Here is a 72089-nt window from a genome sequence, read left to right as displayed (position 1 = left end):
CTGAATATCAGAATAAGTAAAATGGGTCTTTGCAAAAATGATGTGAATCAAAGAATATTGCAAGCATCATTTTTTAGTCTAGTTTCTTTTCTTGTTCATGATCTCAAATGAAATTCTGCACTGTGACTTCTTTGAGACCTTCTGGATTCTGCCAAATCAAATTTACCTCTGTATGCAAAATCATCTAGCATTTCTCACCTCAGTGAGTATATGCAATGATCATTTGACAGTTCCTATAGTTGGGTGGAAATATAACCTAAGACTTACGATTTAAGTTAAGACACCTGCATCCCACATCATCTTAGATACCTGGCTTTGCCTCCTGACTCCATCTTCCTCCTTAATGACCATCATGGAATGTTTCATGTCCCCAGTAATCGGTTTCTCATCACTCACGTGAAAGACTTGGATTAAGTGCCCAGCTCCTGGATTTGGCCTCAGCCTAGTCTCAGCCATTGCGGTCATTTGAAGTATAAATCACATATCACATTTTCAGAACTCTATTCCTCTCTGCCTTTTTCTTTTGTTCTTTTGTTTTTCCTTCTTTTTTCTTTCTTCCTTCCCTTCTTCCCTCCCTCCTTCCCTTCCTCCATCTTTCCTTCTTCTTTCCGTCCTTCCTTCCTTCCTTCTTTTTTTACATTTATTTATTTTTATTACAAAGTCAGATATACAGAGAGGAGGAGAGACAGAGAGGAAGATCTTCCATCCGATGATTCACTCCCCTAGTGACTGCAATGGCCGGTGCTGTGCCGATCCAAAGCCAGGATCCAGGAAATTCCTCCAGGTATCCCATGTAAGTGCAGGGTCCCAAGGCTTTGGGCCATCCTCGACTGCTTTCCCAGGCCACAAGCATGGAGCTGGATGGGAAGCGGGGTGACTGGGATTAGAATCAGTGCCCATATGGGATCACAGGGCGTTGAAGGCGAGGACTTTAGCCACTAGGCCATGCCGCTGGGCCCCTTCCTTCCTTTTTATTTCTTTTTTTGGAAGTGGGTTTTGATTAAATAATTTTGTAAAATTTCACACAGATGTTAACGTTGCAATTGTAAAATGCATATCTGTTTAATACTATAAGCGTTGTAGTTCTGTAAATCTGTTATGATAATATTTACTTACCATCAACAGCTTTCACTTATGTGGAAAAAACTTCTAGACTTTCAAAATAGCCAAATCTGAATCAAAACTGAAAGGAAAAGCACAAACATACTCTGATCAGACAGCAGGCTAAGGGCAGCTACCTAGAGTACAATCAGATTGGCAGTATTTTCTAGCAAACAAATGGAAATGCTGGTAACAAAGTGAAAACTGGGAGCAACTGTCCTACTCTTCATTCTTGTTTCCCCAGCATCTTGACCCAGTCTGATTCCTCTTTCCTTTCTGTCCCTGTTACATTTCAACATGCCCGCTGACTTTTCCATAGGCAAGCTCGTGTTTTCAGGGCACCTGGGGGTGTTCCTGGTAACAGCGAACCTCAATTCTTTAGGTGTTCAAACATGTAGAATTGCTACACGCTGCATATGCCAGCAGGAAATACTGTCTGTGAGAAAGCTCAAGTCAGTGTCAGAACCAATGGTGATTCATAGAATTGAAATGCATTTGGCTCGTTTCTCCTGACAAGGAAAAAAGGGTCCCGCCAGTGCTGTGAACTTGGTGTGAGGTCTTGCGGGAATACTAGCCCTAACACCAGAGTCTCTTTTCTGCAGTCAACTCTTCTCTCTTATCGTTGAAAACTTTTGCCTTGACCCTTGTTCTGAAATCTGATAAGCTGCTCTAGTGTCTGCGAATGTAGCTTGCACATTTCTTTTAATGAAGAGCGTCGTAACTTCCCCATGAGTTGAACGTCTCACGCGTGCCACGCAATTCATATTCAGGATCGGACCCCGATGAACTCTCACATTGGATGCATTAGCTTTGACCTCATGCCAGCAAATTCTAGCGGGTTTAGTGACTTACACTAACACACACATATTACAATTTTGGTGAGTCCTAAATCAGGATGTCCTTTAACTGAGTCTTCTTCTTCAGGGGCACACAGGATTGCTACTAAACTCTTGGCTCATTCAAGCAGTTGGCAGAAGTGGGATCTTAGCAACTGTAGGAATGAGACCCTCTGTGTAGGGGCCCCCTCTCCCCGCGAGAAGTTTAAAGTGTGGCTGTCAGCCGCTTCAAAGGCAGCAGAGGAAACTTTTATACACAGGAAGCAACCAATTCCTTTGAAGTTAGCTTCACCTGATTAAGTGAAGCCCACCTCAGCAAATCATCCTTCAGGTTAACTACAAATTACCTAATTTGGGATCTGCAATCTGCTTGTCTTTTCTATATAATATAATATAATATAATATAATATAATATAATATAATATAATATAATATAATATAATATAATATCATTACACAAGGATGCTTGACATACTCACAGCCTGTGCTTCCCATCTACACTCAAGCGGAGAGGATTGTACAGGGCAAGTGTGCCACGTGGTGGGACACTGGTGAACCATTTTGGAATTCTGCCTACCACAGCCTAACTTTCAGACTACAATACCCACATCCTCTCCACCTGCAAAGTAGTCATATACCTCACAAGCCTCCCCAACAGCCACAGCTCAGACTGCCCGTTATAACCTGGGAAGAAGAGCTTCTTAGAAAGATCTGCTCTCGAACTGGGGAACTGAGGGAGTTAGTATTCCTTCCATTTTACCTGTCAATGACACAGGATCCCAGACAAGCTAAACACCTCGGCTCAAGGGATCAGAAGCAGATCTGCCCAACGCATACTGTTTTCACACACACAGGGGACACCTCCAAACACAGTGTACTCAGGTCCTTTCTTAGGTATCGTTGCTGTCCCCCTTTACAAATGCTCAGGAAAAGGGAAGGGACAAGGACGGAAGCTTCAGTTTATGCTCTCGGGGGTGGTAAATGCAGAACCTCCCGCTGGAGGCTCTTGCACTATGTTTTCAAAAGACAAGTCTAACCCATACATGCACACCCCTGCCACCCCTCTCCTCCCCAGCCTTTCTTTCCAACTACCTTACCCCCCGGGAACAGGATTCACCCCAGCTTGAAATCCCCACCCACACCTCCGTTTTCTTGGAATTTCCCCAAGCTTTAGGAGTACCCCGAGACTACAGATTATAAAATGCCCAGCCTCCACCTAGGCGTGGGCAGATGGCCACTCTCTTTGAATTTATTAATCCCTAATGCATTCAGTCTGCCTGTGGGTTTGCTCCCCTCACAGCCCTGCTCTTCTGTGCCGAGCCTCCATCCAAATGAAAAGATCAAACCAATGAGTCTAAATTAAAAGGACATGCCATTGGTGATAATATGGTATAGTTATCTTTAAAATATTTATTTATTTTTATTTGAAACAGATTTATAAGGAGAGAATGAGAAAGACGGAAAGAGAGAGAGAGAGAATGTCCTATCCGCTAGTCCATGTCCCAAATGACTGAAAGTACCAAAGCTGAGTCAATCCAGAGCCAGGAGCTTCATGTGCGGGGCCAATGAGACAGGGCAGTGATCATGGTAATATTATTTCCATGTGTTTCAGCACTAAGAATGAATGAGCACTCAGAGTCCCAGCCTCAGTCATTTCATTAGAGCCCAAAATGAGGCATTAAAACAGTTTTGTTATACTTGTGAGGAACCTCCAAAGAGAACACAACACAGGTGCTTCGTCAAATCATTAAAAACTTGTCCTGCAAGATCTGCATTTTTCCCCTTACACGTAAGTGACTCACGTTGAGTTATAATTTAAAAGGTAAGACTTAGTTTTTTATTAATAAAACCTGTTCGTCTAGATTTTATGATAAAATGGACAAATAAAGTTCCTCCCACTAATATTAACATTGTTAATAATTTGCGTGCTTTTGTATCAGACACTGAAATTAAAAATTCTTTTAGTTAATTGTAACTATTTGAAAAGCAGTTTTTTATAGGCCAGTTTAAGAATGAAGAGGAGTGTGTGTGTGTGAGAGAGAGAGAGAGAGAGAGAGAGAGAGAGAGAGAGAGACAAAGGTCTTGAATCTAACGCATACTAATTGCTATAGCTTTTGGCTTTGGACATTCATTTTATGAATTTTCTATGTTCCAATTATGCTCACATTGTAGTCATCATTGCTACCCTTCTCTAATCTATTTCAAGGAACAGTTACAAAGTTTGTGCAGTTAACTTTCCTTGCAGAAAAGCAGGAAGGAGACAACCTGTTGAGTGGGAAATAATAACGGTAAGTTACTCTGATAACTTTGTTGTCACAAAATGATCACACTGTGCCTTTAAAAAGACACCTTCTTTAGAGCCAAGGCCACTAGCCTGTTTTCTGTCTGAAAAACAAAGAAATTGCTTGACTACAGGTCCTTTTAGCCAGGGCACAGAAATAGGAACTGGCGTTTCCAAGGGTGGTATCCTGGAGCAGGTGGTAAAGCCCTTTAGGGCAGGAACTATGTCTCTTTAACCCAGTACAGAAAATATTTGGCGTACTCTGTAAACAAATAATTTAGATGATGGATGAGACTGCAGTGTCAGGAATTTGTGTCATTAGAAGACGGGCCACAGAGGGCAAGAGGTAAAGCTTGACTGCCATTGTTTTCTGGAAAAATACTGGCTTCCCCGACTAGTACCCAGAAGTATTCTCTGAATCCAAGTCAACTTTATATTGACTGTGAGTCTTTCAGTTTTGCATGGTGGAAATGTTCCATGTTGATGAGAAAACCGTTGGTGGTTTTCTCTATGAACAATTCTATGGAACCACAGCTACTTTAGGGTCTCTGTACCTTACCCATGGCAGAAATTGGACAGTTGGGGGGTTGTTCAAAGATGAAAACTCGCTGGTTGTTGAAATGGTGCAAATCATTCCTTAGACTTGTCACATCAACTATTTTACCTGAAAATACCTGTACATCGGTTTCCACTGCCTCCTTTGTTCCCTAATTAGCAGGATTCTCCTGCAGGCAAACACCTGCATAATCTTACCTACTGGCCCAGGCAGGTGAGGAAAGCCTACAGGCTCTCAGCAAAAAAGACCCTCCAACAAACTCTGTTGTTTGTTACACACTGAAAGTGTAAAGTGAGATCAAGTATTCTCATACTTTTCTTTCTGAAGAGCCAAAGGTACCCGAAATGCATTGCTAGAAAAATCATTTCATATATTAATAAATAAAAATCCACCACCAATTTAAAGAAATGAGTGAATCTTTCCCATTTGACAATTTGACAGCTTATCAGGAAGTTGTCATTTAAATTTTTTTTCCAGGCTGGGAGTGTACCTCAGTGATGATAGCCATGTATAATTCATAAAGGAAAATAGATTTAAATAAGCCTACTCAGTAGTTCAGTGTGTGAAAATTCAACAAGCTACTTTCTTTTCACCATGCCTACAGCCCCTTTTCCTCCCCTGAGCTCCCCCATTCTACATTGCATTGGCTTTTTATATTTGGGATCATAATATAATTTGTTTCCAAATGTATATTTTAAAAAGGCAACTCTGAGGGACACAAGAAAAGCACCACAGATGAAAAGTAGGGTGGTTTTTTCATGTAAATCACATTTGATAAATATTTAAATTACTTTCTTGGGAGGCAGAATAAAAGTGCATGAATACACTTTACATTTAAGCTACAAATCATGGAAAAGGGGTTTTACCTACTATACTCATTGTTCACACCAATGTATATTAAATTCTCTCAGTTCTTACATAATTCTGCAAGACATCTGACAGACTCAAGATTTGCAAAGGGAAGAGAAAATGCACCTGAAGTTGATGAGTGTCACTGCACTCAACAGCTAAACGCTTCTTTATTCACCTTCAAAATTTTAAAATTTGATACGGAGTGAATATCAAAGTCATGCTTTATTTGGGAGAGTAATCGTTTATGACACAGGAAAAACACAATCTAATCTCACTGATTCTGACTCTAGTAATTTAGATTTTTCCATTCATACTTCAAGAAGATGGCATACATGAAAAGAAAAATAGTTATCGCTCAAAAAGGTTGGGTTCAAATCCTATGACTGATCATTTTGAATACAACAATAATATAATTGTGATAAACTAAAACTTTCATTCATTGAATGCTTATTACCTTCCTGTAATTGTGATGAGGTTAGGAGTTTATTTCCTTTAAATATCAACTGTTTTATAAGGAAGTCACATTGTATAAATTTTCTCATGAGATGGAACTATACCCTAAATAGATCGAATAACTTTTCCAGGGTTACAGAGTTAAATGTAATAATACTTTCAAAATCCAGATCATATGACTAGAAAAAGTGTTTTTAACTAAGAAATATAGTACATTTATTTAGTAAGTTATTATTATATTGAATTTCCCTTTAAGAATCACTGAAGAAGTAGTATGGTTTATTAAATGAGTCTTGTGTAGTATCTTCTTGAAAAAGTCCTGTACTCACAAGAAATGATCAATTTCATGTCAAATAATATAAAAAAAGATGTGCCCAACACTCTCCTGTCTTTAAGATTTTTAATAGCAACTTAGACTTGGTGGGAACATATTTAAAGTTGAGATATGATTATGTAATAGAACCATTTATAGGATTTGGATTGGTGTTGCACAATTAGTTTATTTGTAAAATGTTCATATTTTATTTGAAAGTAGGAATGGCAAATAGACAGAACGAGATCTCCAGCTACTGGGTCTCTTTCCAAGTGTTTGTAACAGTCAAAAAAACAGGCAGAGGTCAAAGCCAGGAGCCGGAAACTCAATGCAGGCCTGTTGTTCAAGTATTAAGATTCCAACCGTTTGAACTATCACCCTCTGCCTCTTATGATACATATTGGAAGAACTTAGAATCAGGAATGAAGCTGAAGCTGTAACTAAAACATTCCAGTGTGGGATGTCAGCCTTCCAAACACCCTGTTAGCCACTGGACCAAATGTTCCTTCCCATTTTAAGAAATAAACAATTCAAACTTGGCCCTGTTCAACATATGAGTTTTACTGTTTGAGACATTAAGGTTTGAATAAAAGAGTTCTACTGATAACAAAACCTAGCTTTCCAATTCATGCTATCTTGGTTGTATACAAGAAAGGTATTTTATAAACTGAACAACTTTCAGGGCATCTAATGATCTAATGATTTCGTTACAAAGATATCACTTTTTAAAATATAGTTGCTTTAGTGTAGCAATTACTCATATATAACCTCTTGGTTCAAAAGAAACCTTTCCTTATTGCCGTGGCCATGGTTTCTAATTAGTGGTCTCCCTTGCTACCCAGCATGATGTTCCGCATTGTCAGTGGAGGGTGCAGGCACCCGGAGGAGGAAGCACCTGCGCTCACGCTCACCAGCATCCTGCCCGGTGCGGTAGTTAATGGTGTGTGACATCCACCCACCTAAGCACAGCCTGGAGGAAGCTCTCCCAGTCTGTCACTCCGGTCAGCAGTTTTGAAGCCAGTGTGAACATCTTCCAGAGTATGAGCAGCTCTCCGCTCCGCAAATGACCCCCGTGTCCCTAAGACGGCAGATTCCCAATGGTTCCTCAAGGGTAGGTCCCTAGTGCTTCACTGCCCTCATCTCCTCACCAGGGAATTCTCAGCCCTCATGGAGCCATGCCTCCTGCATGCATGCACAACTTTATGGGTACAACTTGCTATTCTAACTCCTTTAGAGTTACATTTACTTTTTAAAACCATGTCATCAACCTTCAGAGTTAATGAAGTGATGTTTTGTATAGTCTTGGTGTAGTATACTACAGAGACTGTTTCCTGATTTAATTCAGTATGATTGAGTTGGATATCTTCTTTTTCTTGTAAAACAAAGGCTCATATGGCATCCTTCCATGTTATTTTTGAGACGCATAACTTGTACTAAAACTCAGAGTAACAGTACTCAGACAATAAAGCTTTTCATATGCGAAAGAACTGAAAATCCACATGGACAAAATTAGTGTGGGAGTGTTTACAATTTTTTGTTATGCTTTGATATTTTAAATTTTTATCAACAGCAGATAAAAGTAAGACTTTAAAGTTCTTCCCAACATTGTATTTTCTTCCTACACTGTACGCTTTTGGGAAAGAACAAACCCATTGTATGTAAGAAGACTGTCTCATTGTGGCAGGAAATTAAACAGTTTTCTCAATAACCCAGTAATCCGATGTTTGAAGGATTTTTAGATACTTTGAATCCTGGACCATATGAGATTTTAAAAAAATCACATCTATGAAAATCAAATTGAATGCAAGAAGGGAGTTTGCTAACCATGCTTGTCATTGGGTAGAATGCCAGGAAATATTGTACTCCTAAATTTGTTCTTTCCAAGTATCTTTTTTTTTTTTTTTTTTATTTTTTTTTATTTTTATTATTTTTTCATTGGAAAGGCAGATATACAGAGAGGAGAGACAGAGAGGAAGATTTTCCGTCCGATGATTCACTCCCCAAGTGAGCGCAACGGGCCGATACTATGCCGATCCGAAGCCAGGAGCCTCTTCCAGGTCTCCCACGCGGGTGCAGGTTCCCAAAGCTTTGGGCCGTCCTCGACTGCTTTCCCAGGCCACAAGCAGGGAGCTGGAAGGGAAGCGGGGCTGCCGGGATTAGAACCGGCGCCCATATGGGATCCCGGGGGTGCAAGGCGAGGACCTTTAACCACTTGCGCCACCACGCCGGGCCCCCAAGTATCTTTTGGACTGAGACAATGAGAGCACGTATAAGGTTGTTGAAGTCAGATGCACATACAGAAAAAGTCTTTTCTTCTGTGTGATATGATTGCCTATATATGCATTCGTTAAAATTTAGCAGCTGCTACTAATAAATTCTTAAGGTTTTTGAAAGTGATTAGGGCAAATATGACATTTCAGTATTATCAAAGTTTGCTTTGCCTGTTTTGTCACTGTCAAAACATTTAAAATTTTCAAATGTATTTGTTTCAAAGGGAGAGTGGCAGAGAGAAGGGAGAAGGAGGCCTATCTTCCATCCACTGGTTGCTCCTCAAGCACTGGGCAAATCCAGGAGCCAGGAGCTCCAACCTGGGCTCCAGCAGGGTTGGCAGGAATTCCAGGCCCCAGGGCCATCATCTGACACCCCCAGGTGTTTACGTAGGAACCCGACTTGGAAGCAGAAGCAGGGCTTAAGCACAAGCTCTCAGTTATGGGATGGTGTTTTCCCAAGTGCTGGCTTAATATATCAAAACTAATGGCTACCCCATCAAAATATTTTCTTTCCTTAATGTAAACTTATTTATTTCTAAAGCTACCACCTAAATTAGGCTTCAAAAATCTTCGGAGTGTATTACAGTCTCTATTATACAGCAGAGCAGGACAAAATATCTCATTTTTGATGTTCAGAATGGGCCACATTGAAAAAAAAAAATATATATATATATATATATATATATTAGCTTACTCTTTTACACCAATAACCTTTTGACTATCCTTTGTAGTTTCCTTTCCTTTAGCTATTTAGATAAAAATTGCTATCAGAATATTATGTAAATTCAGGAAAATCTTCATTAACTTTTATCAGTACTGTTTATGGATAGTTAAGGGACAAATTCAAAGGATTGTGCAGTGGAATTAGGGGCATGTGGAATCAATGGATGGGACTGTCAGCGTATTTATCACTCTTTCTCCGAATATGAAAGCTTACTTTGTGCATTTTAGTAGTGCCCTGATGCTGCTTCAGTATTAATTTCTGTTGAATGTGGCATTGCATTCTGGATTGTCTCCTGTAGTTGATGTTGAGCTCTCTTTTTAAAATTATGGTGTTGTGTGTATTTCACGTTGGCCATTGGAGTGCACCAGAAAGGTATACCTCTACCACGTAAGATCTGAGTGTGCACTCCAGGAATTTACTTCAAGAAGCACAAAAATGACGGTTATGGAGATAGGGCCTCCTGGATTATCCCATGGTTGTGATGATTTACATTTATACTTTGCACCACATTATTTTGTATTGAATAAATTCTCAGCATGCATTTCTAGAGTGAATGAAACATTGCATGTAAGTATATCACTTATAAAAAGCAAGCAGCACACTCTCTCTTACACCCGAATTTAAGGTGCCAAGCCTAAAGAAAGTTTTCAACAGGAGAGGCTTGAAAATGGTTTATTTCAACTTCTAAAATGAAAGTCAACTGCACTGCCAAATGTCCACAAAGACTTAGCAGTGGGTATATGACAGTTCCTGGTAGGGGAGAAACTGAGATCCTCTCCCTACTCCCTGCGCTCTATCATTGCTTACTTCTAGTCACATGCATCCCTTTGACATCATTAAGCCATCAGCAAACCCTTAAGCTGTTCATGTACCACTGGATTTGGAGTAACACCAATGGTTTGCTGTATAAGTTCAAATATCCCTCAAATAGCAATTGGGATCAAAATAGAAATGTGAATGGCGTGCATGCATATTTAATAAGATTAGTAATGAAATGATTAATTTGTTAAATTGACAGAATAGATTGCTACATGAAGACAGCTCAGTGTGCAGGCTCAAGGCATGAAGAGCCAGTGATCCACACGTGGAGTCCAACAAAGAGAAGAGTGAGCATTGCATCGCACCTGTAAGGACTTCAACTCCACGCAGATTTTTGTATTAGTTGTAATTTGGATGATTTCCAACTTTTCTGGAAGAATACGCTTGTTTATATATTCACCAAATATATAACAGAAAAACATAGGTAAAAATCACCGACTCCTTTTAAAGGAAAATGTTCAGTCAGTGTTAACTGATGAATAAACATGAAGATGTTTCATTCAGTATGGGTTTGATTCTGCTGAATGAAAGCTCTTTCTGAAGAAAGGAGTCACTGTGGCCCAAGTGTTAATATATACATTGCTTATACATGCCTGCTTTCTGTCATTTTGCTCCCTGGTTTTGAAGCTTGTTGGCAGATCATGGCTTGTTGAAAATGACTCACACCACCGAGTCCAAAGTAAATGAACATTTATTTAGGAGCCTAAGAACCCCTACAGACTGATTAACTGGGACAAGGAAGAAACAAAGCTCAGATTAATTCAGTTTTTATTTTAGCTTTGTGGATGACTTTAGTGCATTATAAATCTGCATTCATGTAGAATAATGTAAATATGTGTTCCACATAATAAAGCCATTCTTATTTTCTAGGGAAAATGTCCACACTCACTTATTTTTTTGTTAAAAAAACCAGAGCACAATATTTCTTCTAAGATCTTTTTCTTTATAGACTTGTCCTATGAATGACAAATAGCAAAGCAACATTGAAAATCAAGGCCAACAAAATGTCCATGGGGTTTGCCACAAAGAAAAGTAGGAATTGATTTAATGCAGTAGCTAGAAAAAGAAACAAAACGCACGAACTTGTACTGTGTGTTCAGGAGGTCTATTGAAGTCTATTTGGAAGCACATACTGACGGGTGCACATCCTCTAGACAATTCGCTCCTTTTGAAGACATGGAGAAATGTATTTTTTAAAATTTTTTTTAGAAAACCAACTATCTTATTTCTCAGTGAAAATTGCTAGAAAAAAAAAAGGTAATTTAGCTTTCTAATAAATTCAAACATCGGGGAAATATTTCACATATATAGGTGGAATAAACTCTGAGGCCAGCCAAATAATAGAAAGATAAAGAATGAGCCTTTTTACAACAGATTGTAAAGGGAATAAATCTCTTCTTTTTTTTTTAATTGTTCCTGTCTAGTTTATAGGTTTTTGTTTAAACACACACATGAACCATGAACTTCACTTTAGCCTGACCGTTAACTTCAATATGATCACAGTGTTAGTGCAACTCATTAGTAATACATGCCTCTTTTGTAATGCCATTGAAAAAGAGTGGACTGAATTGTTGAGGTTTCTTAATCAGATAAAATCCCTTGATGTTATAAACAAATGTTCCTTTGGAATTTATTTTAAGTATTTTAAATCTTAATTGAAAAACATTAGTAAGCATTTACTTGCCTATATATATTTATTCTTCATATCTCCTATCCAAGTCTAAAGAGAAAATATTATACCTAAAAATTAAAGTTACTAATGGGAATGGGACAGATTTCTGAAATTTAATTTTTTTCTTAAAAGCTTAAGTTTTATCACTGTAACAAACGCTGTCACTTTTCTTTGAAATCGCAGCCTCACTCCTTCATGTTCAGGGAACTGCCTGCCAAATACTCAAATCTGAAACAAACAAACAAACAAACAAAAAACCCTAAAGCTACTTTCTAACCTACTCTGCTTGCTATTGATCTTAAAATGTTAAAGAAGAGGATGAAATAAAATAATTGTATTTTATTTTTTATTTAACAGGCAGGCCATCTTGTCAATCACCATTCATTTCTCCATCAAAACTAATGCACTCTTGTTGCAGTAACCTAAATTGCCACTGGATGGCAATGAAACCTTTTATCTCTAAACTTGGTCAGGTCCTCAATGCAAGTTAGTGCCACACCCTTGTGTCCCAAGTATCTCAGAATACTCCAATGTGAAATACACTGCGCTCACTCTCCAACACACTGCTAACATCCTCTGGGTAATTTACCTCCTGGAACATCCTAGAATAAGGAAGCCATTTATGCTTGCTTACTTGTAATCACTCTTTACTATGATGTTCTAATAGAACGCCAAGTTTGCACGATGGAAATCTATCACTACAAAAGGGTTGGTGGAACGGGGCTATGGGGTGGTTGTGGGGCGAGATGGTGCAGAAAATAAGGCGAGAGGGAAGACTAGAGTGCATGATTTGCTTCTACTGTTGAACTGGCTTTCACACAAATTTAAGAACCTATTTGTTGTTGAATTGTTTTCTGCTGTATAGCATTTTTTTGCATCCTGTTGTATTAAGTTACTCTTTCACACACAAACACACACACACATACAAACATACACACACTTCAGACAATGGTAATTGAGACAATTAGCTGGTGAGATTTTAATGTTACAGAATAGATTCAGTTTTAAACTGGTAATGAGATGAAAAACACTTTGAAAAACTTGGCCCTAAACCTACAAAGATAAACTTTACTACAATTTATTTAGAATTAAAGTGTGTACATAGCTGAATTTTCATCAATTCAAAGGTTAATGAGTATCATATGTTTCAGTACACACAAATGTTATACAAAGTTCAAATCAGTGGTGTATTTTTATTCAAATGTTATTATTTGCATGGAAGGAGTAATAGTATCTTGGTAAGACAAAATGCAGACAGAATACTTTTAGAAACATAAGCAGTGATGATCCAATATAAATAAATGTATGTGTCCGTAGTTCAGGAAACACACCTCTTTATTCTGATTTTAATTCATTAGATTCTTGACTTATTCCATGCTATGACCTTCTCAGTCAATAAAATTATTCTGGAAAGTAACAGTTCACACTAGAGTAACTTTGATATATACTTATTCACTTTTGAAAATTATACTTACATTTCCTTGGTAGCTTATGGAATACTTAAAATATTCTATAATCTCAAAATAAAAATAAAGCAACAACAGATAGAAACAGAGTGGGAGTTCTAGAGCATTTAGTGGTTTGTTTAAACCTATCAAGGATAGGAAAAGTAAGATCTTTATTGTTATTATCCTTATTTTGCATTTTACAGTTTTGCAGGCACAAGGCTTCCTCCTTCTGGTGCTCCCATCCTTTTCGTTCCCCCTCCCCCATTGTTCCCTGTGTTTTTTTAGGAAAATAATCCATCAGGTGGAGTTTTGACTCCAACTCTCTGGGTCATGACACTGTTGATAGAGGCAATGGTAGAAATTCTAATTTTTGTTGTCTTGACATATTTAGAAGTTTCACTGGGGGCCTATTTTTATTCAGAGGTAGAAATGTATTCTGTCAATACTGCTACACATCCTGGCAAACCAGGGTAGGGGGCAGGGCTGGTGGGGGTTATTATGGGTCGCTCCAACTAGGCTGCAGCTCCCACTGATTTATGGGGGGCCGAGTATGTGCTGGGCAGCACCAGGCTGGACTGCAACACCCATTGGTTCCAGTGGAAGTCTGGGCTGAAAACAGAAGCAACCCAGCAATCGCAACCACCAGCTGATCAGAGCCATAGACTGAGCCAGGCCCTGTACCTGCTAGTACATACAAGAATCTGGTCTGAGAACACCTCAGACAAAGTTTCTTTGGAGATTTCCCTAATTGAAATGCTGGACTCAGAACCCTAACCAAGAAAAGAGAGAATACAGAACAGGTCAATCAACCATCTCAGCTATATGTTGGCAGCGAAATACAGGGCAAACAGAGACTCTATGATGGACTATGTCAATTGGTAGAGTCTTCAAAGACCTCATACTGCTTGGAGTGGCAAGATTGGCAGCAATTTGTAACTGGTGAACTATCAAAACCACTTGAGCAAGAATCTCGGAGCATACCCTACATGCGGGACCTGGGGAGGGTGGGAAATTGGGTGGGCCTTCTCCCTTAATAACCCCCTTTAAACATGAAGGAAACAATATGGAAATAATAGTCTTACCCGTTTTCCTATAGCCCTTGAACCTTTTTGCCCCAATTAACTATGTAAAGATTGTCCCAAATATAATTTTAAAAAATGAAAAAAAAGAAATATATTCTGTCGATTTTCTTTGATTCCTGGTCTCCTTTATATCCTTCATTTGTGAGATTACAATTGCATGCTTATCTACCTTTACTTTTTGCTCCGTATTTTTGATGGATGTTGTCTTATATTAGAGAAAACATTTGATACCTGTCATTTTAGGATATTTTTTTGCAAGAAAATGTTTTTAAAATATCAAATTTCAATCAAACATTATTTTATTCTTTTGTAATTGTCTAAGTAAGAAAATATTATTGATTGGTAAAATCAGAGAACTAAAGAAGACATTTATACATTACTATAAAATACTTCTAATTTTTTGTCCACAGACTTTGCCACTAAATGGCAAATCTAAAAAATGTTGTTTGTGGATCTGCAAAGGAAATCTAAGCATGGTTAAGTTGGTTTATTGATGAACACCGCACATGTGGACAAATGATTCAATTAGTTATATTCAAGTGAGACATTTTTAAGAATCATGGAAAAATTTGTTCTGTCTTGTCACAAGATAGCCTAATTTGCACATAAAAATATAGCCTAATACAGGAGCATTTCGAAAAATTATTTTATAATTTTGGACAGACTGTGTAAAGTCTCTGATTCCCAAAGGCTACTTTGCTTTTGTGACACGGCCAGATAGAGATGACTAAAGTAAAGAGAAATTGTACAAGCCTTAGTATTTCATTTCCTTTTAGACCTTAAGTCAGAAAGAGTGAACTTCACTTACATAAAGTGAGATTAATTTGTAATATTGCATGTAATAATATTTTATGAAATAATGCTGTATATACAAAACACACATATATATGACACATACTTGTAAATAAAATCCAAAGCATATATACAATTCAAACTAAGATCATCCCCTTTGGGACTGGTACTCATAGATTTTTATTGCATTGGTATGTGGTTAAAAAACTTTATTAATGTGCAAATATTTCCCATTGTTTCATTTTTTTCATGAAAGTTTTAAGGTTCAACATCAATATTTTAGGGACATTTAATTAAAGATGTTTGCAAATGAGGTTTAACAAAACTGGGCTCACATAATCCTGACAAATGGAAAGTGAGACCCTAATCATTTAATCTCATGTCTGAGAAACAACTTTAACATTTCCTAGAAACAATGTATTTATTTTCCAACAGAAGTAAATGTCAGAGTCCTGTAAGAATTGTGAACAGAAAAACTTCCTGGATAACGTTGAAGTAGTTGGTAAGAATCCAAAAGAAAATGATAGAGTGCTAATCTGAAGTGTTGTGCAGAAACACATGTGCACAATCATATGCGCAGGACATGTGTCTTCCAGAGTCATGTAACCCAGACAGGGCTGTCTGGTTTGCAGCTTGATGTTCTGGGTAGGAGAATGATGCTGAATGTCTAAATTTTAGAGCAGGAATGCTCTTTTCTTTTCATTGAGATGTTTGCCAATTAATGAGCAACAATAAGTTTCCATACATTCAAGACAAGTGGTATAAGAAACAAAATAGTAAAAACTGATGACTGAGTCGGGGAATTTGAGGCTTTGCTACACATACCTAGACTTGTCTCCAAGAGACTACTGCAGAGACACATCCTTTCGTCCTCACTGTCCTTAAAAACAGTGAATGCAGGTCCTATTTTGCCAAATCATGGTTGTCATATGTTTAGTTTGTGTTGCAAAAGGATAAATTGTTAGTTCTGTAAAGTAGTCATACTAGTGTTTGTTTGAGAGAATGCATTTCAGAGAAGGGATGGAGATATCTCTACATTTGAGGGGGATGCATTTTTTTTATGTTACTGGGTATTTATATATTTACATATTGGTTACACAAAAGAATGAGCTTGAACTGTAATGCAAAAATAAAGGTACAGTTTTTAATATAAGGAAAAATGACAAATCAGTATTCACATGGTGATTACATAAATTTTAGCTAACTGTCTCCTTTTCCAGTTCTCACAATTTCCTGTACAATGTCGAAGACAAAAGTTCAGCCTAGTAAAATGCAGAGATTCTGTAAGTTGCCTCTCTTCTTACCTGGCCTTTTTTATCCTTCATCCACCTGGCTAATATTTGTTCTCAGCTGTCATCTCTTTCTCTGGGCTGATCCAGTCTTCTTGAAAGTCCCCCTCCTCTTAGGAATCTCAACTGCATTAATAAAAATATTTTTTTTTCCTAAGGTCATTGAGATGCTCAGAGAAATCCTTTCGTGAGTGTGAGAGCAGTCAACAGTTCAGAGAAGGACACTGATAGAAAAGAGCTGCCAAATGGAAAAGCCCAGGCTCTTGACTCCATTCTCTTCTATTGCTTGTAAGTTAACACTCACTGGTAAACCACTAAAATGCCAGGAAGCACTCCAGGTGTCTTAACCAATGCATGAGCTTCAGAAGGGGGAAAATAGAAAGTAAGACGCAAAAGTTGACTTTGTGGGACTGAAGGACTGAAGGAATGTGTAACAGAAGCTGTTTATTCTCCCAAACTGGCTTCTCTTGGATACATCAAATACAGTGAAACTAAAAATTTAGCATTTTTATAACAAAAGCATAACCATTTATTTGTGGACACACTTACATACACTGTCCGAATAGAAATGACTACATTTAATGGCTTCTGGATGGATAAGCTTATGTTGTACTAATTCATTCATTGATTTGAATCTGTTCACCCTGTGAGGAATCTGAGCCATTACCAGCTATGCCTTTATCCTCCCCAAGGCACACATTAGTAGAAAGATGGATAGAAAGTGGTGGTGGATTTCGGTATAGAAAGCAGATGTCCCCAAAAGTTTTGCATCAGTTGCCAATGCCTAAATAAACAATTTTTATTTGATATTCTCATTATACAAACATAACTCTTTCCATAAAGAAGATTAGTGAGAAAGAAGGGGAAAGACAGAACACGAAGTTCACAGAGTCAACAAGAAATATGGATGAATACATTTGTTGTGTAAAAATTCAGAGTAGTCTTACTCTGCACTATGTAGATGGTATAATGTTTGTTCTCCTTTGTTATCTGCCTTAAAACATAGTATTTAATCCTCATATGTAACAATTCCCCATCTCCAGATCTGCAAGAATCAAATGTATTGCCAAACTTACATACTTTGACATGAATATTGAGTCTTCTGTGTGGGATGACAAACTAAGATGTCACCTAGTTTCTTCAATGTGGACATAATTATATACTGTGTATGTAATTGTATATATTGTAGGGCGGCCCTCAAGTCTTTAAAATTACTTTCATTATAACATTTTAATTTCCTTATCAAATATTTTCCTAAGTTATTAATTTTGCCATTAAGACAGATTGCTCTAGATTAGTTTTTTTCTCAAGCTGAAATTTTTGTAGTACCAACCCTCCCTAGGTGACCAAAGATACTTGATTTTAACCACATGTACACAGGACAAAAAAAAAAAAATCAAAGAAAGTCATCCTGTGTCTAAAGTTAAACCATGCTTGCAAGATTAGCATGAGGAATGTACTTCCATAGCTTTTGTCACAGTTGCTACTTGTCAGATGATCATTCTTTATTTGTGGATATTTTGTTGAACTTTTTAGCACATGCTTCATATTGTTATCTTCACTTGACATTTCCATTTTCCTCCATAAAACTCCTATTGAATTTTATTGAGAAATAATTTTGTTTCCAGTTCTGCATCTCTTAGTTTCTAGTGAAATGTCTTAGTCACATCTAGGTAGACTCCTCAATTATTAACTGAGTGCTCTTATGTGCCAGGCCCTTTGCTAAATTATTTCAACCAGAAAGCAGTAAATGATGATTGCAGTATTGAGATGTGCCGGCTGGTCTGAGTTTAAATCCTGACAGAAGGCAGGATTTTAATTTTATGTTCTGAATTTTATATTCTAAATATACAAATATTTTGCTAAGTAATTTTTAGTTTCACTTTTTTTTTCTGTAAAGAAAAAAGAAAAAAAATGGGGGACTCTTATCTTAGATGTTTGTTACTAATGCTAAGCCAGAATAATTTTTATGTATGGTGCTAAGGTATATGAAGTTCACAAATGTTTTTATATATTATTTAATGGTTGTTAAATTGTGAGGTTTTTTGTAATGCATTGACAAACTATTATTAGTATATAAGCACAGATGATACCTGACTCTGAAGTAGAATATTTACGGCACATCACTTATCTTTGTAATGAGAAACATGCCACATGTTAAGAAAACGCCTTAGGTTTCTATATGAATAAATGATAGTTCAATATTTAATTTTCACTGCATGTTATTCAGTTGTGTTTATGCTGAAAAATACTACAATTACCATAGGAACAGGAATGCTTTCATTTATCTTTTTTATCTTTTCATAATGTATTGTGTAAATTTTATTTCTTATTTTATCTTAAATTCACATTCTATTACAGTGGAAGATAAGGAACCTGTTCATTTTTTTTCTTTTTTAAAGAAATATTTAAGAGGCAAAATCAGAGATAGAAACAGAGATAGAGAAAGAAAAATATGCTCCATTTGCTGATTCACTCTCCAAATGACTGCAGTGAAACAAGCTGGGTTAGCTTAAAGCCAAGGAACCAGGAACGCCTACCAGTTTGCCCACTCAGATGACAAGTGCCCATCTACTGCTTTCCTGACACGTTAGCAGGGAACTAGATCAGAAGAGGAGAACAGGACTTGAGAACTGATCCTTTGTTACAGCATGCCAGCACGGCAAGCATCCTCAAAGAATTAGCTCCTATGAGATCAGTTATGCCAACATTACTTGATGAATTTTAAATCAGGGAAAATCCACAATGTACTCATGATGATACAGTAAATTCTATATATATACTAGAAATAATAATTAAGTCATTACTTAAATAACCAACGTTTTTACTTATAATATTATTATATCACATAATGTAATGTCTTACTGTTTCTAGCATATCATTGTTTTCCCTTTTTCATGTTATTTGTACTTATTTTTTTCTCTTAAGTGTCCTGACTGATTTGTAAGGTAGCTTTTTCCGAGATAAGTAAAACTATTTTTAACTTATATCAGTAAATGTCATAATAATGTCAGACTCAAAAATGTTAACATTCTTAGTCTCAGCCTGCTGATGCAAGTGAGCGCTTCAAGGTACGTATCTATGGATGGCTTGTGTTTGGAATCGTAAACGTCATTTGTTATCCTAGCACATGGATCAGTTGTCTTTGACCTACATTTTTCTCTCAAATTTTTGTCTTCATTTTCTGCAGTACATTCTTGCGGTCCGAGGTAAATAGAATAAAAAATGTGTGTAACTTTTCTCTTTTTAGTGTTTGTGAATGTTTAAACTTGAAATTCAAAAACTTTGCCAAGTTGATTCTAAGTGGAATTCATTGTGTTTCATTTATTGTGACATTTAGGGAACACTTTCCCCTGAATACTTGAGGAATATACTTTTGTCTTGTTTAAACAAAGTCAAGTATTCAGTTTTAAGGATTATTTACCATCACTGTCTTTGACTCATTACCCATGGTAGTGATTATTTGCATTTTTTCATTTTCGTTGTCTCCCATTGAGAGCATCTTTTCTTACTCTTCTTTTAATATTTTATCAATGCTCTGTGAGAGCTATCATTCATTAATAATTTAATTTTCTTCAGTATTGATAATGTTCTTTATTACAGCTGAAACCAACTTTAATTATCCGTGTGACACATTCTTTTTCATGTTCTTGTATATCGTTGCAAGCAGCAACATTTTCCCTTTTCGCTTATTTTTCTCATCTTTACTTAGTTGACATGTCTGTAACAAATACCTTTTTCTTAATTGCATTTGTAGGCAATATTTTTTGAAATACTCTTATGAGGTAAGAATCCCACCCTGTTGCCAAGGACATCTTCCCCTCTAGTGAATATCACTGCCTATCTCCTTGTCCTTGTGTTTCACAACCATGTAATGGCCTTCCTTAACTATGTGTGGCTTTTCTAGCTAAACCCGTCTCAAGGAGACGTATGAGTAGTTTGATTTCCCCCAAAAGTCTGCTAGAATGTCCCATTTTTAATATTACAAGATGAATCAGTTCCTGAATAATTTGGAGTCTGTAAACCCTCCCAGTGCAATGTTTTCAGGGTTTTGCAGAAAGAAATCTACTGACCACTTGATTCCTTCTTGAAGATCTAACACACTCTCACCTCCTGAATATCAGTCTTGTCAAACAGGAAGTTGTGAACCTCCATTGGGTGACACATAGTCTGACCAAGCCTAGAATGGGAGCAGCGTTAAGGGTGGCCTCAGCTTTGACAATGACACCTCAAGTTGCAGTCTTTACTGATTATTATTTTTTGGGGGTACATAGACTAGTTTGCAACTTATTTCCTGCTTTGTTAGTGATGTGTTGAGTTGCCAATCTTCACTGATACAATTTTTGGTATATAAAATATTTTTAACTTATTTCCTGTGTCATAGCATTCCTATTGCAAGTATTTAGACATGGATTAGTTTCCAGTTTTCTATTAGCCCAGCCTATATATTCTCTCAGCCCTGACACTGTAGTAATTCATCAAATCTCTTAGCTTTGTCTACCATTATAATTTATCTCTCTGTGTTTATTTTTATAATTCTTAAGATCTGCACAGCTTGGTAACCAATCATCACCACCAGAAAGTTAACCACATTACTTTTGAACATGAATTTCCAAGTCTTTAATTATAATTCATAATGATCTTTATTATTGCCTTTTGACACATTTGGTTTAAAATGTTTAGATTTATCATGATATTGGAAATTATGAAATAATGGAAAACTTAATGTCATTATCTTGCAGAAATTTTCACATGAGTTGAATACCTGATGATATGTCTTTGCAAAAAACTCTGAGAAAATAATATTTCTTGAACTTCAGAGAAGTGTAACTTAAAAGGAGCATAGACTTTTGTTTAAAAATTCATATTTTTATGATTATGGAACAAATTTTGTGCAACTATATAGAAAAATATGAAATTCCAATTTAGAATTCCATCATGAAACTACATCATTCTAATTTCTCCATGCCACGGTTTGTTAATATTCCACAAAGTCCCAGGATGCAACTATAAGACTGCATTCAAATCTATGAACATGAGGCAATCATGCTCAGCAGAGTATAACAATAATTATAATAGAGATTAAATAAAAATAATTAGAAAAAGTTCATCTAGTTTTGATGTATTAATTATTCTGACCCTGTTCTATTCAGAGTCTAATTATCTGGTTCAGTGAAAATGCCAAGATTTCTACGACTCATAAAAATTACATTCAAGTAATTATGTCAGCAAACTAAACAGTATTCATTTACCATGCCTTTTTATGCACACATTTGAATATGCTTTTTTAACTGTTTTTGCTCTTTGTTCCTATTCATGGAAAATAATACCTGTAGAGAAATTTGAAAGTCAGTTGCACTCCGAGCGTAATGTGCAATTCTTGCTGATATTCTTCTTTTGTAAGTGTGCTGTAAGTCTCATATAACCTTTGTTTAAAAAACATGAATTAAAGTTCACTCTTCAGTTGTTTCAAAGAAATCCTTAAAACCTGTAGCAATAGCTAAAAAAAGTTTAAAGCAGAAATATAGAGCATCTCTCAGAAAGTTTCTACCTTGAGCAGTTCAGAAGGTGGCAAGGTCTCTGGAATTGGTTCTGCTCATATATATATATTTTTTTTACACACACATTGGGGAATGCTGGAAAAGATCCTAGCTACACACAAAATCCCATGCGTGTTTGCATCTACATACAAATACATGTGCATATAATACTTTCAAACCCTTCAGTAGGGTGATGATGTGCCAAAGATTCTTAGCCATTGAGAAATTTAACCTGTGTGCTTTCTACACTTTTTAAACAAAATTTATTTTAAAATTTTTATTAGAAAATCAGATATACAGAGAAGTGTTGAGACAGAGAGGAAGATCTTCCATCTACTGATTCACTCCTCAAGTGGCTACAATAGCCAGAGCTGCACCAATCCAAAGCTAGGAGCCCAGAGCCTCTTCCGGTTCTCCCACATGAGTGCAGGGTCCCAAGGCTTTGGGCCTTTCTTCACTGCTTTCCCTAGACGCAAGTAGGGAGCTGGATGGGAAGTGGGACTGCCAGTATTTGATCCCAGGAGTACAAGCAAGGACTTTAGCCTTTAGCTGCTAGGGTACTGTGCTGGACCCAAAATTTCTATATTCTTATGATGCAGTCAAGACTCTGCAATAAGTAGTTATAGAGTTATACAGAGGAGAAATTCAATAACATTACATCTCTTAAAATAGCTTATTATTTTAGTAAAATATTAGGTAAGTATGTGAAGCTGAAGTTTGTTGCTAAATTATTTAGATGCTTGTTTTGTTTCTATTTTCTTCTTTTTGTGAATGAACATACAGAAACATCACCGAAAATTTGGTCATATGGGACAACCATGTTGGTTAAATGGTTAAATTCTGAGCTATTCTCTTCTTGTTCCAGTAGCCAAATAATACATACACAATTATGTATTCTTACATATGTATTCATTCACAGGCAGATTGTCAAAGGTAAATTCTGTTTTTCTTTTTTGATTTGCAGTTTAACGTTCAGGTCTTAAGCAGTAAATTCAAACTTTTTATTAGATTAGAAGAGATAGAGAATCAGGATCTGCATTTGAAATGGAACAAAGGAGAAAAGCTAGAAAAATTAAATAAATGCTCCCATCATGGATGCCACAGGTCTGTATTCACAGGGCATGGATTTCATCAGAGATCAACTGGAGAGAGGCTACAGATAGTGCTGGGGGAAAAGATGAGCGGTCTCAAAGACATGATTTCTTTGTGCTTCCAATATCCAGAAAATTAATTTCTAATAAGAGATCCACAATAGACTTTTTTCTTAGTTTCCATTTTCTGAGAATATGTTGAGGTGTTGGTCAAATATAATGAACTATTCTGAGATAAATTTACAGAGAAAAAATTCTTTCAATCTGTTAGCTGTACCAGTAACTTGACAAACCGTGATATATCCGACCTTGGAACTAAAGAACTGACATTTTAAAAATAGCAATTTTTCTCATTTTCTGTTTTATGTAATATGATGTCCAACTTTGTGTACATGTTTCTATATTTAGCTATGGAAAGAACACACAGTGGCTCACCCTCTCCCCTTCTCCAGACAGCAGAAGAATCAGAGGAGATGGTGATGGATTTTGTCCCTAAGAGCTTCTCACTTTCATACTTATTACACAGTCCCCTTGAACGTTGCACTTGAATTTCCTGTTTCCAACATATAGAAACTAAAATCACAGCAATGTGGTGCTTAAAATTCATCATCTAAATGAATGCTCCTTAACGCTAAGTTGGCAAAGAATTGGGCAATAGCTTTAGTGGAGACATGTCTCCACTCACTTGCTTTGGGTAATCAATTTTGCAACCTACTGTGACTTTGTCACTGCACCTTACCCTTCACCCAGTTGGACACACGGGTGTTATAACCATAAGGGATATCTGAATGCTTATGGACTCACTAGGATAGGAGTATACTCTGCAATCGCTCCTGTTCCTTCCAATTTGTGTACTCTGTTGTTACACTTCTGGCTTTCATTCCACCTAAATTTTGATGCCCTTTTTGGGGTGGTGTGATGGGAAGCACTTTTTAAAATTTATATATATTTTTTCCAAGATACAGTTTTATAGGTAGAAATCTTCTTTGAGAGCTGCCTACCTTCTAGCCTAGGAGCATTCCGTTGGTCTCCTTTCTTCCTTCCACTATTTGCAGCCAGAAGGGAAGTTGTAATAGTTATATGTATGGAATTATGAATGTAATATCAGATCATTAGCTTCTGAATCATTTGTTTATGATCTTAGGAGAACTGTTTACCTTTTATTGTCTATCATATGGGGGGCGGTAGTTGTCCCCGTCCCTGCTTCATAGGTTATGGAAGGATTAATTAAGTAAATATATGTTAGATCTTTAAAACGTACCTGACAATTGGTCTGTACTATTGTACTATTCACATTTTAGCTGTAAAGAAGCAATAAGAGTTCACAATAAAAGTCACTGCTAGTGGTGGGATTTGGGGCCACTGGTTAAACACCTGCATCATACATCAGAATGCCTGGGTTCAATACCTGGTTCTGCCTACTGAGTCAAACTTCAAGCCCGATTGTTGGCATTGTGGGAATTCAGGGAGTGAATCAGTAGTTGGGAGATCTGTCTATGTGTCTCTCAAATAAATAAATAAATACCTTTCTTTTTTAAATAGGTTACCATTGGTTGTTATCATTCCTTATTTTGTCATGTATGCAGTAAGCTATGCCCCAAATATACAAGGTTTAGCATTTAATATATGTTTATGGACATAAATGAATGCATCCAAAATTCAGTTGCTGAAGTCTTAGTTCTCATTACGAGGTGAGACCTTTAGGAAGTTAACAGGCTTCGAATGGATTCGGGGCTCTGTGGAAGAGTTACAGTAGTCTTCTCTCCACCATGGGAAGAAAACCCAATAACAGAATCTACAAGCCAGGAATAGGGCCCTCAGAAGAAGCTGTATCAGGTGGCACCTGGAACTGACTTCCTTGTGACAGGTTTTTGTGTAAGCTCCCCAACCTGTGGCATTTTGCTAATAGAACCCAAGCTAAGAGTGTCTTCAACTAAATTATTTGAAAATCCACATTTTCCCTTCTTTCTGTTGAAAGTATGTGTTTTTGCAAATGGAAAAGCATTTGGGGTTTCAGGTCATTACTTCTTTCACATATTTTGCAACATGTTCAACAGTGCAATAGGATTTCTTATTTTAGGCCATGTCTGCCTGTCTTCTCAGGCCTGGAATGGTACTGGCTTGGGTTGGAAAACCCTCTGGTCAGTGCAGACATACAGCCTAACAGCTGCAGCTGAGATACTGTGCATTGTTTACACACGTTTACAAGTTTGATGAGAGAGAAAGGGAGGTTTTTGTGGCTGTCAATCAGGCAGGAACTTCTGAGATGCTTGAACACGGATTGCAGTACTTACTACGAATGCCATGACATAGGGGCTTTCTCTCTCTCTCTCTTTTTAAGATTTATTTATTTTATTGAAAAGGCAAATGTACAAAGAGGAGGAGATACAGAGAGGAAGATCTTCCGACCAATGGTTCACTCCCCAAGTGACTGCAACAGCTGGAGCTGCACCAATCCGAAGCCAGAAACCACGAACTTCTTTCTGGGTCTCCAACGTGGGTGCAGGGTCCCAAGGCTCTGGGCCATCCTCCACTGCTTTCCCAGGCCACAAGCAGGGAGCTGGGGTTTCTGTCACAGGAGCTCTGTTAATATTATTACAGAATAGACAGCACGCTATTCATGCACTCATGAAAGGAAGGAGGAAAGTCGAGTTCTCTGGCAAGTCAGAAAACAGCACGGGAAAAGCTCTTTGTGTGTAGATTGTTCCTCTAGAGTTTTGTTATCAGATCATGTACTGTCATTCCAATTTTGTGTGTGTGCGTGTGTGTGTGTGTGAGATTTCTGGGTTTCAATATAAGAAATTATGTTTCAGTGGCATTTTGAATCATGTCTCATCAGACTACTTTTTTTTTCTAAACCCAATCATAGAAGGAATTGAAAAATTTCCCTTTGTCATTACATGCAACGGTAGTTATCCTTAGTCCAGACACAGACAGAGACACTTTTCTTTGTCAGAGTAGTCCTAATTTTCAAGCAGATGATCATCCAATCCAGTAATTTCTGATGAATGCTCTACTGTATTGACATCTCACTGGTCTAGATGGTACTTTCCTAAAGGTGAAGGTTGTAGAAGCAATGTGGAAAAATCTTTTTAAATCACAAGTAAAACTCTGAAAACAATTGTTATGAGAAAATTGAATTCATTCAAGCAAAAAAAAAAAAACCTTTAAGAGCTGAAAAGTTACATTGTATTTTGCCTGGCAAAATTAACTTTATTATTATTCAAAGGTTGATTTGAAAAGCAAAGGGATAAAGAAGAAAGGAAGAGGGAAAGAAAGCAAGATCTTCTAACCATTGCTTTACTCCCTAAATGACGTGTAACAGCCAACTTGTCATAACTTGTGTATGGTAGAACATAAGCAATCCAAAATAAAAGCATTTCCTATATGAGAACACATTTAATAGTTTCAAATAAGTAGCACAGTTAAACAATTTGTATTTCTATGTCTGTTTGGCTTATTTTACTTAGTATAAAGTCTTCTAGGTTCCTCTGTGTTATTGAAAAATGGTAAAATTTCTTCATCATTTAAGACTGCCATTTTTATTTGTATTTTCAATTATGTTAAACATTTATACTAAACAATTAAATTCAAATCCATGTTGTCTATTTCATTTCTTTCTTTTGAGATGCTTGTTCTGTTGCTATTCCTTTGTAAGTTAATGTTTTATTATAATTATTATTTTAAATATTTGTTTTATTTATTTGAAAATCAGAGTTAGAGAGAGAGAGAGAGAGAGAGAGAGAAATCTTCCATCTGTTGTTTCACTGCCAAAATGCCCTCAATTTCCCATGTCAGTTTAGGAACCCAAGCACTGGAAGCACCTCAGATGCTATTCCAAGCCATTAGTAAGGAGCTGGATGGAAAGCGCAGCATCCAGAACTTGAAGGAGCATCCATATGGGATGCTGATGCTGCAGTGGTACCTCGACACAGTATGCTACACTGTGTTTATTTTTTTATTTATGAAGTGAGATATTTTTATGTATGCAATAGTCAAAGGCTTAATGATAAAGAGTTCAACAAATAAGAGGTAAAGTGGGCAAGGAAATAAGCAGGGTCTACAAATAATACTTTCTTACTGGGTCAAAATATTTTTTCTCTTATGTTATAAGCATTAAAAGACAATTAGCTTCTGTATATTAATTAAACTGCATTCTACAGATTTTGGCATATTATAGTTTCATGATCATTCTGTTGGAAACAGTTTCTAAATCCTCCTGTGATTTCTTCTTGACTTATACATTATTTAAAAGTATGCTATTTGGGATTTTATTAATATCTCTTTAGAACTGCTTCCTTTGTGAATTCCTATGTGGTCAGATAACATCTTCTGTACACATTCAATCTTTGTTGATTTGTTATGACTTGTTTTATGGCTGCCCACTTGTTCTAAATTAGAGAACATTTTATCTATATCAGGAAAAATATGTATTGTGTGGTTGTTTTCATATTTAAACACTCCAATTAGGTGAACGTAACTGACAACTGTGTCTCCAATACTCTATGTCATTATTGATTTGTTATCTTATTGTACAGATTATTGAGGAAAAGTGCTAAATATTTAACCATGAATAGAGATTTTCTTGACTTTTTCAATATACATATGTCATATTCTTATAAAAAAAATGGAGAGATCAGGATGGAATTCCTGACTCCTTGCTTTTGCCTGACCCAATCCCAAGAGTGCAGAACTTCTAGAGGTTATCATTTTGCCTTTAATTCCCCCGGGTGTAGAATTTATGACAAGCAGTTATTTCCAAGCATTTTTAGATGATAATCTATGAATTCTGCCTTCAGTATAATTGTGTCTGCATTTATGTTTCAGATTTCTTAATAGCATTTTGTTCAGCGATATCTTCTCTTTCTCTTCTTCTTCTGTGTTTTCAATGACATGTATACTAGACACTCTTCAGTAATTAACAAAAGCTTTTTTAATGTGTGTAAACTCTCTAAGTCAGAATACATCATTCCCAGGAATAGATATTACATATTCTAAATACTCCATGAGATTTCAACCATTTTTACTATTGTTTATTTAGTAAACATTTTATTTCAGATATTTTAAGTTCAATGTGACATTTAATTTTTTTCACATGATTTCAATTGTTTGATGAGAATTACTCAAATGCTCCATGTTTATTACTATTTTATTAGTTATTTACTGTTTTTCTACTAATTCAAGACTTATCTCATATTAGAATCTATTTTTAATATGCTGCATTATCTTTGAAGTCACCTTTATTACTTTGTTCGTGTTTCTAGTACATTTTCTTTCTTTCTTTCTTCCTTTCTTTCTTTCTTTCTTTCTTTCTTTCTTTCTTTCTTTCTTTCTTTCTTTCTTTCGTTCTTTCTTTCTTTCATTCGTTCTTTCTTTCTTTCTTTCACTCGAGTTGATAACCACTTTATGTGAATCAACCAGGAAAGAATTTTCCAGACTTAAGTCCTTGTGCCATTACCTGAAGACAATCTCTTTTCTACTCTAAAATCTCTGAACAAGCCCCTATTCGGAGTAGTCACACTCATAGCAGGCTTAACAAGCCCTTCTTTGCTTATTCTTTTACTTCGAAGTCAGAATTACTGAGAAAAAGGGGGAAGAAGTAATGAAAGGCCTTCCACTCACTGATTCACTCCCCAGGTGATTCATTGGCTGGAGCAGAGTAAGTCTGATGTTGGGAGCCAGGAGCTTCTTCCACTCTCCCAAGTGGATGTAGGAACCCAAGGGCTTGGGCTTATCCTCCTCTGCTTTTCCAGGCCATTAGCAGATAAGGAGAGAGCTGAATCAGAAGTGGGATAATCAATATAGGAATTGGTGCCCGAAAGGGATCCCAGTGCCACAGGAGGGTATTAACCTGCTACGACACTGTGCAGCCCACCCCCAAACACTTTTTTTCTTGATTTTTAAAGTGGTACAAATTTCTTTTTTCACTTCAAAACTTAACACCCCAAATAGGTAAAGATATCAACTTCTAGCAAGTAGTGAAATAAAATAGCTATTCCTCGGGAGCATAGACAAAGACTACAAACAATAATTAAATGCTAAGATGTGATCCAGCTCATAAAGATTGCATTTTTTGTACTCTGTATTAATAATCACAGACCAGAGAAAGCATGATATTTGCCGTATTAGTTTCCAATTGGATCCAGTTAGTTACAAAAGATAAGGTTTCATTAAACGTATGTCTTAAAAGAATTGACAAAACACACATACTCAGTGAGACCTGCCTGACAGTGATGTTTTATACTAAAGAATCCGTTGATTCTGTCAACGACCTTAAACTGATTTTATTATTTTGTAAAATGAAAAGTATTAATATGCACTTTCACCCAAAAGGATAGCAAGTATAAATTGTTTTCAAATATTTAAATTCCTTTTAGAAAAGCTCTGTGCAAAAGACAGCTTGTCTTGTAAGAGAGAGCATTTTACTCTGTCAATGCCCTTTTTAGTGATGCATAACTAGTGCTTAATGACAATGCAATTTGCATTCCAATTTGCACTGTGTGCACTGGATATTTGCTCTGATTATGAGTGTTTTGCCTTGGGTGTGAAAAGGGGACATTTATTCTGTAGTCATAATTAACTCACTTAAAAGTATTATGTGAACTTAGAAAATAAATAATCTTTGCTAACAACACCATGTGTATTTTTCCACAACAGTGTAAAAAAAGTTAGTACACAATTATCTTTCAATTTTTAGAATATTTTCTAACATGATGTTAAACCAGAGTGCTACGTCTTTCAGTTATGGTATTTATCACTAATTTGAAGGAAGAACATTTCTCTAACTATGAGAGGAAAAATTTCATAAATGTATTGGAATGAATCTACTTCTTATTTCTCTGTAACAATATCTCAATAATTAGATTTTATACTAAGATTAACATGCCCTTGCCTAACTTACTGCTTCTCTTTTTCAGTCAGTTTGGAATCCACGCCCATTTCACTGTCAAAATGCTCTGTGTGAGAAGAGCTTTTGGCTGTAGTTTGTATTTATCATGACTTTTCATTTGAGGGGATGTACAGTAGCTGTGCAATGGAGACTGTCTTATCTAGTAACATGTTATTAAACTTCATGGCACTGTAAATTTCTATTTTTTTTCTATTGTTGATTTTGTATCATGACTTTTCATTTGAGGGGATGTACAGTAGCTGTGAAATGGAGACTAACATCCAGATGTTAAGATGCAGTGTGGTAAGCATTTCTGTTTCCAGACAAAGATGGACTTACAATGAAACAGTTTACTGTATCTTGACAATAGGATTCTGGACTCTCTGACATTGTCCATGCCCGCAATGATGGACATATGACTGAGTATGAAGAGCTATATGTTAGTAATGATATAAAGGAAGTAGGTGGGGGGGGAGGGAATTGGGGAGGGGATAAGAGAATATGGAATTGTATCATAAACTAATAGCAATAATAATAAAATGTAAAAAAATTTACTCATCACATCTTGCTAATTCACTATGCTATTATTACTCATGAAATAGAACCTGCTGTATATATTTTGTGAAATTCTGAGTAGAGTTTATACCTATTGTAGATATCACAACATAAGAGCAAAAATGAGCTAGAATAACAAAACATATGTTTAAATGTGTGGAATTATTTTGCAAATAGTATACTTTGAGTAATTCGTATAGGGACACAATAAATATTTAATGTTTTATTGCTATAAATAATTATATTTAAAACATAATGATGAACTACCATGTACCAGGCATATTCTCCAGAATATTAAGACAAACTATATGAGTTAAGTGTAACCATCTGACATTTTAACTATTAATGTATAAGGTAATATAAATTTAATTCATTTAATTAAGTATGACTTAATTCTAAAAATTAAAGTGCACATATTTTATATTTATGTTTATTTAGATTTACCTAAAACAATGGGGGATACATTATAAAATTTAGGAAAGAAATTATAAATGAATTAAATAGTTCTAGGAATCTATTAAGCCAAGTTTAAGCTGAAATTTGACATTACAAATTCTTGGTTAAATTTAAATATGCAACCTTTATGATTTTAATGTCATTAATATATCTAAGTGAAGGTCTTTTAACAGTATGATATTCAATGCTTTTGAGACTAGACTTACAACATTCATTAGAAAAAATGCTATATTATGAATGAAATGTTAGTACCAGAAAGCATTCATTTATGCTGAAAGGGAAAGATACATTCTTTGCTCCATTGGCTTCACTAATAATAACAGATGATCAGTGACTACAACAGCAGAAACATTTTCTTTTGAAACTGTACAAAGTAGGCTGTCTTTTCAACTGAGATATAAATCCAGTTTTTGGTCTCTTACAGCATAAAGCAGGCCAATTGAACTCACAGTTGAATGCCGTTTTTATTGTCATTGCTGATTTTCAGAGAATGTTCATGAAAGACCTGGCGGTGTTAAGCTTTCATTCCTAATGCAAGAACTAGATGCTACTAGGAGCATCCTCAACATCACCTTAAAGTTTGTGACAAGATGCACTGTAATGATCTTTGTTGGTGTTTGTACTTGTGTGGTTTTCTGAATTATTTAGGTATGACTTTAATAATATTGTCCCAAGCACACACCTGTGAAAAAATTTCATTGTTGAATTATCTTGTAGAACTTAATATTCAACCATTTTTAAAAATTCTTATGCAATCATAATTTTAATTATGCTATTTAAAATTATTGTAAATTATAAATTTCAGTAAGAAATAAACATCCACACAGCTTTTTGTTAATGTAATTAATCATATAACTTCCATAACTCAGCAAGGATATCCTTGTATACTGAGACATACAGAAGAGAGAAATCTGATATATATTTGAAAGGGATTATTGATAATTGTGATTTTTGTCAAGCTATCCTGGCATTACCTAAATCAGTTCTGTTATTGTCTGTGTAAACTAAAATGTTCTTTAACATGAGCACGTGGCAGCCGTATTTACAGACTTGTGAAGAACCTAAAAGCCAGTAAACGTGAGATATCTGATATCTTTCTTTTTTGGTTTCTCACTTGCTGAAAATATATACTCTACTGTCGTTGGAGTCAGCCATTCTGCAAAAAGACGATCACATGAAGAAATGACCCATGGTTCTTCACCTGTCAGAGCTCCGATTATAGTCATGTATCTTTGACACTCTTGGGATTATGATCTAAGGTACTCATAACGAAGTTAATTGGAACTGGGATTTATTGTGTAGAAGTTTGCAATGTGGAAGAGGCATGTCGCGCACGTGAAGCAGTATTCACAATGAAGAGGGATGGTATTTAGTTAAGGCCTGATTTCCTGGCCTCATTGCTAATTTTTCATTTGTTAAATTTTTCTTAAGTTTTAAATGAGGCAGAAAAGTATTTTATGTGTTAGAGGTGATTTTTCACTTTAAGTATTTTGTACTTGATATTTTCTAGTCATCTCCCTGGTTATCATCACACAGTTGAATAGAGGTACATACATTCAGAGGTTCTAGCACTTGTCTTCTTCCTAATTACATAGAAACTCACTAGGCTGTTATACAAAACTTACTCCCCTTGGGGTCTACTTGATAGTAATGGAATGCTTCTGAACATTGAGGGGTTCTATGATCTAGCAGGGTGAAACCCTCTGATTTTCATTACTATTCAAAGGAAGAATTACGTCATCCCGTTTTCACTTCTAATCAGACCTGATGATAGCATGTTTACCTGCACCATGAGGTCACATTCAGTTTTCTATCCAATCACACCTCTGCTTCTATAGTTTTCAGTGCTGTTTTAACATACCAGTGCATTACCTTACCACATCTGTGATGAGTGTCCCTTGCTACTCTACACTAGAACCCAAAAGAGTCACAATTTATCAATTAGTGGTAACATAAAAGGGTCAGTGGGTGTTTCTTCTAAGCAGAGTCCTTGTGTATGTCCTAAAATTAGAAGTGCCAGTGTTTGCTGTCTGTCTTTGGTTCCTGACTCCAGCTTACTGCTAATACAGATCTTGAGAAGCAGTGTGACGTTCAAGTAGCTGAGTTTGCCCTACACCTGGGAGGCCTGGACGGAGACGGGGCCTGTGTCACAACCTCTGATGCGGGAAGTAGCGAGTGAACAGGCAGACAGAACTTCTTCTGTGTCTGTCACAGTTTCCAGATGTTCAAAATTAAAATATGTCTATTTTTTAAGTAGTAAGGGTGATTGTGATGTAATTATGAATAAGTTATTTTTCCTTCTGGAGAAGCTCTGGGTGTAAATATTAGGTTGGATCCTTTGGTTACCAAATGAAGACAAAAGAAGGAAAAAAAAAGATAAACTTTCATGGAGTGACATTAGGAAACAAAATTTTGATTACTTGCTCTTCCATGTGTATTCCACTCTTAAATTCTTGGAGAAAAACAGCTGGCTTTTCTACCATGTATGATTCATGAATATCACTTTAATTTGCTTAGAAATTGCCTTTTACTCATTCAAATATGAGGACTTGTGATTATAATTTGGAATCAGTGCTATTTTTTAAATGCCCAAGTCATAAAATTCCAGAACCTCAAACTGTTAACTAATAAATCTATTTAGTACACATAAATTTAAATCATATAATCATTTAGATGAGCCGGGGAAAGGGAAGTACCCTGTCTTCTATTCATGTGCTTTCAGTTTTAATTTATATCTTGTTCTTTTTAGATATAGGGTTTGGGAGAAAATTTGAATGCAAGATAGTCTCACATGTGTCATTGGAAAGATGCTAAGGCTTCTTTTCTCATAATGAGCGGGTGCATTTAGTTGATTACATGGATATAAACCTCGCCTCCCCTTTGCAAGAGCATTCTCCATCTTCGGTTTTTTTAACATGGGCTGTTTATATGCCATATTACATTCTCTAATTTCCTTTTATCTTTTCGTTATTTTGCAATGTCTCAGCACGCGTCTTTTTAAGACAAGTTAATTTAGCAAATTACTCCGGTTTCGTTGAAGATAAAATCTTTAATTTATCCAGCCCTCCCTTTATTCTTTCTAGGATACTCTTTCCATTAATTTCATGAAACATTCTAATTCTGCAGTTTAGGGAAAAGCTAGTATCATCTGTATACCAATGTTCCTGAGCGTGCGCGCGCGCACACACACACACACACACACACACACACACACACACTCAGTTGTAGGTCTATATGTAGCCATTGTTTCAAAACTAGTTTTTAACAGTACTTTGGTGATTTTTTGAATTTTTAAGGTATATGAAATAGCAATAGATTTCAATAATAAATTTTTCTTTAAAAATATATCTTTACTTATTTTAGAGAGAATGAAAATTGTGTACCCTTTGATTTATGCTCCAAATGCTGACAAGTTGTGGCACTTGGTCAGGCCAAAACAAGAGGCTCAAGCTCCAGCTGGGGTCCCACGTGTGTAGCAGGAACTCAGGTACTTGGACCATTATCTGGAACAGTATCACTTTGCTTATTTTGCTGACTCTGTACTTTGGATGTGTTTTATTTAGTGAACCATTTACAAACATTCCCAGGCAGCGTAATTTGACAACGAAAATGATTTCATTCTTGTATGCGTATATATTGTGTCTGCTTCTGATTTAGATGATCTAGATGTGATGGTATATTTAACAGGTGCTAGATATTTTCTAGATTTTTTTTTTCCTAAATAGGTGCTATTTTGTTTCTTGCAAACTCAGGATTTTATTACATACTCTATAAAATACTCAAGGAAGCTAATACCATCCAATATACAACTATACTGATCCAGATCTTAATTGTTTCAAAAGATATTATGTGTAGAATCAATAATTATAATTTCGAACTTTTATTACTAGCTCACTAAATGGATTTAAGGGCCACACTGGTTGCAAACCTTCTGCGGTTCCCTCGCCTGCCTGCTTCCTGACTCACTGACACATTGTTCCTCTTTAAGCTGAGGGTCTCGTGCTTTGGCTTCCTCTTTAATTGTCAGCATTACCATCTTTGCTTCAGACCCCACTTTCTAGAGAGTCCAGGTCAACAGAATCAGTGCCACAGGATATGGCTTTGGGTTTGGATTATTTAGCTCTCTGAAAACCAAAATGACTGTCATCAAGTGACATCATCATAATTATGAAGGTCATGCTGTGTTTAACAATTGTGACATGGGAGCTTCACAGAAACAGATACTCTTGGACTTGTAAATGGGGTTACATTCTGACAAATGAATTCTAAGTTGAACATATTGTTCAGTTGCAAATGCATTGCTCACCCATAAACCTACTGGACATCCCAGCCTCACAGCACGCTAGACCGTGAGTGTCGTGTGTTCCCCCTGTGATTTTGGGACTGGGAGCCATAACTCACTGTAACCGTCTAACATCACAAGAGTATCATGGCTCCGATTACTAACCTGAAAAATACCAAGTTACAAATTCAAAATATCCCTTTTTACCAAATGTATTTTGCTTTTACATCATTATAAAGTGAAATAGGTATATTTACATATTTATATATTTATTTATATTTAATGACTGCAAGCATTAAATGTTTTAATTTAATGTTTTAAGTCAAGTGCCCTGATGTCATTAGTACACTTTGGCTATTGACCATCAATCAGTAGTCCTTGTGTATAATTATTGGCTCCATGCACCAAGTCCATTGCTACTGGACAGCGAACAGGATGGTCAACAGGGATCATTGAGTGGAAGCAGGACTGAGTCCTTCTGGATCCTGGGCAGCACACCAAAAATCAATCTCAAGCTATTGATGAAGACTGATGGAGAATGGAATCAATTTTACTAGAAACCCCTAGAGGTTGACCAGAGTTATAAAAGGCAAGGAGAAAGGCAAAAGAGAGTCTGTGTCTTCACTACAAAATAGAAAACGTGTCTTGATGAAAGGTGTAAGGTCAGGGATATCTCGCTCACAGTGTACTATGGGTATATGTCCCCAAAAGGAATTTTAAAAGTAGGCTCTAATAATATGGCATAACTACGCAGTTCAGTAACATGTTGACTAAAGGCAATATTATAATAATCAAATATTTAGAGCAACAGAATATAAAGTTCATCTAATTTTTAATTTGTGTTTAAAGTATAATACTTGGTATATTGATAAGGATCACTCACAAGATCTTATAAATGTCAGCATTTTATAATGACAAAATGTAATCATTAATATTTGCAAAAGGCTAAGAACATTGTATGGTGTATCTCCTCTAATCCTACAAAATAGAGCTGGGTTGTTATTAGCATTATTTGTCAGCTATGACGTAATGACTGTGAATGATTTGGACAAACTGAAAATACAAACATAAGACTTTTTCTGAAAATCAACGCTCAAAGATTGCTTGCGTTAATTCAGGACAAGGGAACAACTAAAATGTATACATTTTATTTTTTAAACCTAGAAAATTAATTTAAATTATTAGAAATACTGTGATATTTAGATAATTGTCCCACAATATGTGTCCCAGTTAATGTACATTTTCTGTTTTTTTTTTCCTGGAATACCTCAATAATTCTCAATTGGCAAAATATTTATTATTCTTCTAAGATCTATTAAAATTTTATTGTTTTAATTACCCATCTTCTATTTTTTTTTATTACAAGTTTACAACAGGAATAAATATGCCAGAACTTTTAATTTTAGATTCAATGAATGGGACAAGGTAAGAAATATGTTGCTGTCATAGAAATGATATTTTAGTGGAGGATTAAAGCAACTGACAAGTGAAAACATGAATATATTCATAACTCGAAGTCATCATATCTTCTGTAGTGAACATGTCCTAAGTCAAAGGATTGGGATAAGGTAGAGTTGGGGGCATGACTTTACGCAGGATGATCATTGGTGGCCTTTCTTAGAAAATGAAATGTTTACAAATGAGATCTGAAAACATGTGCAAGACTCGGGGAGGTGAATAGGCATTGTGTGTTCAGAGAGTAGGAAGGACTTTGTAGAGAGAGCAGAGAGTATAAAGAGAGTGTGAAGAGTGAATTTGTAAGGTATTCAGCTTCAGATCACACAAGGGTTTGCAACCAATGATAAAGTGGTTGAGCCTCATTCTAAAAGTAAGTGGAAGACTTCTTAATATTTTCAACAAATTTGTGATGAAATCTCACATATTATTTTGAAAGAGTAATTGATGCTTCCGGGTTGGGGGAGGGGGAGGGGAAGCATAGATTGTAGGGGACAAAAAAAAAAAAAGAGAGAAAAATTGACAACTAGAATGAAAGACATTGTGGGACTAGAATCTATAGGGTCTAAGAGGAGGGCTATAGAGTCCTGTGTGTGTTCTCTTTAACCACTAGATGGGATATGCGGATGTTGGGTTGAGGGCATTCATACTGGTGGGGGATGCTTGTGGTCATCATGGGGTTGTTCACAAAGGTGTAGAGACAAAGGTGCTCGTCTGGAAACCATCAAAGCTTTCTTCTGCACCTCTGTGTAATCCTGTATCCTCTTCAGTCATCCTGGGAAGAGCAAGGCCCGCATATACCAAGATGTAATTAAGTTCAGAGCTAGAGATGTACTTTGAACTAGAGATTTAGATTCTGAAAATATAACAAACAAAAAAAAAGGGGGGGAGGGGGAGAGGATGATTCCTCACATTGATCTGAGGCAGACAAGAGTGGTTGTCATCCAACTTCCCTTTCTCTTACTCCAGAGAACTGAGATTAGCATCTCTGTACTTACAGTAAGAATTCTGTTCAACGGGAACTGAGGGACAGCTGTGTGTGCTACGCCTCGACCTGGCTCCTAAAATCTATTTTGTGGTTTCCCACACAGTCCATCTGTGTAAGTCCACCTGCTGTTCCATTTCCCATCCAGCTCCCTGCTTGTACTCTGGAAAAGCAATAGAGCCAAAGCCTTGGGACCCTGCACTCATACAGGAGACCTGGAAGAAGCTCCTGGCTCCTGACTTGGGATTATTCAGCTCCAACTCAGCTCCAGCCATTATGTCTCCTTGGGGAGTGAACCAGTGGATGGAAGATCTTTCTCTCTGTATCTCCTCTCTATAAATCTGGCTTTACACTAAAAATAAATCTTTTTTTAAAGTGTATTGGAAATGAATGCTAGTTTTAATTTCTTCAGATAAAAATTAAAACAAAAGGATATTAATAATTCCTAAAATGTGATGCAGGGAAGAAGATTTTTCTTCATGCAAAAGAATCAATATTCTCAGTATTCTCCCAAACTCGAAGGGGAGAAGCATGTCCAATGCATTGAATAGCAAATTAGAATCCTGGATCCACTCCATAAAAGTTAATTCTGGTGGCTAAAATGGAAATCCTAAACCTAGCCTCTCAAAAATGTGATATGTCATCATTGGGGGCTTAAACTAATTCCATTTGCTTATCAAGAGTTTTTTTTATTAATTGTTATGTACTAATACACATAAACATAAATTTGTAGGACTTTCAAATGGGCACTCATTAACTTTCTCTAGACTGGTTGTATAATGCCACTTTACAAAATAATATACATGATCAAATGCTTCCTTCTGCAATTTTATATTAATTATTAAAGTTAGAATAAACTGTTGTAAAAAATATTAGCATATTCTATTCATTGTGGCTATAATTCATATTTTATAACAAGGCTACATTTCAAAAAGAGAAACCTCATTATATTCAAATATCATTTAATCAAGTTGGCCATAAATAACTACTATATTCAAGGTCAATTTAAAAATTGCCCTAACAAAATAATAAGTAAATTATAGTTTCATGCTTTTTCTCTTATTTTCAGACATTATTTTCTTGGCTTTTTTATATACCATAAAATAAATGCAGATATTGATTAATTTTTTGCAAATTGAACATTATCATATTGTAATAGCTGTATAATGAAATTTTGTAAACATTTTTTTAAAAGATTTATTTATTTTTATTGGAAAGGCAGATGTACAGAGAGGAAGAGAGACAGAGAGAAAGATCTTCCATCCAATGATTCACTCCTCAAGTGACCACAAGGGCCGGTGCTGCGCCGATCTGGAGCCAGGAGCCAGGAGCCAGGAACTTCCTTCCCGGTCTCCCACGTGCATGCAGGGTCCAAACGCTCTGGCTCTGGGCCATCCTCCACTGCTTTCCCAGGCCATAAGCAGGAAGCTGGATGGCAAGTGGAGCTGCTGGGATTAGAACTGGAGCCCATGTGGGATCCCAGCGCATTCAATCCGAGAACCCTAACCGCTACGCTATTGTGCTGGGCCCGTAAAAAATGTTTTTAAACTGCGATTTGGTTGCAAAGAAAATATTGCTTTTTCTGAACACTAAAGCAAAATCGCGTCATGAGAAGAAAACAAAAGGGTATTGAAGAATCCAAAACCTTCTGTTAGTATTCTGAGTAGCCAGCAATGTGAACAGAAAGAAATTCACGCTTTAGTGTTTTAATCAGATTCATTCCTGAACTGGCCAAAGATTGGAATATTTGAAGCATTAACAGAGTGTTCAAATTTTACAGTAGCTGGCATAGGTTAAAGTTTAGTGGTGCAGACAGAACGATGAGAAATAAACTGTATGGTTAGTAGACACTGACCTGCCAGATATGCATGGACTTTGTTTTATCCTCAGTAACAAAGGAGAGTGCCACACTGAATTCTCTAAAATGCGGCATGTAGCTACTATATGAACACATAGCAAGATGTGTTCCCTTCACTCTTCAGTGAAGGAGCCATCGTTCCCCATTCTGGCATTCTGGGGATGAGGTCACTGGAAAGCCGACAGCTGGCACCGCCTTCAGAGATGGTTGTGGGTACAGGCAGAGAGTATCCTTGACAATACAGACAGGAATGTTTAGGGCACCGTCTTTTTGGTTCCATGAGGGCCATGTTCATTTGAGAGCAACTCTTAAGGATGACGTAGCTAAGAATTTCTCCAGTGAATTGTGATTGACATTTTCAGTTGTGTATCTGCTGAGGGGACTGCCACATTTTTGGCATAATTCCTACCTTCTACCGTCTAGATGCTGTTACCAATTCTCACCCAGGTTGTGTTAATAAAAAACGTCATCACATGTGGGGTACAGTTGTGTACCACTGAGAACCGATGAAGTTAAAGGTGTCAGGTTGGTGAATTCTCTCACCTCCCCGTCCCCTCCCTCACCTCTCCTGCCCCAGTGTAGATTCTACTGAGTGTGTAGTAAGTACTTCAACACTAAGCCTTGTCCCTGTTCACAGAAAATGAAAATGCTATTGTAATCTGAGCTAGGCTGGCACTAGATTCTTGGGAGTATGAGTGTAATCCAACGATTATACTTTAACTCCTTGCAGAGGCTGTTAAATAGATCAGGAATTCAAATCAGAATTCTGTGACCACACTTTAACAAACTACTTCAAGAAACTTTGAAATATGCAGAAGTGCATGCTGTTTTACACTTAGGGGATAAATTAAAGCACATTGCATAATTTCAAACAAAAACTTTGATGAATTATTTTCCAATCACATGAGGCAGCAGCACAATCAGGAAAAACAGAAAAGAACATGTTAGGAAAGTCTTAGTTGCGTGAAAGATTAAGTTAAGTAAAGCTCGTGCAGGTGGTTAATTAGCTTATTGTTGTTGTCATGAGATAAATAAGATTTTCCTTCAATCGTCAGTAAAGATATCAAAAGAATTAATAAATAACTTGAACATATAGGTTGAGAGAGAGGAAGGAAATGCTTTCTTCCATCTGCAGGTTCACACTCCTGTTAGCTATAATGGTCTTAGCTTGGCCAGGACAAAGCAACTAGAAACTCCATCCATGTCACCCACTAGGGTGGCAGGGATCCAGGTCCTGGAGCCAGTACCTGCTGCCTTCACTGATGTGTATTAGCAGGAAACTGAGGTGGAAATGGAAGTGAGAGTGGATCACAGGCACTCAGATATACGAGAATCCCAAACAGCTGCTTGACCTGTTGTGCCCAACACCTATTGTCCTGACGCATACTTCCATTAGCTCACAAACCAACAGTCATAATAGGATGCCAGTGGATAGAAGGCAAGCATTGCCTCTTGCTTGGTCTCACTAGGGCAGTACCTAAATCAGCCGGCATTTAGCATATATTAACTAAAACTAAAAAGCTTACAAGTGATTACTATTTAGCTTTTATAGATACAATCAAAATAAAACTTACAAATTGTATTTTTATTCCATTGCTCATTAAATTACAGACTATGTAGATAATCACGCTGAAAAAAAGAGTAAAGAGATGAGGAGGACGCAGATGCTTAAATGCTTGATGATATAAAATGCCCTTCTGTAGGTTCTAAGCATGCATGCTTACAATGCGATTAACTTAGAAGCACCAGTGAAGTGATTTCCTTTATTATTTCTCTAGTAAAGATTAATATTAGTGCTTTTTAATCACAAGACCCATTTTGAACAAGAAAAATATGATTAGATTTATCCACAATGATTTTGATTCCAAGTTTGCCAGTGTAGGCTAAGAGATAAATGAATAATTCATTGGAGGACTTTTTTTTTTTATCTTATTAGTAACACCTAATAAAACATCGTTCTATCACTGGTGCAAAGTGACTTCCAAATATTTGCAGCATCAGATCATACCTTTCCTGTAGTTACGAGTTGCTGGCCCCGAGGTGCGTTTACATGGAGTTGGTTACACACTTTATCTTTGATCTCCAGCCAGATATTCCTGCTTTAATCACTGTGGTTTTATGTGTGGGGTAGACTGTTGTTCGGTTTCTGTTTTTGTTTTATTTTATTTTATTTCTTAATTGGGGGAGGTGTGGGTCAGAGTAGGGATTACTCTTCTCTGAACTCCTTCCAAACTGTCTGAGGTTTAGATGCCTCCAACTGAAACCAGCTTCCAGGTGCGGTATTCTCAGAATTTCAGAGGCCTGTCGAGTCTGTAATGAGATGAAACATGTCTTCATTTGTCACTTCCCTAAGTGAGCTATTTTGGACAAAAATCAGTAGATTAGACTAAGGGAAAGCACTGCCACCTGGACTCATATGTTTGAGAACTCAAAAGTGGAGATCAGGGTGGTGGCATGCTGGTTTTAAACAGTTCTTGCCCAAACATTCACTTCTGTTATCCATGTTTCTACAGTGTAAAACAATGGACGTAGGGCTTGTTTGCTTGAAACATTGCATCGGCGCGTGATTTGTGGGGTAGGGTTTGTGGAACAGCTTGCTTTGTGTCTATTACTGTTGCGTGCATTGCCCCGAGGCACATGGGGCTAGATGACTGAATTTGAAGTTGGCACCTTTATTTACAACTGGAACGCCAGCATGATCCTTGGGTTTTTCTCCCTCCCCCTTCTCCATGTCACTCTCTTTCTCATGACTTCTGCTTATCCAATTCTCTGCAAATAGCTTAGCAACAGTTTCACCTGCAGAAAATACGGACCGTTTTACTAAGAACTTCAGGGAAAAGAAAGTTAAAATGCCAATCTTTCATGTGCAATGAACCTCCATGCATAACAGCCGGGGAGGCAGGATCGTTTTCCAAACTTGAGCAACTGTCATGTCAGCCTCATCAACAGGGAGGAAAATTCTGTTACAGGAAAACAAAAAGAACATCATTTTTTAATATGCCTTTATAAAATGAAAAAATACATTTTCATAATCTGATAAAGAATCTCTCTTAAATCCTCTGAAGTATCAGTACATAAAAGACTATAAAATCATGTTCACAAATGATTTAGTTACGTACATGCACCATGTTCCTGTTCCATGGGAAGCCTTATTAAAAATATTTTTACTTTACTATTTGTCTTCAGACTTTATTTTTGTCTGCTTCTAACATGATTTCCTGTACAGTTGCTTTCCAAATATAAGTTGCTATGCCACCTAAAGAATGAAGTGCTACCACCTTTAGAAGCAATAGGTAGAATCTTAGACCCTATAAGCATGGGAATCTCATCAATTGCTTACTTGCTGAAAAAGAGAATAGTAACATGTGGATCCACCCCTTCAACAGGAACTCAGTATCTCTTCCCAGTTTTGGGAGCTGCAAAAACTTCTGAAATAACCAAAGCCTTGGTTGGAAAGTAGTTGGAAAGTTGAAACTCAAGTTAGTGCTGTAGTAGATAAGGTTTCCAAAGTCACACTGTGTGTAAGTTGGTGTATCTTCTACTGATGAATTAATATGAGAAATCATAGCAGAATGATAAATTTTTAATATCACAAATGAAGTGAACAAAAAAATGTTAGACTATACATTAAGTGTGCTGTTTCAATGGTGGATTATATATATATAAATATAAAATATTATATATAATAAAAATTATGCAAACATACAATTCATATTAATTATGCAAATGTGTATTGATCAATATGTTAATTTTATATATAGATAGATCATACAGAAGAAAAGTTCTGGGAGTTCTAAATTATCAGAAAATATACCATGCTAAATGAAATATAAATATATCTGAAGAAACTTTAAAACAGATCCACTTAAAGTGTTTGCTGAAACAACAGGCTAGATGCAACCAGAAAGAAGGCATACATAGATAGTTTCAAGACAAAGAACATTTCTGTTCTAAATCTAAAATAAGTTAATGAATTCAGAGTTTGAAGCTTGCACCAAGCTCTAAACACGATGAAAATAAAGTTATGCATACTTTAAGGACAAAATGAAAGTAAAACTTCAAAAGCAAAAGGACAAATCTTAAGACTTGAAGAAAGATGCCCTTTTGATTTTGTAAAGAGGATAAAGTAATTATGCTATGTGTTTAGGAACAGAAAAACATTGAGGTAATTTTTCCAAATGGCCAGGAAAAAAATGTGGCATTATGGTCTTCTGAGAAATTTCTATCAGCTGTCTTCAAATTCTAGGGTGTTGAATTATAAATCGTTATAATGGTTTTTAACTCGCAGACCAGTATTTACTTTGAATAATTTTAAATATTCAAAAAAGTTCAAAGAAGTATTGTTCTAAATATGATATTTGGGTTATCTAGAGTCAAATTAATTAACATTAACGATAATAATTTTATTTTTGTTCTATAGGTTAATCATCTGTCACTATATACATTTTTTCCCTGACTCATTTTCAGATTTCTTGCATACTCCATGGTAGTTCATTCCTAATTACTTTTGTGTTAACTTATACAAAATTAGGATGTTGTCATTGAGAAAATACAGCATGATCACATCAATAAAATTCACTTTAAAATGTGTAATACAGTGAGACCTATTTATTACATAATTCACATTCAAGTTTGCTCATGGTGTAATGGTTTCTTTTATAGCTTTCCATGTTTAAAACTATCCGTAGTCTAATAAAGAATATCCATTGCATTTAGTTTCCATAGTTATTTTTAGCTTCTTTTGATTTATACTTTTGATATACTTTGCCTTTGATATTTAGAAATGTACAGGTTAAATTTGGTTGTGTGTTGTCATTTAATATGGTTTTATTTCATTGAAAACAACATGAATTAATTGAAAACTTTCTGATACTTTGCTGAAACTCCATGGTTGTAAACTGTGTACTTTTAACATTCATTTAGGTTATTTTCAGTTTTGGCTTGTTGATTACTGCTAACAGTTTAAAGGACTGCTTTTACTGCTTCATTTTTTTTTTATCTCAATGTTTCTATATGTACAGCATAACTATCGTAGCACTATCAAAGCATTTTTGAATCATTATCTAATTCTGTAATAGGCACACAATGCTTCTAGGAATTCTACTTCTCAAACGCTATCAGATATAAACTTAGACAGGAAAGTTTACTTGTCCTGTAGTTTTCTTCAAACGTATTCCACTTAGGGTGCTCAGTAGGAGTAATATGATTTGTAATTTCTTAGAGTCAGGTTGAACAGGTGGTTCCTAGTTTATTTTGTCCATGTTAATGGATTTTTTCCATTTCACTTATGTAATTGTTGGAAATACATTTTCCTGGCAGATTCCTAAAAGTAACATATGTCAAAGGACAAATTTCGTGAATAAAATAGAAAATGTAATAAAAAGAAAAAGTACTCTGGAAAAAAATTAAGATAAAATAACATGATTTCTGTTTGCCATGTAGTCATTTATTCACTGTGAGACTAAAGAAACTTTACTCAATCAGGGTTTTGTCAAAAAATAAACTGTAATTCATTTCCTTAGGATCGTCCTAAAGACCTCTTATGCAATATCTACTATTTACTATCTAGCAAATGATTATAAAAAATGTATTAAAAAGGTAAATCTGAAATATTGTTTTCTTTGTACAGATAAATACGTGATCAGTTTTCCTATGTTGAACTGTTAAACCATAAACTTATGAATCTCTCTCACATAAATGTACATCCAGAGTCCTATTACCACAAAAGCACATGATACCTAGTTATACAGAGAAATTTGTTTTTATATAATCATACTTAGATTTCAGGGTATTTGTAGCCATTCAAATTATGGAAGGGTATGTTTAAGAATAATAAGAATAATATGGTATTTCTACCTAATAAAATACTGTTTTCAATTTTTTGTAGTGTCTTTCCATTTCATAGCAGTCATGTTCTAGACTAGTCACTAAGGATGAGACCACAGGCCAAATTTGATAATCAGGTTGTTTTGTAAATAAAGTTTTATTGGAACATTACCATCTCCATTTATTTATATAATGTCTAAGGCTGTTTTCATGCTAAGGGGCAAGTAGCGGCAAAAAGATTCTAGAGTCTTCAAAATCCAGAATTATTTACATCTGGCGTTTTATAGAAAAAAGTGTGGGGATCTCTGCCTCAGAGGTATAATGTAATATATACAAATATGCTGCAACACAATTTTGTTAACATTTTCTAATTCCAGGTATCCAAACACTTATCATGCCATTCATCACTTGTCTTTCTTTAGAATCACATAACTTCTTTAGCCTCTCCTCTCCGTTAAAATATTTGGTTGCCAAAGTTATCTTCATTTTGTATTTTCTCTCCCAAAGTGAACTAGAATATAGCACTTCATTAGCTTATACAGAAACTGCATTATTGTTTTTTTTTTTTTAAGATTTATGTATTTATTGGGAAGTCAGATATACAGAGAGGAGGAGAGACAGAGAGGAAGATCTTCCGTCCAATGACTCACTTCCCAAGTGAGCGCAACGGCCAATGCTATGCCGATCCAAAGCCAGGATCTAGGAACTTCTTCCATGTATCCCACAAGGGTGCAGGGTCCCAAAGCATTGGGCCATCCTCCACTGCTTTTCCAGGCCCCAGGCAGGGAGCTGGATGGGAAGTGGAGCTGCCGGGATTAGAACTGGCGCCCATATGGGATCCTGGCACGTTCAAGGCGAGGACTTTAGCAGTTAGGCCACGCCGCCGGGCCCTGCATTATTTTTCTAAGATTTCAAAGAATTTATCCCACATACTTAAAAAAGTTTAGTTAACATAACAAAAGCTATTTGTACATATTTATGGGATATAGTATAATAATTTAATAAATGCACAAAATACATAAGATATTACTGATATTGTAGGCCTACATATCCTGAAAGTGTGTTTTGTTTTTTTGTTTTGTTTTTGTCAAGGATAACACTATCCCAATGACTTGATAACAAACTTATAGGTGATAACATCTCTTTCTGTTTGCAAAGTCTATCTGCATTACTGCTAAAGTGCTTCCACAGGCCATCCTACCTCTGGATTTCCACTAGGGAGCAATTAAAACCTGAAATTCTTTTCAAGGAGAAGTAACAGTATTTCAGCAATTAAATGTCTTTTCTAATTGGAGAAATCAAATATCAGGACAACTGCAGAGCTGAGAAAATGGAAATGAATAAAATGAGAATTTCTGGATTGAGAAAGTGAATTGACAGCAGTGGGTAAGTCCTTCTTCAGACAAACTGGTTCTCTGGAAATTCAACATATATCTTTCTACATAAACAGAAATGAAAAATATGGCTTGCTAGTACTCATAGGTTGAGTATTTGAAAACGGATGCACCTTGGAGAGAAGAGAACACATAGGTAATTTGCAAGTGGGAGTCTGGTTGGAGGAGACAAATGTCTTACACTACTGAGGCAGAGATGTGATTAATGTTATCTAATGGAATCGTTATTTGCTAAAGATAAAAAAAAACAGAGGTCTAGAAATGAAAATCCACATGTATATAGGGTAGGGGTCTTTTACGTTGACAATTAGACATTCCTTGCATATGAGATTGCCCATCTACATTAATTTAATGCATTGGAGTAGTACAGCTCATCAAAAATATACCCAGATTATTGACTTTATCATAAAATATAAAAGAACAGGAAACAACCATGCAATGGTGTCTTAATCTTATGTATTGTTTACATTTTCTGAATGTTGAGCTCCTTATCTGTAAAATGGAAATACTCTGCAACATCTATCTTGAAGGACTATCATAAGAATCAAAAGAAAGTATTGCAATGTTTTGTAAAATCATCATCACAGTACAGAAGCATTAAGTAGTAGATAGCAGACACTTTAAAACAATCTATGAGACTAATGGCTTTGTTGGTCGGGGATATTTTGCCTCCTAAGCAGCCTCCTCACCTGAAGTTATAGCTGAGGCATCTCAGTTCCAGAAATAGAAAATGTCATACCAAAAGCCACAAAGTTGAAAGACTTATATATGATGAAGTAATGTCTATTAAATACAGTTAGCAAAACTTGTATATCTTTTCAGTGTTCAAAGTAATGTTCAGATGTTGTGCAATGGTTAAATAAATTAAGCGAGTGCACACATTTAACATCTGTTGTACTGATTATTTTTTTTTGTAGGGGGGAAATTGAAAACATGCTGTCATCAATTTTAAATATACAAAATCCAGTTGTTATTTATGGAGACTTAATTAATGCACGTTGGGTTTTGGTACATGGCACCTCCTGTGAGCCATGTGAATCAAATGGTTTCCTTTGGTACACATGATACACTGAAGTTACAGCAGGAATAAAATAGTCCTCAGGACATGGTGATAATCAGCAAGGGACATGCAGTCAGCCTGGGCGGACTACTCAGGGGCACCAAAATGCTGGTCATAATCTTTTCAGTGCCACACAGGTCTCAGGGTCCGTGAGTTCCTAAGTGTTTTGAAATCAGCTGCTTTTCTGTTCTGCAGGTTGGTCTGTTTTCTGATTTCCTTTAAAAGCAACAGAAGCATGTTTGTTTGAAACCACTGCATCCCTGGGACCCATGAATAATTTATTGCAATATGTTTTATTGCTTTCTCTTTAGCTGTAACCCGTTTCAGTTAGCAAGATTTTCTGGAGTGTACCATTTCCTTTCCTTCAAATCATAGAAGAAGGAGACTGTAGGCTTCCAGTTACACATTTGTTGTCCAGGTAGCTTCCCACTTACTAGTGTTTCTCTCTCATTCTTTCAAGTGACTTGATAGGAATCTCATTCTCATAAAGGAATCATACAATCGGGCCTTTCATGTGCTACAAAGCTCCTGCAACTTGTAAAAGAGACGCCACAGGAGGCTTCTTCCCAATGGGGCTTTACTGTAGAAAGCTGCAAAGTTGGTGAACAATCACACCACTTGACAATGAGAAGCTTGTCCATAGGTGTGACTCCTCTTAACTTCCCTTCACCTGAGCAGAGCCATGAGCATGGCTTTTTGTTGAGTGTGACATGAGGCTCCCCATTGAGTGCAAGCTGCTATGGGGATCCTGATGTGTATCAGGATAGCCAGAGGTAGAGTTAGTAGATTAGGAGTTCAGGAACTATACCCCAGCACTGACATCCCTTTATCAAGCAATCATCCATAATTTAAATTGGGAAGGGGAAAACGACTATTTTTGAATGAGCACAAGAAGTGTTATTTTGGTTTCTGGTACAATACAAGCAAGCCAGCTATTTATGTCCTAGCCAGGCACTCCGACAGAACTAAATTATGCTTCAGATGAATGTATCGGTCAGTTCAAAGGTTAGACAAACAGCTGTTTCTCAAGCAGGCACATTACAAAGTTTGACTGTTCATTGGAAGGTCTGCCATCGTCCCAGTGGATTCCCAAAGGAGGCACTGTTATTTGTTTCTGATTGGGAGATACCCCAAACTGACTCCATGCTACTGATGACCTTACTTGCTAGGGCATGAGGGCGAAACTCTGGAGCCAGTGTACTTTTACTAGTCTCTGGGAATAAAAAAGAAAGAGAGGAAAAAAAAAAAGCTACCCACTCATACCCGACCCCCCAACACAATGTCTTCCGTGACTGAAAGGTTATTCACAAACCTGCAGTTTTGATGGACGAAACTGTGTTGAAGTCTGCTTATTTATACAGAAAGATTAATAACTTAAAATAGTGAGTTCTTCAAGCCTGTGGTGTATAATCGTCTGGTTTGATATAATGCACCGGTTACATTTAACTGATAAAGAGAAAAAAAAAAGGAAATAAGTTACATTCTGACAATATTCGGAAGCTTGGGAGAAAGAATTCTTTATATATATAACTGCAAATTCAGAAGAATAAGACAAAGTAAAGCTATAAGAGAAAGATACAGGAAACAAGGAGAGAATTTATAGTTCGGGATATGGTATATGTTTAAATGTGACTTTTTTTTAAGGTTTAAAAATACATTTAAATTGACGTAGGAGGAAGATAGTGTAAATTCCTGAAGAGATTATGAAAAGGTTTAGGGATTTCTTGATGATGTCTGAAGTCTCCTCTGAAAACATGATCTAAATTTTATTATCTTAGATACATGTAAAGCCATTTATTTTACTGAGATCTTCCTAGCCACAATAGCCTCTAAGGTCCTAATAGATTTTTCTCTCTAAATTTTGTGTTATGTTGAGATTACTACCAACCCTCATAAGTTTCATTGCATTTTCACCAAGTCATTCAGTTTTCATTAAGAACAAAATTAAATCATGGGGAACTTTCAAGATCAGAAAAGTTTGATACAGACATGGCATCTAGCTAGAAATAAAATCCTATTTTCTGGTGGAAGGAGTGTTGTCTAGCTTGTTTTTTATTCCCACATCAAATACATACTCATTATTAGGGTGGTAACTAACTTATTCAACAAATATTTCAATGTCTTATCTTAAGAGTGATAATGTTAGAATGTATAATTTCGGGGCCCAGCAAGGTAACCTAATGATTAAAATACTCGCCTTGCATGAACTGGAATCCCCTGTGAGTGCTGAACTGTATCCTGGCTGCTCCACTTCCTGGCTAAAGTCCTCATCTTGCATCCACCAAGATTCCATGTGGGTGCTGGTTCATATCCTGGCTGATTCACTTCCCTTCTGACTCCTTGACTGTGGCCTCAGCAAGCAGTAGAGAATGGCTCAAAGCCTTGGGATCCTGCTGTATGGGAGACCTGAAAGAAGCTCCTGGCTCCTGGTTTCTCGCTTCTGGATCAGCTATGGCCACTTTGGAAAGGAACCAGCAGATTGAAGATTTGTCCTTCGTTTTCTCTATAAGTCTGATTTTCCAATTAAAAATATTTTAATAATTAAAAATTTAAAAATACATGGAATACAAATTTTCATTTGTAAAACAGTGATATAAGTCTTAGTTGATGTCACTATAATGACGATTAAGGTGATGCAAGAAGTAGTGATTTAGAAATGAGATTGTGCCTTGGGGAGAATTTAGAGTAGATTGAGAGCAAAACTTGACTCAGGAAATCTTCAATTTTAAAAGCATCTTGGAAGGAGGGTAATGCTACCTGTGCAAGAAATGAGGATGCAGAGAAGGAAATTGATCTAAAGGAACCACAGGACCAAACTAAACACAGTTAATTCCCAACAACATTTTCATGAGGTTGATAAAAATATGAGACGTGAAACTGGGGAAGCTGGAAAGACCTAGAGAAGGTTCTGTGAGTCACAAGTTGATAATTTCACCACAGAATCTGCAAGAAGGGAATTACAGGATTTTACAGGATTTTTGAATAGTCAAGGTAACTCAATTGCAAAAGTTTCCATTGGTAATAAAAATAGGTTCGTTTTACAAGGTATACCTTGGACCTTCCAAAGAAAAGTTATTTGGGTCTGAGAATGGTCACAGTAAATCAAAATATCTTCCTGATCCAAGTGTTAGAAGGGTTGTATCAAAGTCAAACCAAATGGCTCAGGTCATGAAGGGTGATAAAAAAAAAAATCTGAAAGCTGCTTTAATGCTTCACATGTATCGATTGGGGTCACGTGATTACAAGAAGCAATGAACTGGGAAGAGCAAGTAGAATAAAGATTACCCAGAAGGTGAGATTAGCAGAAAGAGGTGCTAGGTGGCCCTGTGGAGCAGGTACATGGACAGGAACTGAATCTGGATTCACTTTATTCTCTCTCAAAATGTTTCCCACTATTAACAAAAGGCTACTTTATAGATAAAATGGGACTATCCACGGTGTGTTTGTGAACTTCTTCTCTCACAGTTTTATTATGTCTACTGTAGTATGTCAAAATATTTTTCACTTAATAAATATTTGCTAAATAATAATAAGTACTTGTTTATTAACAAATTGTGTCTGGAGTGGGAGAAGGAGTGTTCTGCCCTGAGTCGTGACGTGGTTCTACATTTGCGAGGCTCCTAGGAGGTGTGTCCTGTGTGGTTGTGACTGGAGTACAGATGGTTAGGGATCTCAACAAGACACATCAAGGTTGAGCTCAGTCTCCCAGGAAGGTCATGAGGAATAACACCAAGGGTTGTAGAGTAGTAACACAGGAGTCAGGTGCACCCAGACGGGGAGATGAGTATTGTACTTTTGATTTCGAAGCCATTAAGAGCCAAAAAGTGTGACCCCTTCCTAGTTATGTTTGTGGAACCATAAAAAAACACCACTCATCTGGTTAATTATTGAAAGAGGGTTATGATACAGTCTGATGATGTGTCTTCAAATGAAGACATGTTTTATTCTCAGGAAGAGGTACAAAGGAACCCAATGTCAGATCTTGTCTTGAAACTTACACCCATTCGCTCACAGATACTGGCCAAATACCTAATATGTACCATACACCGCACTTTATGCAAATGAACGGCATACACAAAGTTCCTGCTATCCCAGAGCTTAAGGTAAGAAAGAGAGTAAAACCTCTTGTTAAAGCAATTGAAGAAAAACTAGGTTTCAAGAGAGTTGAAGGGATGGTAGCAGATTTGGCAGTATGGATTGAGAGAAATCAAATTTGACAGTGGTTAGGGAATATTTTCTGCAGGCTGAATGAATTAGTCAGGAGTTGAATCATGCCATGGGCTAGGATCAGAATAAAAAATGGATTCAATCAACAGTTCCCAATCATCTAAGAACTTGTAAAATGTGAAGATTCCGGAGCACATCTTTGGAAATACTGGTCATGAACATTTCAAAGTAGTTGTTCTTTGCATTTTTAACCAACTTTGCATCATACAGAAAGTGCTAAGGATGACTGCTGTACTCTTCAGGGTATTCAATGTGGGATAATTTAATGCTGATGTGTTTCAGTGCCAGAAATGGGCTGAATTTGGCACTTGTCATCCTAAATGGATACATATTTTTTCTGCTGAGTTTTTTCTTAACTTCTCACTAATTTCAATGTAGTCTTTAAAGTTGTCTATATAAAACAAGATGTTAAAATTGCACTTTCCCTGAAACCATAGAATAATTATATTCTGATTATCCATGAATTATATATTCTTGCTTCTTGCAAAACTGTATCGTAGAAAGATAAAGGCAGTTCGGTAAACCTTGAATTTTCTCCATTTAGAAAGAAGAAAAATTTTATTTTATCTTGTTGTAGAAATTTGAAGTGTTGTAGTATATTTAATTCTGTTTATAAAAGTTAGAAGCTCTCATAAAAATGTACAAATTGATGATATATTTCTTCTGCCTGTATTTTGCATTTCCTAAAGACTACTAAGTGTTTTGGGACAAAGGAAAAATCTTTTCTGTTTTAAATGTTCTTTTTTTTTTTCAAAAATAAGACAATATTCAGAACAATTTATTGACATGATTTTTATTCAGTATTTTTCATTTGTGACATCTCCCAATACATGTTTATATTAAACTACATTAAATTGGCCTTGCATGTCAGAATAACACAACATTAGTTTGAAGCCCATCAACCAAGGAAAGCATTATCAAATTCATCTTCTATCTCCTTTAAGTAGATTGTTGTCTGGCTACAAAGTCTCAGATTTTCCAGGAAGGGCTCCTGAAGATGTTAACGATTAACCAAAAAGAGAATCAGGATGAAACAATTTGGAGCCCTAGAAGAGAAAGTCAAAGAACCCTTTACTAATTTTCAATGAATTTGTTGATAGAATTCTGAAATCTTGATAATGTTCCAAACTTTGTCCAGTATCTTTCATGAATCTAAGCAGACATGAAGGCATTGTGCTGTTATCTGCTTGAGGATTTGGACAAATTCTTGAGAAGGAAAATCATAATATAGCACTCAAAAAGGAGTAAATGAGAAGAACAGGAAGTCACCTAAAGGAAATTGCATCACATTGGTTTGTTACCTATCTCTACTAGCTTTTGCTTATCAGTTCCTGGGACCAAGAGTTCATTTCAACATGGTAGAACAGAACGGAAGATTTTCAACTTATAACCATAAAATGTTGACCATTATAGAGAAAGCCACATAGAGTGTGGTAGATCTGTGTGGTATTAATAGTCAATCAGGCTGGTGGTAAATTCCATATTTTAATATTTCTGTAAGAAGCTATTTAGCAAACAGAGGCTTTTGGTGTGACAAGAAAGTTGCAAAGGTAGGAGTCATCACGTTTAACAGATTTTTAGGCTTATCAAAAAGGTTTGGAGCCTGGCATTTGATGACATTTCTTGAACAATATTTGCTATAGATGTCACTGAAAGGTTAAAATATGATGAAATTGTCTTACATTGCAATTTCAGAGGATATATTTTCAAAAGCATGCCAAGTTATAGGTTATAGTTCACCTCCCAGTTAATTTAGGTATTTCCAAAATCTTTTATCATGTTAGCATGATGTCATATATTTTTATAGTTGTTAAGCTAGGTGAGAATTGAATTATTTACCCAGTTATAAACTACAAAAAACTAAGGAGAACTCAGAATACCTTTGGTGAGTGTACTTTTATTTATGGAGCATCTCAGATCTTCAGAGGCATCAAGCATACTCTGACTTGAGAGTACCAGGCAGCCTAGCAATGCCACCAGGGATCTTTTCATCCTAGTTTGAATCAGGACTAGCCAATCCACGGGCTCGCTGCTGGATCGCCAGACTACAAGTCACATTCCTCTTTTTTGTGAGTTCATTGCTCACTTTCCAGCCCCCTCTACTTACCTTTTCCATAGAATGATCCTAGTTTTCATTTTCGAAGTTTCCAAACTAACCGAAGAGCCCATGCTGCTCTGATTAAAAACCCTGACTGTGGATAGCTAGCATAGCAACCTGCCCTTTTGAGCGGGCTGCAGATTCTCAGCATTCTGTGCAAAGATCGGAAGAGAAAAGGCACGCAAAAATCCCATCTGCCTTCCCAATGTGGGATTAATGCTGGTGCTGTGTACTCTTCCTGTTAAGTCATCTTGGAAGGATGGACAGGGCCTGGCCTGTCAGTGGAATAAGCTCCGTAAATGGAATCGATTATTCCATTTCTCTCACTCTCACTGAGTATAATGATGACAGTGGGATTTTGAATCAAAGCACCAAAGTCTTCCACTTCTTTTGATGCAACAATAAAATGAAAGTTCTCAGGTAACTTGAACATCTAAGGTAAATGTTGAGTAGTTTGTACAAGATCTTAGAAAATCATCAGCACCATACCCAGATTGGGAATAATTCCAGAAAAAAAATGCATTTCCTGCATTCATTCTTAAAGAAGAAACCCTGAACTGTTAGAAAGGAGTTTGTAAGGAGTTATATAATGCTTTATATTTATTTTTTATTATTGGCAGGGCACAGGAAGAATGAGTTAATTTTATTTTAATGTAGTTTTTAACTTTCTGTTTTAAATAACTAGATAACTCAATGGAATGATTAAAATTCTAGAACAACAAACGATCCTATTACTTCAAGGTCTTGACTTGGTGTGAAGTCTCAGAGGTAAAAACACTTTGAGCCGACAGTGAAACTCCATCCTCTTGTACTTTGGTACGGCTCCTGGTGAGGTACAGTGTGTCTGGTGCCCTGCTGTTTAGAAATGACCCAAAGGCACACGTGGAAGATGAGGTTTCAGGAGGAGCGCCTGGGCAGCTCAGATGGTTTGCACTGTGCTGCAGGGATGCTTGCCTGGGAGTTATAATTTCCAAAGAAGATTTTGCTGGTGGTTTGGAGTAATTGTGGCTATTCAGGTCTTTCACCCTGAGATGGAATGGGTCTCGATAATTATTATAGTGTGTCAACTCTTGACAGTTTTAGAAATGGAGAAATATCTTGTGGAGAGTTGAATGATCTGAGATGGGCAAAATACATTTTCTTTGATGTTCCTTTCTCCCTCTCTCTTTCATATTCTACTTAGCTCTAACAGAAATCATGCAGCACATGAAATAAAAGTGAAGTGAGGGGTCTTGTGCAATTTGTTAAGTCACAGATTGCCCTGCTATCATCCCAGAATATGTCCTGGCTATTTCACTTTCAATCCAGTTTCCTGCTAACATACCTGGGAGTATAGTAGAAAGTGGCCTAACCAGTTGGGTCCTTCTATCTCACATGGGACACCAAATGGGTTCCCTGGCTCTGAGGTTTGGCTTGCTACCCTCCACCCCAGACCCATTGAAGCTATTTCAGGAGTGAAGCTGTGGATGGAAGATGTCTCTACACCCCACCCGTGCACTCTGACTTTCCAATAAGTAAATCTTTTTAAAAATTGAGTCTCAAGGGTTTTCCCTCCTGAATATATATTTTATTTTTATATATGAAAAAGTCAGCATAATGCTAGAAAAATATTATAGTCAAACTTTTCTAGTTACAGAAATTTGAGATTCCATTGCATAAACTAAGTTATAACAGAAAATTGTCAAAGCTGGTGGTATCTTCATATGGCAAGTGATCCCTACCTACACACTTGCTCCTGCCACATGATTTTAAAGTTTTAATATTGAGGAAATTGTGCTGTTTTTATGAGAACAATGCTAATTTACAATTATGAATAGCTGGAGGAGAATTTGGAATTAGGTTCCCATTAGAAATGAGGTTCCCTGGCTGCCTGAAGTGTCAATGACAGTGGTAAGGGGAGGACCGACTTTTTGATTCATTATGACTTTGCGCATGGGCCAGTGGTAGAAAGAATCCTCTGCTGTTCCACAGGATGAAAGCCCTGTCTTGGGCTCATTGAGCTACTGAAATCTGATCTGCCAAAGTCAGTCCACAGGAGGCAATCATCACCTTACAGAGTGTGCACAACTTGAAAGGGAGACACTTGCACTTTCAGGATATCTGTAGAAGGGACAATTAATTGCTGTTTCTCCTACTGAGGCATTGCATCCAGACTCATCGTTTGATTGGTTTGTATTGTTTGCAGTCCTTTATATTATTTTCCCAAATCCCAATTTCTCTAGAAATCTCTGCATGGTGTACTCTGTGCATCCAAAGACTGGATCATCAGCATGGATGCGGTCCCCTGCTAGTAACTTTCACTCTGCCTGTGTTTTCCTGTCTGGTCCCCCTCCTGCACTCCAGCTCTGTCTTACAACACCAAAGCTCCACCCTTGTTTCTGTAATGGACTCAGAGAAATGCTTAGCTTTGAAGTATATGTGTTGGTAAGATGTACATATGCATAAGGTCATATACATATGTATAATGTCAATAGCATCCTTGTAAGACCAGTGACGATATTTTTGAAAGGAGCCTTCTTCCCCACAACAGAGCAACAAACTTACGTTCCATATCAGAAGGCCTTCTGACATCATTTCTTCCTTAAGGGGGTCGATTTTGAGAGGGATGCAAGTCTGGATCAACAAAAGTTGGTCTAATGTATTATGAACATTGGTTTCAATATGCTTTTGAATTCCAAATTTAAAACTACTGATACAGTAGGTAAAGTAGATAAAGTAGGCTTTAACTCTGGAAAGGTGCACTAACACGTGCTCTCAAGAAGCATTCCTGTGGGATGTAAGAAATTCCAGATGTGCGAAAAGAAAGCACTTTAACCGACTTCGAAAATCGCCAATTTTTCTTTGTTTTTATACATATTAGACTATTATGGGCTAGAATAATGAGTTGTTGGTTTAGAATTCTTTCCTGTTTGGGATAAGACTTACATAAATCAATGTTTGTAGAACGCCTAGTGTAAGATATATAAATTTAGATAGTCAATACTGTTATGTTACTCTGAATTTGAATGGATTGAAACTCCAGATATAAAGGACATACAATTCAGAATATTTCCATGAAACAGTGAAAAGTATTTCTTGTTTAATAATTTAATAATCACGATGAATATTAATATGTTAATAAGAATACTTTAATCATTGTGATTAATATTCATTGCTATGATGGTAACATCCTGCCAGCTCAGTTAAAAATCTGAGATGATGTAACATTTTAATGTGAATCTTGAAAAAGAATAAAGAGAAAGGGATTGGACAGCGAGAGAAAGGCGATGTAAAGAACAGTTAATTGTGTATTATGCTTGGCGTTTCAAAGGGGGGATATATAAAATAAGAGTAAGAAAATCCTGAAAGTAAGACATTTTGGCTTCAAACTTTGCACTTGCACGTAAAGGTGTTTGACTTTGGTCAGTTGATTTTGTGCCTCTAAGCCACACTCTCCTGTTCTCTTAAGTCAAATGTAGTAGTACCTGGCTACACGGGTTGTTCTGAGAATTAAGATAAGTCCAATGCATTTACACAACACCTATATCTTTGTAACTAGCAAGGAAAGCTATCCTGAAGCATGACTCCCAGTCCTCCAGTGTTACAACAACTTTTAAAGACACATTTTCCTCATTTTTCCCAAAACAAATATGTTTCAATGGCAATCTTCTAACAAAGCCCATGATCTTATTCCATCTTACATTTCCCGCTAGATAAGCTATAATAAACCTGGGGGCCCAGCACCGTAGCCTAGTGACTAAAGTCCTCGCCTTGCACACGCCAGAACCCCATATGGGCACCGGTTTGTGTCCAGGCGGCCCCATTACTTTACAGCCCTCTTCCTGTGGCCTGGGAAAGCAATTGAGGATGGCCCAAAGCCTTGGTACCCTGCACCCACGTGGGAGACCCAGAAGAGGTTCCTGGCTCCTGGCTTAGGATCAGCTTAGCTTCAGCCATTGTGGCCACTTGGGAAGTGAACCAACGGATGGAAGATATTTCTCTCTCTTTTCCTGTCTGTATATCTGACTTTCCAATAAAAATAAATAAATCTTTAAAGAAACTTTTTGCTTTAAGGTGTATTTATTTTTGTTGTGTAAGCTGACTTATAGAGAGGAGAGGCAGAGAGAGAGATCCTCCATCTGTTCTTTCACTCCTATATTTCCTCAGACCAGGGCTGTGTTGACTCAAATCCAAAAGCCAGGAGCTTCTTCCACCTGCGTGTAGGTTCCCAAGTACTTGGGCCATCCTCTTCTGCGTTCCAAGGCCATAAGCAGGGAGTTACTTTGGAGCAGCCCCTATACAGGATGCTGGGCCTATAAGTGGAAGGTACCCCTCTATGCCACCACATTGACTTCCACGAAGAATCTTTGAGTTGTACATCAGCGATTTTTTTATTGCCTCCATATTAGCAAGTGTATACATTTAGAGTTCTTAGGGTTTTACTGTGGTAGGTGAGGATTTGTGTTTTACAGATGTTGGATAAATATCTGTCTCTTCCACTTTGTGCATTATTGAAGTTTCGTGAGTTACTTTCAGCCCTCCAGCCTCAGAGCCCTTAATTCTACAATGGTATAATAATAATAACAGCCTCACAAGTCTTTCCAGGTGGGTTAAATGTATCATTATATTATAATTAGAGTTATTACACAATGATTTCTCAAAAATTTTAGCCAGCATCATCCAGCCTAATAGTTAACATGTCCACACTGCCCTTTTAAAACCTGAGTGTGCCAGTTCCTTTCCAGACCGCTGTCAGTGCAGACCCTGGGAGGTGCTGCTGATGCCTCTAATCATTGGGTTCTCACTATTCATGCAGGAGACCCACCCTGCACTCTCTGCTCCCAGTTCTTCCCTGACTCATCTGCACCCTCTTTTGGCATTTGGGATTGAATCAATCTCTTTTGGCAGATGGAATCAATCTCTCTCTCCCTCTCTTTCTGTCTCTCTGCATCACAAATTAACAAGAATTCATGTTAAAATGTTTGATATTCACTATTTCAGTCATATTTTTATTGTGTTTTCAAAGTGATACCTTCATGTGTCTTGTTGGAAAACATATGGAACACTTCACAAAATTAAGTCTGCTGAGCCCAGCGGCATGGCCTAGCGGCTTAAGTCCTCGCCTTCAACGCCCTGTGATCCCATATGGACGCTGGTTCTAATCCCAGCAGCCCCACTTCCCATCCAGCTCCCTGCTTGTGGCCTGGGAAAGCAGTCGAGGACGGCCCAAGGCCTTGACCCTGCACCCGCATGGGAGATCTGGAGGAAGTTCCTGGCGCCTAGCTTCGGATTGGCTAAGCACTGGCCCTTGCGCTCACTTGGGGAGTGAATCATCGGACAGAAGATCTTCCTCTCTGTCTCTCCTCCTCTCTGTATATCTGACTTTGTAATAAAAATGAATAAATCTTTAAAAAAATAATTCTGCTGCAAAAAAAATAATATGTCAATTTAGGACTAGACAAGGTGGTCCTGGTAGGGAGATAAGATGGTTGTGGGATCCGAATTTGCTGCATGTCCTATCACATTTTTGTGAATTTTGTTCATAGTATAGACCATGGCCACATTAAAATGCTCTCTCATTCACCCTGTCCCAAATAATTGTTTTGAGAATAAATAAGCTAGTTGTATGCTCTCTCAGTCTTATTTTCTCCTGCTTAACAGTTATTTTATAAATGTAACCAAATGCAGTGAGTTTAAAAATGCATTCATATAACGCAGGGCAGCCGAGCAGAAGGTAAGCCAGATGACAACAAAATAGCAATAGGCAAGTCAGCATCTCTTTTTTATTAGTGAGTGTAACAATCAGAACATAAATAAGAAAGGCTTAGGGTAAGGAAGTTAAGGCACCCCTCAAAACGCAGACATCGGCATGCTTTATAGAGTGCATGGACCATCTCCTGATTCAAGCACTCTTGGAACCGAGCGTGATGGCATCCCGGCAGCATTAATCTAGCCTAATTCTGGCTATTGTGAACATTGGGGAAGCGAACCAGTTAATGAAATCTCTTTGCATATCTCTGTGTATCAATCTTTCTCTTTCCCTTTTAAATAAAAATAAAAAAATAAAAAAGTGAGTTTTTAAAATTACAAAATATCTGGAGAAAAACGAAGGTAAAAGCACATATGGCAAAGTGTGGGGGATGGAGTGAAAGCAATAATTAAAGGGAATTTTTAGAGGAGAAACAATAGGATGATCAGTCTCTACCATTGTCCATACCTTTAATTTCAGGACACACTTAACTAGCAGAATGATGGACTTAGGACTGCTTATGAAGAACTACACTATTGTAACAATAGAGGGAAGAACAATGAGGGGAGGGGAGTTTGGGGAGGGGGAAAAGAAATCTCAGAGCCTATGGAAATGTATCATAAAATAATAAATTTAAAATCTAAATTGTTTTTAAAAAGCTAGTTAAAAAACAGAGCTAAGGCATTGCTTGAGGAACATGCACCCCACGTCTGAGTGCCAGCTCAAGCACTGGATGCTTTGCTTGCAAACCACTATTCTGAGAAGCAGTGGGTATTGGGTCCTCTAGTTGGATTCCTCTTACCATAGACTTGAGTAGAAGATCTAGTTGGAGTTCCACAATCCTGGTTTCAGACAAGTCTAGTGCTAGCTGTTGCAGAGGCAGGGGAGTGAGCCAGTGAACAAATACTCTCTCTCTTTTCCCCTCGCCTTCCCTCTGTTCCTGTAACTGTGCCTTTCAAACAGATGAAAATAAATAAACTTTGAGAAAGTAAACAAATGCATTTTGTCAAACTTAAAACTTCCGCTCCATCAAAGGAAACAATAGAAAGGAATAAACTATTTTTAAAAGGTTTGATAAGGAATTAATATCTAACATATATGAATAACATTTAAAATTCGGCAACGATAAAATAACTGCTTTAAAGATGGACAAAAAACTGCAACTGACGTATACAGATAGTCAACCTATGAAAATATTCTTGACGTCATTGGTCGTAGGGAAATGCTAATTAACATCACAATGACGGAGGAAGGCACTGTGGCAAAGAGACTAAGCTCTATTTTTGGCACCATTACTCCACATCTGCACCTGTTTGAAACCTAGCAGCTTCACTTCCAGTCCAACTTCTGCCAGTGACCCGAGAAAGCAGTAAAGGAGGATCCAAGTTCTTGGGCTCCTGCACCCATGGAGGAGAGACCTACAAAAAACTCCCGGTTTCTGCCTCAGACCAGCCCAGCCCCAGCCATTGTGTCTATTTGGAGAGTGAACCAGTGATTGACAGATTTGTGTCTCTCCTTGTCTTTTTCTGCAACTCTGTCTTTCAAATAATCAATCATTCAATCATCTAAGAAAAAACTCCAAATGATCACAAGAAAAAAACACTAAAAAACATAAGTTTGGGGAAGAATGTACATTGTGGGTGGGAAAATAAACACACAGTAGGTTGGTGTGACAAATAGTAGGAGATCTTCAAATAATTTTAAATGGAATGCAACAACAAAAATATGATCCCATAATCATACTTCTGGGTATAAACTTCAAAGAATTGAATGGAGGATCTCAAAGAAATACTTGGAAACTCATTTCTATTGCAACATTATCCACAGAAGTCTGGAGGAGAAGTAATGTAAGTGTCAATGGATAGAAGATTTGATTTTGTCAGTAAGTATATAAACATAATCAAACAAAATTGAGCCTTATGAAGAAAAACTGGAGTCACATGCTACAACACAAGCTCATATATGCATTAAGAATATTATTCTACATAAAATAAATCAACTGGATGAAAACAAAGGCTATATTACCCCATATAAATGGGATACCTAGTTAGTCAAACTCAAAAAGATAGAAAAAGAGGGGAAGAAAGGAAGGAAGGAAGGAAGGAAGGAAGGAAGGAAGGAAGGTAGGAAGGAAGGAAGGAAGAAAGGAAGGAAGGAAAAAACAGTAAGAATGATGGTTCATGGGTCAAGGAAGAAGGAAGGAAGTTTTTATTTAATGAATAGTGTCTCATTTTATATGACAAAAATTTCTAGAGAGCTGGTACATAACAATACAAATGTAGTTACTTCTCTAAAATATGCATTTAAAATGGTTAACAGAATTTGCTTTATGTTATGTTTTAACCACAATTAAAGCAATAAACACAATTTTTATAAAGTAAAACATATTAAGAATCTGAAAAGTTTTGCAATGAGTTACTGAAATAAAATCTATGAGGCACATTATTTTACAAACTACTGTTGAAAATTATTTTTATTCTAAGTCTAACACGCTGGTGTTTATCAAATTTATTGCATAGTAAAACAGTTAGCATTCAATCAATGTTTATTATTTAATTTGTAGGTAAGCCTCTAATGCATTTACTTTAATGTTTTTCGACTATATCAAATTTTCTCTGTATTAAAAACAATTCAGTTTTGTTAGCTTTTTCTATCCATCTTGAAGATTTGTCAGATGTTTTAGTACTAGTTTTCAAAATAAGTTGATCAACATTATTAGGGAGAAAGTTAATAAGAATATATTAATTAATCAAACAAGGGAAAATCTGCATGGTGTGCCATGTGGTAACACAAAATTGCTTGATATTTCACAAAGCTAAGGCTTAGGAGGAATAGAAATGAATAACTGTAAGGGAAAATTACTTTTTTGAAATATTTATTTTTATTGCAAAGATAGATTTACAGAGAAAAGAAGAGACAGAGAGAAAGAGCTTCCATCCACTGTCTCACTGGTCAAGTAGCTGCAATGGCCAGAGCTGAGTTGATCTGAAGCCAGGAGGCAGGAGCTTCTTCCAGGTCTCTCATGCAGGCACAGTATACCAAAGCTTTGGGCTATCCTCTACTGCTTTCCCAGGCCACAAACAGGGAGCTGCATGGGAAGTGGAGCAGCTGGGACACAAACCATATGGGATCTCCAGCTTGGAAAGGGAGGATTTAGCCACTGACCCATCATGTTGGGCCATCATGCTGGGCCCGAAAATACTAAAACAGAAAATAGAAAGGAAGGAAGGAAGGAAGCAAGAAAGGGAAAGAAAGAAGAAAGAAAGAAAGAAAGAAAGAAAGAAAGAAAGAAAGAAAGAAAGAAAGAAAGAAAGAAAGAAAGACAGAAAAGAAAGAAAAGAAAGAAAGAAAAGAAAGAAAAGAAAAAAGAAAGAAAGGAAGGAAGAAAGAAAGAAAAAAGAAAGAAAGGGGGGAGGGAGGGATGGAGGAAGGAAAGAAGGAAGGGACAAAGATGTAAATGAAGTAGATAAATTAAGTAGGTGAAAGAGATAGAGAATTGTTGAGTTTATAGTTAAGAAAATAAATCAAGGAGTTGGCGATCAGATACAGAGAAAAATTATGCTCTTTAAAATAAACTCCTTGCACTGAGCTAAATGTGTTTATGTTTAACAGAATACAAGGCGTTTCTTCTATATACAATGGTATTTCTAGGTATGAGTTAGAATCATCAGTTGCTAAGTTCATTCTTCATGACCCAAGAGATGGAAAGAGTTAAATTGGCTTCAGAGAAGCTAGTAAAATGCAGGTAATTGAATATGGGAAATGTGTCTTAAGCGTAAAAAGATATAGAAACATAGAAATAAAGAATAAGTGATGGGATATATTTCATATTTCTTACATACATATGGTTGAGACAATCAAAAAATGAGGGCTCACCCTGGTGGTCTGACAGCTAAAGTCCTTGCTTTGAATGAGCCGGGTTCCCATGTGTGTGCTGGTTCTAATCCCGGCAGCCCCGCTTCCCATCCAGCTCCCTGCTAGTGGCCTGGGAAAACAGTTGAGGACGGCCCAAAGCCTTGGGACCCTGCACGCACATAGGAGACCTGGTGGAAGTTCCTGGCTCCTAGCATTGGATCGGCCCAGTACCGGCCATTGCAGTCACTTCAGGAGTGAATCGTCGGAAGATCTTTCTGTCTCTCCTCCTCTCTGTATGTCTGCCTTTGCAATAGAAAATAAAATAAATCTTTTAAAAAAATGAAACGAATTTTCTTTATGCTTCAATCTCTACTAGCATTTTGAGTAATTTGAAAGACAGATGAGGCCCTGGCTCCCACCAGGAAGCTCACAATTTCCTCAAAAGCAGAAGTCGTAAATCTTGGTTCGTATTTCAAATAAGGCACACAGCATCCCCAAAGATAGCATGGTAAGGACAAAGACACAATCGGGATAACACAAATTTTCATCTGGAAAGTCTTGCTGACATTCTGATATTTGAGGAACATTACGGCTGGCACTAGCTACTGTTAAAAACCCCACAGAACAGAGGCACATGCATGGTGTAGCCATGGTGCACATAGGAATATCCACTGCAGATTTCAGCTTTCCACAGGTGCAGGCTCTGGGAGTTGTTGGCATTAGACCAACCACTCAGGTCTCTACCATCCATCTCAGAGAAACCAACTGGGTTCCTGTCTTGACCTCAGAGGGTGTGTTTCCTTGGGAAGTGAACCAATGAATGAAAGATCTCTGCCTAATTCACTTTGTCCTTCTGCACATGTTGCTAATGTTTTTGTAGATATAAAAGCAAATGTAGTTGTAACACAGAAATCTGAAAGAAGTGGATATCTTGGCTTGACTAGCCATCCTTCGCCAGCTATCTCTGCCCCGAGGTTACCTCCTTTTCCAGAATCTTCTCTAATTGTGAGAGCACATGTTCATTGCCAGGTTCTTTTATGGCCCTCAGTGAGTCGCAAGCAACAGCACCTACATATGATAGCATTTGCCCATGCAATTATATAATTTTCCCCAAAACAACACTGTACAATCTGAAAGCAAAACTAATTTAATTCATATTATTTTTCCAGTCTCCATTTAGGCATTCATGATACACAATGTGAATGTATTACTGAACAGCAGATGGCATATAAATCTGAAGTTCACAGCGAAATTTAGCCTCCATCATGAATTAATGGTGCGATCTTATACAAATTCATTACTTTTTTCATTTCTTAAAAATAATAACACTAATAGTACTCTTTGGGCAACACATTTTTAATGTAACAAATATTCTTTGAGCTCTGTGCTAACTCTGCAAATTTTACAAACGCCTCTATTTTATTTACACTAATTTGGTGTTGACACAATTTAGGTTCAGAAGAAGATAAATAGCTTGGTTTTTAGTAAAGCTAGTTAGTGGTAGAATTGCACATTGGAAGCCAGGCTTTTAGACTGAAGAGCTCAAACTCCTGGTCATACTCTGTTGTCTCTCTCGATACTTACAAGGCACTTCTGTTTCCAAGTTCATGTTGAAAATAGGAACTGTTTTAGGAAAAGACTTATCCATTGATTGGATGTAGACATGAAAATTAGTTCAATGCTTCATTAGTATTATAGCTCTTAACTGTGAAGATTGTGATTCCCTAACATTTGTATTTATATCATATTTGTCTTGTTAGTCTAATACTTAAATAAATTAGTACTCACCAAACTTCATTATCTAATAAATTTGAATAATTTAGTATTATAGAAATAAAAATAATCTATCTGCTGTCAAGAAATTGACAGTGAAACAAAAAAAATGGATATTTTTAAAAAAGATGTATTTATTTTTTATTGCTAAGTCAGATATACAGAGAGGAGGAGAGACAGAGTGGAAGATCTTCTGTCCGATGATTTCTCTCCCCAAGTGAGCACAACGGCCAGTGCTGTGCCAATTCGAAGCCAGGAGCCAGGAACTTCCTCCAGATCTCCCATGCGGGTGCAGGGTCCCAAGGCTTTGGGCTGTCCTCGACTGCTTTCCCTGGCCACAAGCAGGGAGCTGGATGGGAAGTGGGGCTGCCAAGATTAGAACTGGCACCCATATGGGATCCCGGCACGTTCCCGGGACTTTAGCTTCTAGGCCACCACGCCAGACCCTGAACACTTTTTAATTATATTTTTTGAAAATTCGAAAAGCTAAGAAGATAAGAGAGGTTTATTTTTAGGCAGGATTGTTCAGATTAAAAATTTGCAGTGACTGTGTTGCTTAGCAAATATGTTTTCTGGTGGCTTTGAGATGACATTTCATTCCAAATGAGTGTCAAAGAGTGGGCTAAAGCAAAGGCACAATCAAGTAATTAAAAAAAAAAAAGCAAGTACATTCTCTTTTATTTACTTAGATAAATCATAATATCTGTATGCCTCAGATGACAAAGTAGAATCCTAGGCATTCGTGGTCAGTGTGTAGGTGAGAAACAGAGCCAGCATTAGAAGCAGGCTCTGTCAACACAACAATGCTGTCTTAAGTGTTATTTTGTTTTCAATTTGACAATTCGGCTTTAGATGATACATACCTTTTTTCTATTATAATCACATGGCTTCACTTAGCTTCTGGTCAGTATAGTCCACCCTAAGGAAGCTCATTATTGTATTGCATTCGTTATTTTTGACATACACAACTGCAGTTTGTGCACATGCAGTGTGGACATGAGGTGCCTGGAAGTAAGCATATCAAGTGAAAACCTCACTTTGTTTGACTCACTTTTCAATAGTAGAAACTAAAATATTAATTTCATAGCATTGGAATGAAGCTTCTTACTTTTTCCCTCCTGAATCACAAGTCCTGAATAAACTTTGTCTTTAAATGCATAGTCCTTGCAAGCCACAGGACAGAATCTTCTCCAAGAAAAAAACTACTACTTGCTAAATGGGCATTTGGCCAATTTTGAAAATGAACACAACATTTTCAGAGTCTTCGGAATATTAAGAACAGGTCATAAGAAAAAGAAAATAGGAAATAAGGACCGGAGGTTGAAAAGCCTGGAGTCAGTTCAGACTGTCTGAATCACTTATGTTATGGTGGTGATTTGAGCTGACAAAATGTTATTGGAGGGATCAATCTCCTCAACACTGTTTGCTTTGGGAAGTCAGGCAGAGATTTATTATGGCTGAAAGCCTTTACAGCTGTCGGATGTAGTGCTAGGTTATGAGTTGGAAATATCAGCTGAAATCAATAGCATGAGTTGTGATTTTGAATATTTGCAACAGTTACAATGGAAGAGAGAGAGAGAGGAGAGAGAGAAAGAGAGAGAGAGAGAGAGAAATCAGAAAAAGAGAGAAATCAGAGACCAGAGTTTTGTGGTGCATCTATGGCTATGACGGCCTGCAGGGAAAAAATAGTATTGATGCATCACGGAAAAAGCAGGATAATGCAATAATTTTGATTAGAATTCAGATATTTGAAAGGCTGACTATGAAAGTCTGACAACCAATGGGATGATGTATAGAAGTAAGTAGAAACTTCAGATTCAACATGCAGAATGAAACCAAAAAAGAAAATCCAGAAGTTATGTCTTTCTAAAAGATCCTGTAGAATAGCATTATCTGTAATTCATGAATAGTTGTGAAAATGGCAATCAGTGTGCACTGGGAACATGCAGATACACCTATGGATAGGTACTTAAAACCAGTGGTTATTATATCTACAGGACTACATATCAAATCTCTATAACTCTATTGATCCATATATTTTCTAAAATATGTTTATTTGAGAAAGGCAGTGTTAAGGTTGAGAGATAGGGAGAGTGAGAGATTCTGAGAGCTACAGAAAGAGACAGAGATAGAGATCTTCCACTCCTTGGATCAGCAGTAAACTGTCTGCGATAGTTAAAATTGAGCAGGACTAAAGGCAGGAGTCAGGAATGGCAGCCAAGCACACAGTGAAGGTGGCGAGGACTGAAGGACTTGGCCATCTTCTGCTGTTTCCCCAAACACCTTCGCAGGGAGTGAATCAGAAATGAAACAGCCAGGTCTCATGATTCACTCAACTATAATCTCAGTCAAACAAAGGAAAATGTTTTAAGCTCTGTTCCTCCTTCTAGATTCATGGACAAAACCGAATACAAAACAGAACCAGCCATGACCTAAACTAAACATTTTAATGTTGACTATGAAACTGTAATCACAAGTTATATGGTTATTTCTGAACTTGCTGAAGAATTCCCTTCCTCAGAAATAATCCAATGGTTGAGTTCCATCTGAACACACTGATTCTGAATGGAATCTACGGATTGGGGAGGTCATCCATTACAGATTTGGATGACCAGACATATAACTCAGAATATGGGTACCCAAGTACATACGTTTTTGGAACAATCAACCCGAAGAATGAATGTTACACCTGTGCTTCTGTCATCAGGGGGTAGCCAGCCTGGATCAATTTAAATATCTGTCTTGTCAAAATTTAAATAAATACCAACACTTCTTTTATACTTTTATAATTTTAATATTGACATGTTGATGTATATGACCAAGATAATTATATTATTTATGTTAATAGAAGTGCTATATGATAATTATCATGAAAATAAATGAAACCTGAACGTGTTTGACTGATGAGCAATATGAATATTTTAACTGGATCCATATATCTGACTTCATGAAGTTATGTGTTCATCAAAACACTTTTTTCTTGAGTAATGAAAGATCTTTCCAAATAAGTTTATATACCCTGTTTACATTGGCTATTATCATCATTTTATTACCTTCTTGAGGTTTTCATTCTGTCTAAATGAGGTACAAAGTGCAGATGATAATCCCATCTAAAGAGTTAGATAATTTTATGAGTGATTGATACAAATAATAGTTTTCACAATGAAGATGCTGTCATATCTCCCCATCTCTCTAGCTTCAGGTATCTTGTGGCTTTTAAGCGGCTTTGGGATAAAAACACACATTTTCTGTTTTCCCTTCTTTAGTCTTGTTTGAATACCTCCTTCACACTCCACGTTTTAGTAAATGCATCCTTCGCTTTGTTTCTTCAGCAATTTTGACTATCACTGTGGTGTCATCTTTCCTCAGAAGACAGCACTGCTTGCTTGCAGAGCCGCGACCTCGTGTCATCAGCACGAGTTTCTTTAGCCCTCACTCATCCCTGAGATCCTGGACAACAGCAGCTGTTATCCGCGTTGCTTCCGTCATGGTTCCGTGAGAAAGTGGCAACTATCTGTTGAATGAATGGACATCAGCATTTTTGCTAGACAGAACTGTTTTCTGCTTTCTCTCCATATTCTGTTGAAGACATGAAGTCAGTTAATAAATAAAGAGACAAGAGTTGACTTCAAAACCAAAGTAGGACAAGATCCAACTTGTAGATGAATGGGTGACCCAGCGGCGTGTTTTTGAACTAACGGGCCTTTAAATAGTAAGTGTTATAGACTGAACTGTTTCTCCCCCCAAATCAGTATTTTTTTGTTTTATTAATTTCCTTTTTTGATTTTTAATTTTTCATGATACAGTTCCTTAGGCTCAGGGATTTCCCCTTCCACCTTTCCCAACCCCTCACAGTTTTCCTCTATATTATAATAATATTCCTTTGGAATGTGAGTATAATTGAAATAGGACCTTTAGAGAGAGAATTAATAGTAAAATTAAGTCCTTAGCATAGGTTTAAATCCAATATACTGTTCAAGCCACCTATTCAGCATCTCTATGATATAGCAGTCTTTGAAAACTATTGTTTATAATGCATTTTTATTTTTTAGTATGCTGCATTTGAATATTTTTGCTGCTCCCACATGAGGAGAGTGCTGTGCATCATGAGGATTTCCACCACCCAGCTCCCATCATTGCAATAGCAAAAGTTCCTTGCAGGATTTCCCACCTTAACAGCTGCTTCCATAAAGGGTGCTGTAAAGCAAACTGAGGTGTGAAATATGTATTACTTCAAAAACCCGAAAGATTGTAAAGAAACACTTGTAATGCAGTGGACATTAGAGTGCAATTATTGGATATTTACTTGGCCAAAGTTCTGTAGTATGTACTATGTAGAATGTGAAGATCAATATGACATCATCCAGCCACACACAGTGCAGAAGTATCAGTGCCATCACAGAAAATTTTGGGTCATTCCATTAAAGGATGTCAACCTCTGTCAGACTGAGGCAGATCTTGTTTTCATACTAATCTCCCAAATGACTCTGTTTTCAAAGTTCTTTTTTTTTTTAATGTTTGCTTTGATTTTGAAAACTTAATTTTTTTTATTGATTACATTACATTATGTGACACAGTTTTATAGGCACTGGGATTCCCCCTACCCCTCCCCCCCCCCCATGGTGGATTCCTCCATCTTGTTGCATTACCACAGTTCAAATTCTGGTGAGATTCTTTCATTGCAAGCATTTACCAAGCATAAAGTCCAGCATCTTATTGTCCAGATAAGTTCAACGGTTTCTTGGGGAGACCATCTCTGGTCTGAAGGTAGAGCCGGCAGAGTATCATTCCAATCAATTAAAAGTCCCGACATAACATCAGTAACAATTTATAATGTTATGGAATTAATTGACTTGGTATTGAGTAACCAATATGTTAAAAAAGAAAAAAAAAAAAGAATGCAAGTTCTGAACCACATCCTGTGACTTCTTCATTGACATTTCAATTATTAGTTTATATGCAACTGGGTTCTATACACCTTAGAATGGTTATAGATTACTATTCAGCTGTCTCATGTCTATTTTAATTTTACTATTTAGCAGTTTATAGTGTTGAAGCATGCTTTTTCTGAACCTGGCTCTTTTGGGTAGTCTAACTCTATAACTCTAACAAGACATATGTCAACAGTTTAGGTGAACATTTTAGGAGGGGTGTGCAGAGAAATCTTCAATTCCCTAGTGAGGAGTAATTAATCTTTGTGTCCCACCTAGTGAAGTATAAGTGCATCCCCGCTGACCGTTTCCTGTCTGATTCTAAGCTTTTCTTGTTGTTCTCTATCTATTCTGGATTTTGTTTGTTTGTTTGTTTGTTTTGAGGGGTTTCTGGAGTGATCCTGATGGTCATTGCAAGAGAGGGTGGGGACCCAAAGCTGGAACCAGGCAAGGACCAGAGAAAGCTCCCCTCCCTAGTCCCAAAGGAAGTTTACTGTTCTGTTTCTGCAGATTGCTCAGGGCTCCTGGTTGTCGTTCCGATGACCTTGGATCCTGCAAGGCAGGATTTGGACTTTTTCCAATTCATGTGGTAGATCCAGATGGGGGTGGGTGACTTCAGAGTTCTCGGCCTCTGAAGGCACTCCAATCCCCTGTGGTCTCCTTGGCAGTTGGGATGTAGTCCTTGGTGCTGGTACTGGTAGTCCTTGGTGAGGATCTGGGAGTCTTCAGGGTTGGGACCATCATCCTAGAATGTATGAGGAAGACGTGAAGTATAACCTAACAGGATCATAAATGGTAACTCATAGACAACAGACTTGAATCAGCATTAGACAATAGTAAAACTACAAATCCATATGGGGGGAATCAGGAGCAATCCTGACAACCTTTTAATAGGAGGTCATATGCATGGAGCGGGCGGGGGTGAGGGGAAGACCCCAGAGTGGAGCAGGTGGACAGCAGGAGGCTTGTATCCCAACCCTGTTTTCTAAGTTCTTAAACATGATATTGCATATAAACAGTGTAGATGTCCTCGTTTCAAATATGAGAATGAGCTGTATACTTAATTTTTAGAGAATCCTTTAAGAATTAAAGTGCTGTAGGATGAGGCAGAATTTTTTTCATATTAAGCAGATGTAATTATGTTTTCAGATGCTGTTCATATCACTGTATAGACATTGCATTGTAATCAAATTGTTAAACAGGAGGAAAAAGAATACCATGAAATGCAACTATCTAAATGCAAAATACTTACTATGAGCTAAAGGTGTGCAATGAACACTGTTAAGCCTAAAATCAGTGGTTACTAGGATTCATTCTGAAAAATATAAATGTCTAGTTATACAAAGAAAATTGCAAGAAAAGACAAGCAAATGTTAATGGAGGGTGTGTCTTGATGGTACAGTTATAGGACACTGAGTAGATGCACGTAATACAGTCCAGCTTTCCATAAAACTGGTGCAGTTCACTCTAAGGACACAGAACATTGAACAATCATATAGTGTGAAAACATTTGCTATTTGTAAAAGAAAAATAAAACCAGCAATAACATTAGTACTTTTTTATCCTGTGTTTTTTTTTCCAGGAGAAAGGAGGCAGAA

This window comes from Ochotona curzoniae, unplaced genomic scaffold (genome assembly GCF_017591425.1).
Source record: "Ochotona curzoniae isolate NIBS_2020 unplaced genomic scaffold, NIBS_Ocur_1.0 scaffold_4683, whole genome shotgun sequence".
NCBI lineage: Eukaryota > Metazoa > Chordata > Mammalia > Lagomorpha > Ochotonidae > Ochotona > Ochotona curzoniae.
The sequence above is the reverse complement of the archived record's forward strand: the minus strand, read 5'-3'. Positions refer to the sequence as shown.